We start from the raw sequence: 72,089 nt of genomic DNA, 5'->3' as shown, positions 1-72,089 counted from the left end.
AAGTGATAAATAACTTAGCAACTAAATTACTAAACAACCCATAATCACTCCCAAAACTCGGTGTCACAAGTGCATGAGCATTTACTAGGAATATAAAATAAAATACAGCAACTGTCCGGAATACAAATTAGACAGGAAAAATATAAATAACTCTGAAGGAGACTCTACTGGCTGCGGATCGTAATATAGAATGCAACTCACCTAAGTCTCCGCATTAACCACACCTCTGTGCCCACAAGCCCGCTAGACATATACGTACCTACACAAAAAATGTGCAGTAAGTGTAGCATGAGTACGTAAACAATGTGTACCCAGTAAGTATCAAGCCTAAACTACCCGGACTTAGCAATATTAGTAGCTACGCACGGACTCTCGTCACCTCGTACGTACGTAGCTCTCATAATTAGCAACAATTATTAATTTAAATCACCTAGGGGTAAATTTTCTCTTACAAGGTTAGACAAGAGACTTACCTCGCTCCGAAGTTCCATAGCCGGCTCCTAAGCCTTTCAAATAACTCGACCGCCGCCCAACGCTCCAAAACTCGCTTTCGCTTTATTAATATTTACAAGTTTTTAATCCTCCTCCGACATCGTAACATTGATTAAAATGCTCATACGCAATCAACAATTTGATATCTACAATTACAATCCCAACAATCAAAATATGACTCAAAAATATTTATGAATATCCATTTATAGCTCATAAGTTGGCTACAAGCCTCCAGCTCAAATCGTCTAATTGGTTCACTTACTAGCACATTCAACTCCATTCTTATCATTTAATACCCATTTGAAGTCATCAATGATATTATATTAATTCTCCAACACCGCCAAATTACTATTCATCGTCTTCCTTAACCAACATTTCCAAAACATTCAATTTGGTGATTACTTAGTTGAACACTTCCAACTAAGCTAGAAAATGATTTCATAGGTTCATTGCATCCTTTAATATCGTTTCTAAGAACACTATTTATCTTTCCCTCATTTTCTCAAGAACATTATTCATGCCATGAACTAGGGTTTATGAAATTAATTATCAAATCATAACAACTTGAAATAAATATTAGAATTACTCTCACCGACTCATAAGAAATGATCTTGAAGCATTAGTATTACCTTCTTGATGTTTTTCCTTAAAATTCCAATGTTTGGGAAATTTGGCGTTCTTGAACAACTTGAAAGATTTTTAGGGATTTCAAAGATTGAAGGATGTTAATATTAGTGTTAATAGGATGTTATTAACTTAAAATATCTAAAAAAAAAAACTCACCTTGTATTCTTAAGTAGTCCCCAAGGTCGAATCCACCATAAAAGAACCAATCTCTAGCTCAAGAAAATCCCCAAAAATGGCTGCTGCCAGTGACTGCCTTATATAGGCACAGGTGCTTCAGCGAGTTGTACCTTCCGCTGTGCAGATTGTACCTCGTATTACAAGTTTTCCCATGCTGGACACCTTTTACTAAAACGTCCATAACTCCTTGTAGAAATATCCAAATGACTAACGTTTTAAAGCGTTAGAAACTAGACTCAAAGATCTTTCATTTGATAGGTTGTCCACCATATAACTCCCTATATATATATATATATATATATATATATATATATAGGCATGCTCGTCCAAAGTTAGGTTTTGTGTGTACTCATTTGGAACTTTAGTCTATCATGTAATTTTTAACTTGACTTAGGGCTCTCCTTAGACCCCACATCACTTATAATATGACTCGTACACTTATTAACATAGGAACCTGCTGGAACCTTCAAATCCCGATTCCGAGGTCGTTTACTCAAAAATTCCAACCTTAGTCAATTCTTCCAACTTAAAGCTTTCGAAATGAGAATTTTCTTTCTAAATCAACTACGAACTTTACTAAATTAAATTCCGACTATGTGTACAAGTCATAATACCTGAAGTGAAGCTGTTCAGGGTCTCAAACTGCCGAACGACGCGCTAGAGCTCAAAACGACTGGTCGGGTCATTACATTCTCTCCCACTTAAACATACGTTCGTCCTCGAACGTGCTAAGAACTGCTGTGGAGTTGTCTGAAATCATTGTTTAACACATCGTGCACCTACCCGTGCTACCAAAAATAGTTGAGCTCACTAGCTCGAGCTAGTCTAAAGATTCCTTTTTTTTTGTCAAATAAGCCTTAGAGCCCAATTCCAACATCCGAAATTCTCCTCCAGGCCTGTTTCCATCATCCGAACACCATATCAATCACTACATGATGCACTAATACATGGTTTCATACCTTTGCTAAATCCACACCATGCACCGCATAATTCACATAACCATAATAATATCCTCTGATAGCAATAGCCGAAATTCCACAAATTTGATGCCCACAACTTACCTCATGACACATATAAGTCATGCTCCAACTCTTGAAATGCTGCCACGACAGAAGAGATGTGTAAAAATTTATAACCAACTGCCGAATTAACAAATCATGGAGTTTCTCCTCCAAACAAGGACCATCACCTCATTCTGAACTGAATAGCGATATTTGTTCTTTAATATACCTTATATAAATCTGACTGCACTTATATCAGGTCCAGTAGTCTCGTCTCACCCAGTATAAGCTACACATGCAATAAGCCACTTCAAACACTGACCAAGATCTCGTATGACACCAACAATGTGCCAACTGGCTACAAACTCGAATATGATACATAAGGAAAAATGAACTCTGGAAAGAATAGGGGAAATCTCCAGTTTTTCAATTCAAATAAGAAGTAGCGCGAGCCGCCTGAAGAACAAGGTTGCAAGCTCAAGTCTACCGCAAGTTCAAGTTTATTTCAAGTGCAAGCAACAGGGTGCCCGCCTGAAGAATAGGGTCAACTTCCAGTTTATTTCAATTTTCAAGTCATTGGCAGGCGCCCACCTGGAGAATGAGGGAATTCATTTCAAATTTCAAGTCAGTTGGAGGCACCCACCTGAAGAACGAGGGAAGTCATTTCAGAATTCAATTCAAGTTAGAAGTACAGAAGCTCGCTTCAAGAATGCAAGTCGACAGTCCGAGATGACCAAAATAAGAAATCTCAATCCAGAATAAAAAAAAAAAAAAGTGAATTCAAAATATAGAAGCAGATGAAAAGATATGGGCTGCTCAAGACATGACTGAAGTCGCAAGCTTTGCATGTCCTGTCCTGATCCGAAGAAGCTGAAGAGATGAATCTGCACCTGCAGCTAGCAAGCATCAAGGTTCGAATAAAAAGTCTGCATGAAGAACCATTCAAGACTCAAGATCAAGCTTCAGAAGACTTATAGATAGGAATCTTGTAACTCATAGCTGACAGGCTTGGTTAGTCTTTTTCATTTTTGATTTTGATGTAATAACAGGATTGCGGACCGGAATCTCGATGGAACGGTATCTCACTCGACTCTCTCATCCTCTCCACACACTCCATCACTTCTGAACTACATGTGGCCTGATTCCTTTATAGCCAAGGATATGTAGGCAGCTTAGATACCAAGGCTCGGTCACAATCTTTTGTCTGTCTTTGTTACATTTTGAATAAGCATCGGGTCATAAATCAATTACTGTTCTTTGCTCCGAAAATTTTTCGTGTTTTCAAGTAAAGAGGGGCAGCTGTAAGCACGTAATTTTTGACCCGCGCAACTTTTAAAATTAGTATTTTTAAAAAAATAGTTATTTTTTTTATTGACCCATGCAACTTTTCAGTCAACTTTTAGTTTTAATTTTAAAACATAAGTTTAAAAACACAAAAATAGTTTTATAATATTTCTTTTCTTATTATATATTTTTGTTAGCTTATTAGTATTTTATGATATTTATAATATTTAAAAAATACCAAAAATATTTTTATTTTTAATATATAGTTCACTTTAATAGTTTATTCTTATTAACTAAGATTAATTAGTATATTTTGGTAGTATTAGTATTTTTATTTTTATTTTTGTTCAATGTGAAAGAATTGAATTTGGGCCAATTGTGAGCTCATTTTCGGATTTTGTGGCCAGCAAGACAAAAGCTCATTATTCCCGATTACTTTTATCCCAAACCATTTTCTCACCCTTTAAAACCCCCTTAATCATAGCCATTGATTTACTTTCATCTAAAGGTTAGGATTAATTCTCCTACACCATATAAAATCCTAATAGAACACTAATCTAAAAGAAGAACCTAATTCATACCCCCACCAAAAAAGGAACGCCCCTGCTTCCTTCAAAAGAAAAATGACCCCATTTTCTTATCATCAGCTCTCACGCACACATTCGAGAGAATCAGCGGCAGACTGAATCTCCTAAGCTAAAGGAAAACGACACACACGCACTCAAAAAGTAAGAAAGAACAAGAACGATACAGTGAGAAAACGGACGAAATTGGACAGAATCTTTGAATAAGAACTAAGGTTTTGGTTCTGGGATTTCATTGTTCCTTCTCCTAAATTTCTGTTTTAGTTTACTGCACCAAACAAGTTCCGGTTCGTGTTCGAGGTTCCGGTCTAAAGTCGATTTTCGGTCTAGGATCTGTCATGAGTGGTCGTTGTATGAATTTTGTTGGAAGCTTTGTTCAATAGAAAATCGTTGCTTCAGTTAAGGTCCATTCTCAATTTGTCTTTACTATGGATTAGTTGAGTATTATGTTTGTTTGCTTTTGCTAAATCATTTAATTGCTTTATTTTAGATAAAAATCTTGATTGCTTATTTGAATTGTTGATCGGTACTTTATGAGACATTTTTTTTGTGGTTTCAAATAATTCCATGTATATATATTTCTAGTGAACTCAATCCTCATTGTTTTTGACTTTCTATGCTTGTGTCGGTCATGAGCCTTTAAAATTCACTATATAGTTCCTAGATGATTATCGTACTATGAATGTTAGTGGTTCTGATTGTGAAAATAAAGTATGCTGTTGTTGATGGGAATCCTCAGCTTAAATTAATTAGAGATAATCCTGAGGGCATCCATCTATTGGGAAATTTGAATTGTCTCTTTAGTCGAAAATTGAGCAAGAAAGTGTTCTGTTCGCGTTTGTATTATTTTCTTAGATATATCAGTGATCATGTTAACTCTCTTTTTAATTAAATTTTACACTTCATCCACAATTGACTTCCATAACTCATGGCCTCACAATAATCTCAAGGTTTTGGAAGAATAATAAATATCGCAGCTTGCTTTAGGCGCGATTAATAAATAAATCATCGTGACTATGGGTACGGTTCCCGTGGCATAGTCATGATACATAATCCCCAATTCGAGTGTGCGTTTCACGTGACTCGACCGTAAATTCGAATAATAATAAAATTAACATGTTGTAAATCGCGGGGGCGTTTCACGTGGCGCGATTTGTAATGTGTACAAAAATAAACGAGTGCGCGACATCGCGACTTGTTCAAATAAATTCCATAATATTAAAAGCGGTTTAAAAGGTTAAAATGCACAATAGGTTCTAAATATATAATTAATCAGATAATTAGGCCAAGTATTAATTGTTAAGCGACCTTGCTAAAACCACGGAACTCGGGAGTGCCTCACACCTTCTCCCGGGTTAATATAATTCTTTACCCGGTCTTCTATGTTCGCGGACCAAAAATAAGAGTCAAATTTTCTCGATTTAAGTGACATTATTCGAAATGGGATTATTTATTTATTCAGAGTCGCCACTTGGAATAATTTATGGTGTCCCAAGTCACCGACTTATTTTAGAATCCCAAATCGAGGAAATTTGACTCTTATTTTTGGTCCGCGAACACAGAAGACCGGGTAAGGAATTCTGTTAACCCGGGAGAAGGTGTGAGGCACTCCCGAGTTTCGTGGTTTTAGCACAGTCACTTAACAATTAATACTTGGCCTAATTATCTGATTTTTTTTATTATTTTTTTTACTTTTTAATTATCTGATTTATTACCGGTTTTAAACTTATTGTGCATTTTACCTTTGACCGCTTTTAATTATGTATTTAAATCGATTTTTAGTATTTATGGAGTTATTTCTTGAACAAGTTACGATGTCGTACACTTGTCGTTTGGTACACATTGCAAACCGCGCCACGTGAAACGCACCCGCGATTTACAACATGTTTATTATTATTATTTGAAGTTATGGTCAAGTCGCGTGAAACGCGCACTCGAATTGGGATTTACGTATCGTGACCATGCCTCGGGAACCGTACCCATGGCCACGATAATTTATTAATCGTGCCTAAAGCAAGCTACAAAGTTTATGAATTATTTGTCTTAAACTAATTTGAGATTTGTAAAGCCATAAGAGTATGTTATTGTAGAAAAGCATGAAATAGATTAAATTAATTATACAAGAACTACAAAATGGGGCCATTGTATGAGATTAATGGGCCTAGCAAATTTCAAGTTTTGGCCCAAAAATAAACTAACTTTCTTCATTAGCTTATAGTAACCTCACAACTCCACTTCCTTCAACAACCCATGTGTCTAGGCCCAAACATTGGATCTTCACCGGTGACACAATTCTAGTTAAACTTGTTTAACAACTTAGCTCTATACTTTAGACAATTGACAGCTTAATTTAAAACAAAGATAAAACTACTAAAGCTCATTTATTAACACATGAATGACTAAATAACCAAATAGAGACATAACATTGCTTGAGCTTCCATTTCAATGAGAATTTTTATTTTATTTTTTTATAAACAATCACAACTCACTTATCAATTAGCAAATTTCATTAAACTATTCATGGATGAACCCTTTTTTAAGAGAACATGCTAATGAACTAAAATAAATATACAAAGAGGAAGCTAAAAAATTGGCAAATTTAACAGAGAATAATTTCATTCATTCAAAATATAAATGAACACAAAAGAACACCAAAAGAAAAAGAAGCAACTCATATCATTAATCAAAACAAGATAAGAAGTGGGCCTCAAAAGTTGAATCTGAAACTTTACGGTTTTACAACTTTGAATCTTAAACTCATTCAGACCGCACACAAGTCCTGAAATGGAGTATCGAAACTCGCCGACGACCTTAACTAAAAACCTCACTAATTCGACTGGGTTTGAATGGTAGTTTATTGTATTAAAAGGGTTGTTCCATTGAGGTTTAAATGTTGTTTTTGGGTGGTGAAGCTGCTGTTTTTTTTGAAAGAAAGACGAAGAAAGAATGACACAAGTAGAAATTTCCTTATCCTAAAAGAAGAAAATAAATTTCGCTCAATTCGCTCCTCCCTCTTTTTTCTTTCTCTCCCTCCTTTTCATCACATTTCTCTTCTATTTATAGAAGAAAAAAATCGAAATTTTCAATTTTTTATTATTTATTTATTTATTTATTTTTAATTAAAAAGAATTTTCACTTCCCATTTTTCTTATTTTTTAAGAAAAATAATTCCCCACTTTCTTTTACTTTTATTTTTTAATTTCTCACTTTTTTTACTTTTAATATATTTAAAATCCCACTTTTTTACTTTTCTTTTTTTATTTTCCACGTGTTTTACTTTTCTTTTTTTATTTCCCACTTACTTTTACTTTTTTTAGAAACAAAAATCAGATACCCTTACTTTTATTTTTTAATTCCAAATTTATTTTACTTTTTATTTTTTAAATTTCCACATTCTTTTACTTTTATTTTTTTAATTTTCCACTTTCTTTTACTTTTTTTATTAAACAATTTCTACCTACTTTTACTTTTACTTTTTAATTTTATATTTCTACTTTTTCTATTTTTTAATTCCCATCCGAATTTTATTTATTTATTTTAAAACAATAATAATAATATTTTTTATTTATTTTCGGTTTTTAATTCATTTTATTTAAAAATAAAGATAAAAATAATAATAAAAATAATACTAATAGTAATAATTTACCTTTTAAATTATTAATAATTTTTTCTATATATATATATATATATATATATATATATATATATATATATATATATATATATATATATATATATATATATATATATATATATATATATATATATATATATATATATATATAAAAAAATGTAACAAAGCTAAAAAAAATATATATTAAATTTCTGAAAATATTTACATAGTAGAAGGTGATAAAAATTCAAATATAGTCAAAAATTAGGTGCTCACACTGTGATAAACTTTTGCATTAGTAAACTTCTGATTTACTGTGATATATGATGTAGTACAAATTTAAAAATAAGGCGGGTAACTTCTCATATACATATTATTTTACCTCCTATGATTGTGGAAATATGAAGATTTTTAATCTTTCAATCATTTGTGGTCTCAATATGATAGCCATTTGTATCAGTAAACTTTGGGTTTACTACATCATATGTTTTGACCATAATCATACAATAAGAATGACATATTTGTATATAAGCTTTCCGAGAACCTTCGTTTATTATCCACAATCTAATATTTATCGGACACTACTGGTGTCATGTGTATTCTAGACAAACATCTAGCTCTTCAGGAGTTGTTGATACATTTTGTACTATCAAATATTGCTCATACACTTCTGGTATCATGAGAGAAAATCATAATCAAATAAATAGTATAAAGACAATTCTAAATTTATAAATATAAGAAATCAAGAATTTCAATATTTTTACCACCAACTTTGTGTCTCCTTCAGGGAGAAACGCCATTAATATATGAATATTTTATATCAAAGTGGCAACCACATAGTCATTACATCCTTCAGGGAAATATACATGAGTTGTTATTTTCTTCGGGGTAGTTAATAACAACTAACCATAATATATCAATGTGGTTGTAGTAGAAAGCATTGCTTTTGCCTTAGAATGATACTTAATAAAATTATCCAATGCAATTATCTTTATGCTACAAAAATAATATTTATATCCTCTATTATTCTATCTCTTCAGGAGTCGAGTTGTGGTATTTATTCATTCACTCCAGGGAATAAAAATGTGCTTCAAAAATAACTTCGAATAGCTCATTATTTTGCTTAAGCACAAAAAGATACTGCTTCAAAATATTTTCCTACTTCAGGAGGAAACTTCAATTGTGTTACTTCTTCAGGAGTAAATTTAAAATATGAAATATTGAGTATATATTCTCTCAATCATATTAATTCTTCTGAAGGTGAATTGTAATATATTTACAACAAGAACACGTTCATATTTACGACTTTATTAATATTATCACATTCACTTCAGGGAATGGATTAATATTTATAAAACATTCTCATCCTTCAGGAAATCGAACATAATTATCTGAACGCGCATTAATCACATCAAATTGTGATGCTTCAACCTCTTTTAAAATATTTACTACTTCAGGAGCATATCGAGGCATGCATATAATATAAAGAATATTTCTCTAGCTTATCTTTAATTGTAACCATAGAACGCCTAAATTATCACTTCTGGTGGTCATAGACATATACCACTTCTGGTGGTTAACAAAATTTAGTTACAATGAGATATACGAAACATAACCAATTCTGGTGGTTGTATATTTCTTGCAAACTCTGCTAGAGTTTAAGTGGATCTAACAATGTTATCCACTTCGTAATCCTTTATTAAGATAATTAGGATGAAAACAAATACCAAAATACGTATTGTACACGTAACATATAACCAAGCAAGCGATGATAAAGATATTAAAATATAAGCAAAAGGCTCAAATTAAATTATGCAAATTTGGCCACTCCAGATATAAGTAATATCTACATCACTATTGCCAAGAAGAAAAACTCACCACCTCAAAGATATAATGTTCCTTATGATTCGCCTTGCATCGGAGATGAACTCATTTTGCACCAGCTGAAATCTTGAACGACATCGGCTACGGTCCATAACACGGCCCCTCGGTGGCAATCTTGTGAAGCCCATAAAGCTGCACCTTCAACTCATTGTTAAGAACATCATCATTCCTTTTGAAATCCACAAATACCACCGCTGCACCGAATAGCTTTTCCAAATCTTCTCTATACCTTCCCAATATTCTAATAACCCCTTGTCATCTTTCTCCACTAATACATCAGCCTTTTTCCCGTTTTCAATTTCTTGAAATTCAAGTTTCTCTGGAATTTCCTCAACATAATACAAGGACCCAATTTCAAATTCCCGAAATTTTGGAGCCACATAACAATTCTTCACTTACTTGATGGCAGAGTCTCGTGATGATAACGTATTATAAAATAAAGACTATAAAGTAGATAAACTGAAGACAAGTATAGATAGAAACTGATATATTATTCAACTTCAAATTCATGTACATAATGAACTGAAAACTCCTCTATTTATAGAAGAAAGGAAGCAGATGTGAGACTTTTCAGGAAGTAGTTGCAAGGCTTTTCTTTAGCTGCTTGTAAGTTTTCTGCATGAGCTGCTTGCAACCTGCCTGTTTAATAAGAAGCTGTTGCAAATTATTTCATTGAGCTGTTTGCAACCTGCCTGCATCAACTACTTGTAGATAAACTTCAACAGAGTACTAAATGGATAATCTTCTTCAGGAAGATTATCTATAGCGGAATAATAAATGGACATTCACAATGTAATTATTTTCATAACAGACTCGTGCATTTTCCCACTTTATTCCTCCACCTGCCCAACCCAGGAGAAGAATTAAAAAAAGAGAAAACTTACCCTCGCTCGATCTCCCTTTTTCTGGGGATGATAAGAAACCCCTCGATATCCCTTTCAAGCCGTCAATATTCCCTTGAACTTGATCGTTACAGGTAATTCTTCACTAGTTTTATATTTCTTTTTCTCTCTGAAAATTTCATTTTTCTGAGTTGATTTTGCCCTTTTTAGGATTGGGTGACATGTTAGGGCTTGGTCTTTTATTGCTTCAATTATTTTTAATTTTTGAACTTCTTGATTTTATGATGATTAGGGATCGTGAAAGCTTGAATCTTTTGGTTTCTCTTATGAATTCAGTTAACACATCGAAGAGGAGAAGAGTGGAAAAAGGGTTTTTGATTAGATTGGTTAATAATTGTCACGACCCAAAACTAACCCCTGTCATGATGACGCCTATCGTGGAACTAGACAAGCCGACTCATTTCCAAAACAAACCGATATTTTTATTTTAAAGATAATTTCAAGTTTATTTAACATAAAAATCTTCGTAAAGGAGTTTCAATCAAAATAAAAGTATGGAAGAAAATGCCCGACATCGGGGTATCACTAGTCATGAGCATCACCTACAATCTGTCTAACAATATCAAGGCTAACTCAGCTTGGAAAATAGCTAAATATAACTAGAGGAAGATAAGAGGGAGAAGAGCAGGGGCTGCGATCGCCAAATAGCTACCTTGCTAATAACCGCTACCGTGACTAGCTACACCTGAATCTGCACACAAAGTGCACGGCGTAACGTGAGTATGCCAACTTAGTAAGTAACAACAATAAATAAAGACTGAGCAGTAGTGACGAGCAATAAAGCATATAACATTCATATCGGGAAATCTCAGTAAAATACCACATGCTTTAAAAAATCAGGATTTGAATCAAAACATCTCGTTTAACCCAGTTCCAGTAAAAATCATTTAAAGATATTTTTCAATAGTTTTCAGACAGAGAAAAAATGCAAAGGTGAGCAAAAATGATGAAATCATAAACAGCCCCTCGGGCAAAACATCACTCATAAACAGCCCCTCGGGCAAACCTCACAGTCACTCGTGCCACTCGGGCATACCTCACAATCACTCATGCCACTCGGGCATACCTCACAATCACTCATACCTCCCAGTCACTCAGCACTCGACACTCGCACTCATTAGATACCTGCGCTCACTGGGGTGTGTACAGACTTCGGAGGGGCTCCTTCAGCCCAAGCGCTATAATCTGCACGGACAACTCACGTGCCATAATAATAAAGTATGCTGCAGGCGGGCAGCCCCGATCCACACTCATCCTCACAAATCAGGTCCTCGGCCTCACTCAGTCATAAACCTCTCAAGCCACTCGGACATTTCAGTAAAACAGGGCATTCGGCCCAAAACATTTATATGTATCAAAATAGAGTCATAAAACTGAGTTATGCGGTAAACAAGTATAAACAAGACTGAGTATAGATTTTCAATCAAAAACAATGAGAGGATGGTAAGAAACAACCCCTAAGGGTCCAAACAGCATTGGCGCAAGGCCCAAATATGGCATTCAGCCCAATTTACAGAAATTCTTTCTAAAATATATAAGTATCATATGGTTTCAACAAAGTATGCAACTTTACAGTTGCTACGGGATGGACCAAGTCACAAATCCCCAACAGTGCACGCCAACACGCCCGTCACCTAGCATGTGCGTCACTAAAAGTAGTAGAATGATACAAAATCCGGGATTTCATACCCTTAGGACTAGATTTACAATCGTTACTTACCTCAAACCGGTCAAATATCTACCCCGCAATGCTCTTACCTCTGGACTCGGCCTCCAAATACTCCAAATCTATTCACAATCAGTACAATACCATGAATATATGCTAATGGAATGAATTCCACAAGAAAAGCTTCAAAATTAGACCAAAACCCGAAATTGGCTCAAACCCGGTCCCCGGGCCCACGTCTCGAAATCTGACAAAATTTACAAAACTAGAAATCTCATTCACTCACGAGTCTAACCATACCAAATTCATCAAAATCCAACATCGTTTGGTCCTTCAAATTCTTAAATTCTTTCCAAAAATTCCAAGCCCTAACCCCGCATTTTCACTAATTACCATGATTAAACAACGGAAAATCACCATATATACAAGTAACTTACTCAACGAAACCCCCTTGATTCCCTCTTCAAATCTCTCCCAAAATCTCCAAAAATCGAATAGAAATGGTGAAAAATGCACCAAAATCACGAAGGGTTCTATTTATGGTTTCTACCCAGGTTGTTCGCACCTGCGGCCATTTTCTCGCACCCGCGCGACCGCACCTGCGCAACTCACTTAATCCCCCAGCTTCCACACCTGCGGACACTTTTCTCGCACCTACGGACTCGCATCTGCGAAACCAGCCCAAAATTCTCATCTCCGCATCTGCGCTCAAGTCCTCGCACCTACGGGCTCGCATATGCGGCCAATTCTTTGCCTTGCGTTCCCAGCCTTGGCCCAGCATTTCCCGCACCTGCACACTCCCCATGCGCACCAGCGGCCTCGCACTTGCGAGGCTTTCTTCCGCAGGTGCGAAAAAAGCAGTAGCAGCAGCTCCAGCTGCAAATTCCAACTTCGACAAGTCCATTAACCATCCGGAATCACCCCGAGGCCCTCGGGACCTCAACCAAAAATTCCACCAAGTCATATATCAACATACAAACTTAGTCGAACCTTCGAATCACTCAAAACAACATCGAATCATCAAATTACCCTCGAATTCAAGCCTAAGAACATCTAAATTTCCAAATTCGGCAACCGATGCCGAAAGCAACCAAACTACGTACGAATGACCTCAAATTTTGCACACACATCACAAATGACACTACGAACCTACTCCAACTTCCAGAATTCCATTCCGACCCCGATATCAAATTTTCCACTGCCGACCGAAATCGCCAAATGTTCAATTTTGCCAATTCAAGCCTAATTCTACCACGGACCTCCAAATCACATTCCGGATGCACTCCTATGTCCAAAATCACCTAACGGAGCTAACAGAACCATCAGATTTTTAATCCGAGATCGGTTACATATAGGTCAACATCCAGTTGACTTTTCCAACTTAAGTTTCTACTTAAGAGACTAAGTGTCTCAATTCACTCTGAAACCACTCCGGTCCCGAACCAACTAACCTGACATAACATAATATAGCTGAATAACACAAAAAGAAGTAGAAATGGGGAAAATGAGGCTATAACTCTCGAAACGACTGGCCGGGTCGTTACATCCTCCCCCGTCTTAAGCATACGTTCGTCCTTGAACGGGTCTAGAAACATACCTGGAGTCTCGAATAGGCGTGGATATCTGCTCCACATCTCCCGCTCGGTCTCCCAGGCGGCCTCCTCCACAGGCTGACCTCTCCAATGCACTTTCACTGAAGCTATATCCTTTGACCTCAACCTTCGAACCTGCCGATCCAAAATAACCACCGGCTCCACATCATAAGTCATATCACCCTCCAACTGAACCGTGCTGAAATCCAAAACATGGGACGAATGTCCAATATAATTCTGGAGCATGGAAACATGAAACACTGGATGCACACTCGACAAGCTGAGTGGTAAGGCAAGCTTATAAGCCACCTCCCCTATTCTCTGAAGCACCTCAAAAGGCCCAATGAACCGGGGGCTCAACCTGCCCCTCTTCCCAAACCTTATAACACCCTTCATGGGTGATACCTTCAGCAAAACCTTCTCCCCAACCATAAAAGACACATCAGCTTCCTATCCGCGTAGCTCTTCTGCCTAGGCTGCGCTGTGCGAAGCCGCTCCTGAATCAATTTCACCTTATCTAATGTGTCCTGGACCAAGTCTGTACCTAAGAGCCTAGCCTCACCCGGCTCAAACCATCCAACTGGAGATCTACACCTCCTCCCATATAAAGTCTCGTACGGAGCCATCTAAATACTTGACTGATAACTGTTGTTATATGCAAACTCCGCGAGTGGCAGAAACTGGTCCCATGAACCCCCAAAGTCAATGACACAAGCATGCAACATGTCCTCCAATATCTGAATAGTGTGCTCGTACTACCCGTCCGTCTGAGGGTGAAAAGTTGTGCTCAACTCAACCTGAGTACCCAACTCTCACTGTACGGCCCTCCAAAACTGCGATGTGAACTGAGTACCCCTATCTGAAATGATGGAAACTGGGACACCATGCAGGCGAACGATCTCTCGGATGTAAATCTTAGCCAACCGCTCTGAAGAGTTAGTAGTACCAACTGGAATGAAGTGCGCGGACTTGGTCAGCCGATCAACAATAACCCAAATAGCGTCGAACTTCTTGTAAGTCCGTGGGAGCCTAACTACAAAGTCCATGGTGATCCGCTCCCACTTCCACTCTGGGATCTCTAACCTCTGAAGCATGCCACCCGGTCTCTGATGCTCATACTTAACCTGCTGACAGTTGAGACACCGAGCCACAAACCTAACTATATCCTTCTTCATCCACCTCCACCAATAGTGCTGCCTCAAATCCTGGTACATCTTCGCGGCACACGGATGGATGGAATACCGCGAGCTGTGGGCCTCTTCAAGAATCAACTCTCGAAGCCCATCTGCATTAGGCACACATATCCGGCCCTGCATTCTCAGCACGCCGTCACCACCAATAGTCATATCCCTAGCATCACCTCTCCGAACCCTATTCTAAAGAACGAGCAAGTGGGGATCATCATACTGACGCTCCCTGATACGGTCATAAAGAAAAGACCTAGAGACCACACAAACCAATACCCGACTAGGATCTGAAATATCTAATCTCACAAGATGGCCTACTAAGGTCTGAACATCTAATGCCAAAGGTCTCTCTACTGCTGGAAGATATGCTAAACTCCCCAAACTCTCTGTCCGGCAATTCAAAGCATCGGCCACCACATTGGCCTTCCCCGGATGGTACAAAATAGTGATATCATAGTCCTTAAGAAGCTCCAACGATCTCCGCTAATGCAAATTAAGATCCTTCTACTTTAACAGATATTACAGACTCCGGTGATCTGTATAGATCTCACAATGAACCCCATACAAATAATGACGCCAAAACTTCAAGGCGTGAACAATGGCTGCTAACTCAAGATCATGGACAGGATAGTTCTTCTCAAGGGTCTTCAACTGGCGCGAGGCATAGGAAATCACCCTACCCTCCTGCATCAAAACACAACCAATGCCTATCCTCGAGGCATCACAATACATGGTGTAAGAACCTGAAGATGATGGTAGAACTAACACCGGAGTTGTGGTCAAAGCAGTCTTGAGCTTCTGAAAGCTCTCCTCACACTCATCCGATCACCTGAATGGAGCACCCTTTTGGGTCAATTTGGTCAAGGGCGATGCAATAGGTAAAAATCTCTCCACAAAGTGACGGTAGTAACCCACCAAACCAAGAAAGCTCCTAATCTCCGTGGCTGAGGACGATCTAGGCCAACTCTGCACCACCTCTATCTTCTTTGGATCCACCTGAATACCCCCGCTGGACACCACATGTCCCAAGAATGCTACTAAACTGAGCCAAAACTCATACTTGGAGAACTTTGCATAAAGTTTCTCCTCCCTCAATCGCTGTAATATAATCCTCAAATGCTGAGCGTGCTTCTCCTGGCTATGAGAGTACACCAGGATGTCATCAATGAATACAATGACGAATGAGTCCAAATAGGGCTGGAATACACTGTTTATCAAATGCATGAACGCTGCTGGGGCATTGGTCAGCCCAAAAGACATCACCAAGAACTCATAATGGCCATATCGAGTCCTGAAAGCTGGCTAAAGAATATCTGAATCCCGAATCTTTAGCTGATGATAACGGACCTCAAATCAATCTTAGAGAACACCCTCGCTCCCTGAAGCTGGTCGAATAAATCATTAATACGAGGCAAAGGATACTTGTTCTTGACTGTGACCTTGTTCAACTATTGTAATCAATACACATTCTCATGGAACCATCCTTCTTTTTCACAAATAGAACCGGTGCACCCCAAGGTGACACACTAGGCTGAATAAACCCCTTATCAAGGAGTTACTGAAGTTGTTCTTTCAATTCCTTCAACTCCGCCGGTGCCATAGGATACGGTGGAATAGAAATGGGTTGAGTGCCTGGTACCAAATCAATACCAAAGTCAATATCCCTGTCAGGCGGCATGCCCGGCAGGTCTGCAAGAAACACATCCGGAAAATCATGTACCACCGTAACAGAATAAATGACAGGAGTCTCTGCACTAACATCCCTCACAAAAGCCAAATAAGATAGGCAACCCTTCTCAACCATGCGCTGAGCCTTCAAATATGAAATCACCCTACTTGGTACATAATCTATAGAACCGCTCCACTCAACCCTCGGAATTCCCGGCATAGCCAACGTCACCGTCTTAGCGTGACAATCTAGAACAACATGACATGGAGATAACCAATCCATACCCAATATCACATCAAAGTCAACCATATTGAGCAATAATAGATCCACTCGGGTCTCCAGACCCCCAATAGTCACCACATATGACTGATATATGCGGTCCACAATAATAGTATCGCCCACATGAGTAGATACATGTACAGATGAAACTAAGGAATCACGGGGCATATCCAGAAAATGGGCAAAATATGAGAAAACGTATGAATACGTGGAACCAGGGTCAAATAATACTGAGGCATCTCGGTGACAAACTGAGACAATACCTGTAATCACAGCATCTGAAGTAATAGCATCTTGTCTGGTAGGGAGAGCATAGAAATGGGCTTGACCAGCCCCTGATCTGCCTTCCCCTCTAGGGCGACCCCTAGCTGACTGACCTCCACCCCGAGCTGACTGGGCGGGTGGTGAGGTAACTGGTGTTATAGTCGGAGGCTGACTCCTCTGCTGAGATAGACCTCTATGACGACGAGGACACTGTGCCTCCACATATGCCCAAGCTTCCCACAATCAAAACAACTCCCTGGTACTGGCGGCAGAAATTGAATGGAACCCCTAGCACCGGGATGACCAGTAGAAGAACCTGGCATGGAAGAGCCCTGAATAGGTGGAGCACGGGACAAACTCTGAACTGGAAGGGCACTAAGTGATGAGTGGCCCTGATGAGAACTGTGAGAACCACGGCCAGATGATGCACCCCGATGAAATGGCCGAGCTGACTGAGCCTGCCTGAAATTAGGACCTCTACCATGCTGGAACTGACCCCCAAAAGGAGCACCACTGAATCCACCCTGACCACGAGGCCTCTTGGCCTCCCTCTTAACCCTCTCCTGACCGCGAACCATCTCAATCTGCTGAGCAATGTCGACAACCTCATCAAAGGTAGCACCTGAAATCCGCTCCCTGGTCATGAGCAACTGTAGCTGATAAGTGAGGCCATCAATAAACCTCATGATCCTCTCATTGTCCGTGGGAACAAACCAGATAGCATAACGGGCCAACTCAGAGAATTGCATCTCATACTGTCTGCGCAACTCCTCTCTGCGGGATCGAAGCACGAACTTCTCCAAAAAGACCACGGAGAACTGCTGCCAAGTAAGGGGTGTTGCGCCAACAGGCCTACGCCTCTCGTAAGTCTCCCACCATCTTAGCGCAGCCCCAAAAAATTGAAAGGTAGTGAATGAGACCCCACAAGTCTCCAGAATACCAGCAGTATGGAGTATCCTCTGATACCTATCCAAAAAGTCCTGAGCATCCTCTCTCTCCGTGCCACTGAAAGGTGGTGGCTCAAGTCTCCCAAACCTCTCCAACCTACGCTGATCATCCTCAGGAATAGCAGGAACCACATAATCCTGAGCAACAACAACCAGCTAGGATGGTGGTTCCTCCGGTGTCTGAAGTCCCTGAATAACCTGCTCGGGTGTGTGAGCGACGGGAGTCTAAGTGCCTCCCCTAGCTTGAGAAGTGGCTGCGGCCGTCAAAATAAAGATCGCCTGAGCAAGGCCAGTACACGCTGTCAGAATCCTAGCTAGGGCCTCCTGAAGGCCAGGAATCATAATAGGCATAGGTGGTGCCTGAGCTGGTGCATCAACAACTGGAACCTGGTCCTGATCTGGGACAACCGGTGGATCTACAGGTACTGCCCCAGCTGCTATACGGGTTGCACCTCTGCCCTTACCATGGCCTCTATCGCGGCCTCGGCCCCTCGCGGCCCTGGCTGGTGGTACTGGTGGCTGGCCCTCCTGACCGGTAGTACGAGTCCTCACCATCTGTGAGAGAATGAAACAACAGATGTTTAGTTACTAGAATCAATAGATTCGCACGAAAAGAATTCAAGAATGTGGAGTTTCGTAAAGGTTCTGTAGCCTCCTGAAGATAAGTACAGACGTCTCTGTACTGATTTGCAAGACTCTACTAAATCCGCTCATGACTCATGAGACCTATGTAACCTAGGCTCTTATACCAATCTGTCACGACCCAAAACTAACCCCTGTCGTGATGGCGCCTATCGTGGAACTAGGCAAGCCGACTCATTTCCAAAACAAACCGATATTTTTATTTTAAAGATAATTTCAAGGTTATTTAACATAAAAACCTTCATAAAGGAGTTCCAATCAAAATAAAAGTGCGGAAGGAAAAGCCCGACATCAGGGTGTCACTAGTCATGAGCATCTACTGCAATCTATCTAACTTTATCAAGGCTAACTCAACTTGGAAAATAGTTAATACAACTAGAGGAAGATAAGAGGGAGAAGAGCAAGGGCTGCGATCGCCAAACTGCTACCTTGCTATCTCCAAGAAAATTTGCAACCAGAACACTCAATAACCGCTACCGTGACCAGCTACACCAGAATCTGCACACAAGGTGTAGGGAGTAACGTGAGTACGCCAACTTAGTAAGTAACAACAATAAATAAAGACTGAGCAGTAGTGACGAGCAATAAAATATATAACATTCATATCGGGAAATCTCAATAAAATACCACATGCTTTTAAAAATCAGGATTTGAATCAAAACATCTCGTTTAACCCAGTTCCAGTAAAAATTATTTAAAGATATTTTTCAATAGTTTTCAGACAGAGGAAAAATGCAAAGGTGAGCAAAAATGATGAAATCATAAACAGCCCCTCGGGCAAAATATCACTCATAAACAACCCCTCGGGCAAACCTTACAGTCACTCGTGCCACTCGGGAATACCTCACAATCACTCTTGCCACTCGGGCATACCTCACAATCACTCTTGCCTCCCAGTCACTCAGCACTCTGCACTCGCACTCAGTAGGTACCTGCACTCACTGGGGGTGTGTACAGACTCCGGAGGGGCTCCTTCAGCCCAAGCGCTATAATCGGCACGGACAACTCGCGTGCTACACGGACAACTCACGTGCCATAATAATAAAGTATGATGCAGGCGGGCAGCCCCGATCCACACTCATCCTCACAAATCAGGCCCTCGGCCTCACAGTCATAAACCTCTCAAGCCACTCGGGCATTTCAGTAAAAGAGGGCATTCGACCCAAAACATTTATATGCATCAAAATAGAGTCATAAAACTGAGTTGTGTGGTAAACAAGTATAAACATGACCGAGTATAGATTTTCAATCGAAAACAATAAGAGAATGGTAAGAAACAGCCCCTAAGGGTCCAAACAGCATTGGCACAAGGCCCAAACATGGCATTCAACCCAATTTACAGAAATTCTTTCTAAAACATATAAGTATCATATGGTTTCAACAAAGTATGCAACTTTACAGTTTCTACGGGACGGACCAAGTCACAAATCCCCAACAGTGCACGCCCACACGCTCGTCACCTAGCATGTGCGTCACTAAAAATAGTAGAATGATATAAAATCCGAGGTTTCATACCCTCAGGACTAGATTTACAATCGTTACTTACCTCAAACTGGTCAAATATCTACCCCGCAATGCTCCTACCTCTGGACTCGGCCTCCAAATACTTCAAATCTATTCACAATTAGTACAATACCATCAATATACGCTAATGGAATGAATTCCACAAGAAAAGTTTCAAAATTAGACCAAAACCCGAGCTAGAAAAGCATAAAATCTAGCTGGAGCGCCGGTTTGCTGGCCTCCACCTTACTGAACAATAGCTGGCTGACCTCCCCTTACCTGGCCTCCACCTCTAGGACGACCCCTACCCACAAGTCCCCCACCTCTAGGCGGTCGGACAGCTGGTGCTGCAATCATGGGCTAATGACCCTGCTGTACTGCCTTGCCCCGAAGTCTAGGACAACATTTCTTTATGTGACCTGGATCTCCACACTCGTAACAGTATCTCGATACCATAGACTGCTGCCCTGAAGTCTGACCCTGATGGCATGAATACCCACTAGAAGAACCCTGGATGGCTAGTGGGCAGTATGAACTCTCTAACATGGCATTGGAATAGGCACTGGAAGAACCCTGATGAGCTGGTGGGCGCTAAAAACTCTCTAGCATAGCCCTAAAATAGGGTCGCGCTGGAGCACCTCGAGGAGGTTATGGTGCTGGATATGTGGGCCTACTAGGCTGACCCCTACCAAGCTGACCTCTGCCCCTAGACGGGGCACCTTTAAACTCTCCAGAGAAACGGGTCCTCTTGTTCTGATGCATCTGCTCTCTACCCCTCTGGCGATAGCCCTAAATCCTCCGAGCAATCTCCACTACTAGCTGATAATCAATACCTATCTCCACCTCCAGGGCTATATTAGCCCGAATATTGGGGTGCAACCCCGCAACAAATCTCTGCACTCTCTCTACGTCGGTAGGAAGTATCATGAGTTCGTGGAGAGATAACTCAGAGAATCTCGCCTTATAATCGGTCATTGACATCTGACCCTACTCGAGTTGCTCGAACTGACCTCGCAACTCTTCCCTCTGAGAGGGTGGAATATACCTGTCCAAGAAAAGCTTTGTAAACTGGTCCCAAGTCATGGGAGGAGAACCTGCTGGTCTGCCAAGAGGATAAGACTGCCACCATCTACGGGCCCTACCCTCCAGCTGGAAGGTAGTGAAATCCACCCCATGGGACTCCAATATCCTCATGTTGTGCAGTTTGCCCCTGCACTGATCAATGAAGTCTTGGGGATCCTCATGCTGCTCACCCCCGAAGATAGGAGGGTGTAGCCTAGTCCATCTGTCCAATAGCTTCTGCGGATCGCAGTCCGCAGCTGATCTAGGCTCAGATGTAACCGCTGTAACTAGCTGGGCTCTGCCCACGGGCAGTGTACCCGTAGTATGATATACTACAGCAGCATGCCCCGGAGCCTGGTCAGTAGGGGTCTGTGCTCTCTCTCCTGCCTGAGATGTGGCTGGGTCTGCTGGAAATAAATGACCCATGACCTCCTGAAAACTCGGAGCTGACATGAAATCTACAGGGGCTGGCTTTGTGGCGGGCACCTCGCCCTACTCCTCCCGGGTCTGGAACGCCCGTCGTACGCGTCCCCACCATCTGTGAGAGAATGATAGAAAGGATTTTAGTATACCATCAATTTCACGATAGGAGATGAATAAAGAGTAGTTTTCTAACACCCTATAGCCTCTGAAGATAAGTAAGGACGTCTCCGCACCAATCCGCAAGACTCTACTAGGTCTTCCCATAACTTGTAAGACCTACGTGAACCTAGTGCTTTGATACCATATTGTCACGACCCAATTCTGGTTTAGGCCGTGATGGCGCCCTGCACCGTTGCTAGACAAGCCAACCATGAACAATCTAGTGATTTCCATTTTTAATAAGCCGAACAGCTTACTTTCTTTTAGATTTAGAGAATTTAACAAATAACAAAATTTAAAGTGAACAAAATAAAAATAGCTAAACGAAATCATAAACGTAGAAATACAACCCAAAATCATAAGTCTACTAGTGTGTGCCAAGACCCGTTGTCACAAGTATGTGGGAAATCTAGTAGAATATACAAAAGAACACTAGCCTACTGTCTGAAAGGAAATAGACAGAAAAAAACATAAGGGAGACTCCAGCTACTGCAGAACGGCTCGGAAGGCAGCTCACCGTGAAGTCTCGAGATGGGGATCAAATCAGCGCACCAGATTGGTAACAAGATACACCTGCCTCAGATCCTGTACAATTAAGTAAAGAAGTGTAGCATGAGTACATAAATAATATGTACCCAGTAAATATCTAGTCTAACCTCGAAAAAGTAGTGGCGAGGGGTCGACACCGACACTTACTAAGGGCCAACAATATGATAATATGAAATTCTAATTAAGCATGATATATATAACAATAAAACTCAGAACAAGAAATAATTGAACATTTCATCACCATATTTAAGAACCCAAATCACTTCCTTCACTTAAAACAAATAATCTTTCAAATAATGAATTTATACCAATTATAAAAAAAGACTTCCAGTTCTATTATCACGCACAAAATTCCACTGAGGACGTTCGGCCCGATCCAACATAAATGTAAACTGTGCACTGCCGAGGGTCAAACGGCACGAACCATAGATGCATCTATTAACCTGCCGAGGCAAACGGCCCGCTCCCATGAGAGTAGAAGAAAGAATTACCCCGCTCGCGGATTATACTTGTGACGCGGTCAAATATAAATTATCAATAAATCATAACTCTTTCTTGATTCTTTTCAAAATAAAGACAATTCAACTTGAAGCTTTTAAATCCTTAAAATCCTCGACTTAGTTCCATTTGATACAATTAACAAATATAATCAAATAACGGTGCCCACAAAGTATGGTGTAAACCTAAAACTACCCGAACATAAACGGGAATAGTAGCTACGTACGGACTCTCGTCACTTCGTGCGTACGTAGCCCCTCCAAAAATAACAACACATATTAATTACGTTCACCTATAGGGTAAATTCCCTCTTACAAGGTTAGAAAAGAGACTTACCTCGTCTCAAAGCCTACTTCCTAATTCAAGAATGCGCTCAAACCTTTAAATTTGATGCCAAACGACTCAAAACTAGTCAAACATTACATAAATCAATCAATCTATGCTCAAAAGTTCATATCTCCACTATTAGAGTTATTACCCAACCCAAATTACAAGATTCCAAAAATTCACCCCCGGGCCCACAAACCCAGATTCCGAAAATTTTGAAGAAAGTTGTTACCCATAACTTAAGAACATAAATATATGGTTTTCACTATGTTTCATAATCATTTTTGTGGTAAAATCATATTTTTGTTAAACCCTATGTTTTTCATCTAAACCCATAATTTCTACCAAGTTTCATATTGAAATCTACCCATAATCTATGTATTAAACTCACATTAAGGTAAGAATTACTTACCTTCAATATCTAGGTTGAAGTCTCCTTTTTTGAAGCTCTAAAATCACCCAAATGTGTGAAAAATGGGAGAAAAATGCCTAAGTCCCGTATTAAATAAAGTTCAGTGCCTCCAGCTATTTCCGCACCTGCAGTCATAGGGCCACACCTGCGCCCTCGCTTCTGCGGAACTCCCCTGGGCCGGCTGGCATCGCTTCTGCGGACGAGTTTCCGCTTCTATGGTCCCGCTTCTGCGGACGATGGGCCGCACCTGCGAAATCTGGGCTGCCCTTCCTTGGCCGCTTCTGTAAGGCTTGGCACGCACCTGCGGCTGGCCAAGCGCATGTGCTATTATGACAGACCTGATGCTTCAGTAGTTGCTCCAAATTCTCATCTTGGTCTGAGCCTCGTCCGGTTGACACCCGGAGCCCCCCGGAGCCCCGCCCGAACATACCCACGACTTGGAAATCATAAAACGGACTCGTTCGAACTGTCAGAATGCCCAAAATTGCATCAAAACTAAGAATCGCACCCCAAAACCAATTGAACCAAACTTATGAACTTCAAGTTCTTCAATTCACTTCCAATGCGCTGAAACGTACTGAAACTACTCGAAATGACACCAAATTTTGCGTGCAAGACTTAAATGACATTACAGAACTATTTTCGGTCTCAAAATTCCATTAGGACCTCGATAATATCAAAACCTGCTTCAAACCAAATTTAAAGAACTTCTAAAGCCTTCAAAGAACCAACTTTCACTATTATGCGCCAAAATGCATCCGGGTCATCCAAAATCCGATCCGAACATAGGTCCAAGTCTGAAATCATCACACGAACCTATTGAAACCGTCAAATCCCGATTCTGAGGTCGTTTACTCAATATGTTGACCGAAGTCAAACTTAGCCTTTTAAGCCAACCTTAAGGAATCAAGTGGCCCGATTTCAACCCGAACACTTCCAAATCCCGAACTAACTATTCCCGTAAGTCATAAAACAGTAAAAGCATGTACGTGAAGTCTTATTTAGGGGAATAGTGTTCTAGGAATCAAAAATGACCGATCGGGTCTTTACATTGCACGTGGACCATCTTTCATATAAGACTCCACCATTGTAACAGACAGATTTTCAACATCCATAAAAAAATTAGAAACTTCTGGTGATAGTGAGATTGGATGAATAGGTTTTCCATGCTTGAGAGAGTGCTTTCTTTTCATACTTCAACACTTTTTACTCGAAATTAAACTTGACATTTAACAAATTAAAGTTCGAGAATTTCCGATTAAACCCTAACGGTTGTGTATTTTGAAATTGGAAAAGAGAGACAACGTACGTGATATAAATATGTGGAGCACACATGGTATAAACTAATGCTTTAGGGAATGGTGCGTCATTTGGAAAAGAGAAATTGAAGTTATTTTCTTACTATAGAAAAAATGTGGACTTATTAGGCTGAAGTTACATTTCTTTTTGCATTTATCACCTACTTGTTGTCTTTTACCACCTACTTATCTTGTTACATTCAATTTCTCTGAACGTAAAATAGCAAACAGACCTGAAAAGTTACCTTTGCATTTATAGATATTAAATTGATTAGGTGCACACTTTGGCTATATTAACAATCTCTTCACTTGAAAATTTCATAGTCATCCATAGACTTCTATCATATTTCATTAAATTGATATTCATCAATAGCCTTTTAGCTTTTAAAAAAATAATGTCTGATGCTAGCGAAAGTAGGAAGCTTACAATGGATGAACTTATGCAGAAATGGAAGAGTTTAAAATGTGATTGGAATAGTACCGTACCAATGACTAATCTTATGCAGAAGTGGGAGCAAATAAAGGCTGATTGGGAAAGAATCAGACCACAGTTTTTTGCCGATGAATCATTCCAGAACAGGCTGAACTTCGAACGCAGTTGTGAAGGTTATTGAACCTCATTCGACAAGGTTGTCCAGCAGTTTGATTATTTTAAGTTTCCCATCAGGGACGACTATGCCAAGCTGGAAAATATCTTGAAGAGTCTTCCTTATCTTATGGACAGAATAATAATTGAACAAAATCAATTGCGTGATCAATTCAACAAGTTGAAGTTTGATCTCATGAGACTTTGTGGTCTTTTGCCCGAGTATCCTATAATTATCTCTGATTCAGACGATGATGAGATATATCGAGAAATTGAGGAGTACTGTTCTGATGATGAAGATGATACTTAATTTTTTTAATCCCTTTTTTATGTTCTGCTTCTGTGTTTTTGTTAAAGTTTTCTTTTGTTTTGTGTGGCTCTTCTTTTGTTTTGTGTGGTTTTTATCTTGTATTATGTTATATAAATGAAAATATTTGACCTAAAATATTATAAAAATAAGAAAAGTAGACTCTATTTTATCCCAATAAGAAATGTATAATCTAGTTGGTCATACCGGAATAGAATTATCAAACATAATGAAATACAACATATTTGAGTAGTCATATTTCCAGCATAATATACAAAAAACGAAAAACATTTTGAAAAAAATAAATTAAAAGAGAACTTCGTTATTTACACTTTCACGGTATAATATACTGGATATTAAATCTTCACAAATGATAGTTACGGAATAGGATCCACACAGTATCAAAAACTCTTTTGAATAAAATAAAATTAAAAAAATGACAAAATTATGAGAAATAAAAAATCTAGCTAATTCTATTGGAATAGAACGACAAAAATGATGAAATCTGGATAATAAACAGTAAAAATAAACAACTATGTTATTTTACACTTTTCCAGTAAACTATACTGGATAATAACCGTTCACAAATCATATTTCCAACATCACATACATGAATCAAAAAACATTTATCGGAAAGAAACAAAAAAACAAACTTATAAGAAATAACAACTCCAGGATAGAATGATCAAAAATCATGAAATGCAGCAGATTATACAGCTTGTAAAAATAATTGTACAGCAAATTACACTTCTCTGTTATTTTACAATTCTGCATCATAAATAGACTAGATAATAGCGCTTAAAAAAATTGGATTGTACACATTCAGGATAAAATACTGGATGATATCCTTTCAAATGATAGACCTCCAGCCTAATATACAGGAAGCAAAATTTTAAATTCTTTAATTCCAGCAAATTGTTCTGGATACAACTTCTCCGTTGTTTTACACTTCTCCATTATAATATACTGGCTTATAGCGCTTCATAAGTAGCATTTCCAGTATAATATACAGGAACCAAACAAAATAAGAACTCCAGCTAATTATACTAGAATAGCATCAACAAAAATTAGGAAATCGAACTTATTATATATAAAAACACACCATAAAAAATATAAACTCCAATCCATTAATCTTTATTTCAATCAATAAATCGCTTCAAATCCATCAAAACAAAATTGGATTATACACCTCCAGGATAAAATATTGGATAATAACCTTTCAGATGATAGGCCTCCAGCATAATATACAGGAAGCAAAATTTTAAAGTCATTAATTCCAGCAAATTGTTCTAGATACAACTTCTCCGTTGTTTTACACTTCTCCATTATAATATACTGGCTTATAGCGCTTCCGTCATGACCCAAAATCCTTGAAAGGTCGTGATGGCGCCGCACACTACTGTCAGGCAAGCCAACACCAATAATTAGTAAATTCTCATTTTAATATTTTCTGAAATCGTAAATTTCCTTCACTTAAATAATAAATGATGAACTTCACAGAGTAAATAATAAAGTTTTTCGCAAATTTCAATACTGAATAATCACATAATCATCCCAGAACCAGGTGTCACAAGAGCATGAGAATTTACTAGGGAACAAAATAAAATACAATAAGTGTCCGGAATACAAATTTGGACAGAAAAGAAAATACAATTACTCTGAAGGAGACTCTGCTGGTTGCGGATCGTCTCACAAGATGCAACTCACCTAAGTCTCCGTATCAACCACGCTGCTACACTCACAAGGCCACTAGCCATACATGTACATGTACAACAAAATGTACAGCAAGTGTAGTATGAGTACGAAAATAATGCGTACCCAGTAAGTATCCCATCTAACCTCGAAGAAGTAGGGACGAGAGGTCGACTGTGACACTTACTAGTGGTCCAATAATATCAGGTATAATAAAGAAGTGAATAAATATGAGACAAAGTAAATATATGAAACAAACAAGTATAAAATACGTGGTATAATTTTCCTCTTTACAATTTACTCAAGCTCTCAACTGGCAAGTTCCCTCTGTAATTGGAGCATATATATTTAGATATAGTAGATTTCATCAAAGAGGTTGTATATATATATATATATATATATATATATATATATATATATAGTGGAATTCATCAAAGAGGTTGTCATAATTCAAATCAGGGAAAAACCCTCTGGCCCCCGGGCCCACATCTCAAAATCCCACAAAATTTACAAAACTAGAAAGCTCATTCACTCACGAGTCTAACCGTACCAAATTCATCAAAATCCGACATCGTTTGGTCCTTCAAATCCTTAAATTACTTTCAAAAAATTCCAAGCCCTAACCCCTCATTTTCACTAATTACCATTATTAAACAACGAAAAATCACCATATATACAAGTATTAGGGCTCAAGTAACTTACCTCAACGAAACCCCCTTGATTCCTTCTTCAAATCTCTCCCAAAAGCTCCAAAAACCGAATAGAAATGGTGAAGAATGCACCAAAATCGCGAAGGGTTCTATTTATGGTTTCTGCCAAGGTTTTTCGAACCTGCAGCCATTTTCTTGCACCAGCGCGACCGCACCTGCGCAACTCACTTAATCCCCCAGCTTTTGCACCTGCGGACACCTTTCTCACACCTGCGGACTCGCATCTGCGGTCCCTGGTGCGCATCTGCGAAACCAGCCCAAAATTCTCGTCTTCGCATCTGCGCTCAAGGCCTCGCACCTGCGGGCTCGCAGATGCGGCAAATTCTTCGCACCTGTGTTCCCAGCCTTGGTCCATCATTTACCACACCTGCTCGTACTCCCCACGCACACCAGTGGCCTCACACCTGCGAGGCTTTCTTCTGCATGTGCGAAAATAGCAGTAGCAGCAGCTCCAGCTGCAAATTCCAACTTCGACAAATCCGTTATCCACCCGGAATCACACCGAGGCCCTCGGGACCTCAACCAAAAATAATAACAAGTCATATATCAACATTCAAACTTAGTCAAACCTTCAAATCACTCAAAACAATATCCAATCATCAAATTACACTCGGATTCAAGCCTAAAAATTTCTAAATTTCCAAATTCGGCAACCGATGCCAACTCAACCAAACCACGTGCGAATGACCTCAAATTTTGCACACACATCACAAATGCCACTACAAACCTACTCCAACTTTCGGAATTCTATTCCGACCCCGATATCAAATTTTTCACTGCCGACCGAAATCGCCAAATTTCTAATTTCGCCAATTCAAGCCTAATTCTACCACGGACCTCCAAATCACATTTTGGACGCACTCCTAAATTCAAAATTACCTAACAGAACCATCAAAATTCAAATCCGAGATTGTTTATATATAGGTCAATATTCGGTTAACTTTTCCAACTTAAGTATCTACTTAAAAGACTAAGTATCTCAATTCACTCTGAAACCACTCCGGTCCCGAACCAACAAACCCGACATAACATAATATAGCTGAATAACATATAAAGAAGTAGAAATGGAGAAAACGAGGCTATAACTCTCGAAACGACAGGCCGGGTCGTTACAATAATGAAGTTGTGACCCAAATTGAAAGTTTTGGTGTTCTAAATTTTGTTAAAATTTGATAGTTGGGAACTGTTTGAGCAACTTTGGGGGAAAATTTTAGAAAAAAGTATTTTTTAGCTTACAAAGAGACTGTTTATTCATAGTTGTAGTGTTTTGAAGATTTGTAAGTTTTGCGATAGACGAGGAATACTTGTCTAAGTAACACCTGCAAATTACTTCTAAAAATGAAGAATTGCAAGAACTTGAAAAAACGTGAACAAACATTGATTCAAATTCCAAAGTGATATCCCTTGTTTATTGTTACTACAAAAAGTATTTTTACCGGCAATTATATAGTGGCCATAACTTTATTGCCGCTAAATCATTTGATAATTGCAAGAATTATCGGCCATTAAACATTAGTAGCTTGAATGAAATGGACCTGAATAGAAGTGTTAATAGATAAAGAGGACTCGTATAGCCGATTCTAACTTACTTGAGATTGAGGGTCCGGATTTCTCCTTCCTTTTGTTTTGCTTGATATTTTATTTTACTCGAGAGGAAGGTAGTGTAGGAGGTTGTAGCTCAAGTTGACAAGCTCAGACCTAGAAGGAAAATGTAGTTCCAACGAGGGAAATCAAAGGATGTGACCTTTCAGTCAACAGGCCAGTTGCACTACCAACTAGGCTGAGGTTGCCCCCCGCTTCCTCCACATTTTTGCTACTCTAGTTTTAGTTTAGTTTTTTTGGGGGGTGGGGAGTGAGGTGATTGGTGATCACTCTTTAGCAATGCTCTGTTTCTAATTTGTACTATTATAAATTGGGTTTTTGACATCGACTAATGATATCTTCTAGGGGAGCTTTGTCGGAAGAGATTGAGACATTGGTCCATAGACACCCAAGCAAGCTCTCTGTAGGTTCTCCCCTATCCACTATATTTTCTAACTTTTTTTTGGAAAATTAAAACTAGACAAACATGCATCGCCTCTAAACATCGCATCTTCATTCATTTTTATGCAGATCGAGATATTTACTAGTCAAAACAGAGGGTATCGTGCAGAGACGGCTGTAGTTACTTATTGACGGAATAGGAAAGACTGCGTTGACAAGTAAAAGCTCAGAATCCTTATTGTAAGTTTACTTTCTCTGATCCATTATCTGCTTCATCATGTTCAGTAAAATGGAAATATAAGGTATAATATCTCTCATGGGCACTACTTAAGACATTTTTCCTTGTAAAGATGGTAGCCTTGTGAGGAAAAAGAAGAGAGGGGAAATAGATGGTTTCTACTTTCTAGTGTTATTTCTAAAAAAGACTTTGGTTTAGTCTTTAGAGCTATAAAATTCAGATTGGTCATTGCTGGTGTTTTTGACAGTTAGATTTCTTGTATTCCAGAGTTTTGGGCAGCATAGGAGGGAGCTCATAACTACATAGCTTGCATTGCGGATTCTTTCCATTTTAAGTGAAGAGGAATTCTTATCCAGTACATACCCACTTAATTTGAATAACACCCTTGATAAGCTTGTCATAAAGGTAAAATCCCAAATTTCTCGGAGTTAAATAATGTGGTAAATCGAATGCATATTTATAATCTATATTGAAGTTGTAATGATCAGAATATTGAACCCTTTAAGTTGAACAGGATCTCTATTTGCATTCATCCCCTTTTCAAATTGTTACTTAATCTTGAGGTTCTTTCATTGTGAACAACTGCTGATGTTGCTGTGATTTGTGCCCCTCTGCCCCCAATTTACTAAACGTTTTGGCTTGGAAATTCTCAACTACCGTTACTGAATATTCCGATCAATACAAAGTCTTTCTTATTGGTAAAGACAGATTGACCTTTCACACAGGCTCGTAGAGAGAGCTTGTTGTAACATCATTGATTTTCCTGTTTTGCCCAACACCTACAAATATCTTTCTAAAATTAATTTACTGCAGATTGATGGTTGTAAGAGGAATCTAGGTGAAATTCGGTAAATAAATACATGGTCAGATTCTGAAGAAGATATATCATATACACCTTTCATTTCTTAAGAACTTGTAAAGATCTATGGGAGTTGTGGTGCACTTGAGCCACGTCTGCTCATTATCCTCATTCTTAGTGATCCTTGTAGTGATCACTAAGTTGATGCTTATTTAGTTATTTCCAAGGTGCTTATAATTGTCTCCCTTTTGAGTTGCCAATGATTTACAACCTACTTGAATCCTTTTGCAGCCTACAAGGAAGCTACACTAGGAAATATACCAACTGTTGCGTGTTATGAAACTGATATCAAACCCTGAGATATTATCTTTTTCATTTCTCCCCATTTTTTGCCCTCAAATCTTAAGAGGCTTCTGCATCTACCCGGTTTCCTCCTAAGCGAAACTAACATCACATGTAACTCCGTAGTGTTTCTGCCAATTACTAATTTGTTTTTAATGTTTGTTACTCTGGAACTAGTATATCCTTAGATAAGTGATAAAAATGGTAGTTTTTCTTATGTTCACATCCGGTGTCTTTTATCTTTGTGACTGGTGAAACTGGAATTGTAAAGTACTTTGGTTTTGGCTTTCTCTACAAAGAAGGTTGTTTGCAAGTGCTCGGGGAGCTACTTTGATTTAGGTATCTCTCTCTCTCTCTTTTCATGTGGATTATTTGGCTCCTTTCCATTACATCCAATCTATAGTTACTCTCATAGAAGTTGAGCTGAATTACATCTGTCTTGTCCAAGATCCAAAGGTACAAACAAACTTATTCATGGTGTAGCTTTTTTACTTTATTATCTCGCCAAGTTGATACTATACAATAGGCTTATTGTACCTTTGTTCCTAATATGGATACATGTGGGTGTCTATATGCTTTTCAAGAATTTGAAGTCCTTTTATTAATTTTTTTATATTATTCTTTTTACAGATCATGAATTATGTCTGAAGATCTTGTCATAAGAGTAAGTGCTGAGCAAGTATAAGCAATTGAAATGTTAAAAGAACAAGTTGAAGAATTAGAGAGACCTACTGTTGTGTTAGTATTTGTTTAGAAATGTTCTCATTTGTACATGCCACAATTCTATCTCTTTATTAGGCATTTATTGGAAGATTGTTATGCTTTGGATGGGTATATTTTTTGGTAATGTTATGCTTCTGTATTTGTAATTGACCATAAACTTTTATGATTATTAATTGTTTTATATATTTTGGATGTATTTAAAATTTAATGAATTGGTTGTAATTTCGGTTGTTCATGCAAGATTGTGACAATTAGTCCACGGAAAACTTCATTGCTAACATAATTTTTAACGAAGGGATTTGTTATAGTAATAAAAGGGTTTTATAGACCAGATTAATAATTAACGAAGGAAAATTTGGTCGTTAAAATGAGGCATAACGACCGGATTTTATATCGCCGCTAAAGACTCTTCAACGTCCGTATTGAAATCCGGTCGCAAACTTTTAACGTCGGGGACATCAACGACCGGTGATGACCAAATCTTTTACGGACGTTATTGGTTAATAGCGACCGGATTGGTACTTTTAACGACCATAATTTCCTTCGCTAAAGATCTATTTTCTTGCAGTGTTACCTACTATAGTGTGCGTGTGTTCTATAGGAACTAATAGAGAACCTGGTTCTCTATATAGTTTGACGGACCCTTAAATTCTATCAATTGGTATCAGAGCAGGTTCTTTCTATTAGGCTAACACCTAAAAAGGACCTCAATGGCTACTTCACCAAACTTTAAAGAAGGTCAATCTATCTACAGGCCACCAAGATTCAGTGGCCAATACTATGGATGGTGGAAGACAAGGATGCACGACTTCATCATGGTTGAAGACTCAGAGCTCTGGGATGTCATCTGCGATGGACCCTTCGTCCCTACAAAAACTAGTGGTGACCCATCAGTAACAGTTCCCAAAACAATAAAAGAATTCAATGATGTTGATCGTAAGGCCATAGAGAAGAACTTTCGAGCAAAGAAAATTCTTGTCTGTGGTATTGGTCCTGATGAATATGAAAGGATTTCAGCATGCCAATCTGCTAAGGAGATCTGGGAAGCTCTCCAAACAGCTCATGAAGGGACAACCCAAGTTAAGCAATCAAAGATTGACATGCTTACCATAGAATACGAGCTTTTCAGGATGAAAGACGATGAGTCCATCCAGGACATGCATACTCGGTTCACCTCCATCATCAATGAGCTTCATTCTCTGGGAGATATCATTCCATGGAACAAACTTGTCAGGAAAATACTCAGTGTTTTACCCAGTTCCTGGGAAAGCAAAGTGAATGCTATCACATAGGAAAAGGATTTGCAGAAGCTAACCATTGATGAACCTGTTGGTAATCTAAAAACTTATAAAAAGAAGAAGAAGAAGAAGAAGAAGAAGAAGAAGAAGAAGAAGAAGAAGAAGAAGAAGAAGAAGAAGAAGAAGAAGAAGAAGAAGAAGAAGAAGAAGAAGGATAATGAGAGAAGAGATCCCAAAAAGGAGAAGAACCTGGTCCTCAAGATGGACAACAATGATTCAGGTGGTGAGGATGCTGATATGGCTTACCTGACAAAAAGATTCTAGAAATTGGTTTGCAAAAATGGAGGCATTCCAAAAAGGGGCAGCTCTAGCAAGCCAAAAGGTTATGACCTATGTCATAAGTGTGGTAAGCTAGGACATTCCATCAAGGATTGTCCTCTCCTCAAGCAAAATCAATACAAACACAACACAGACAAAGCAACTAAGAGGAACCCGGTTCCTGACAAACGTTTCAAGAGGAAAAATGCCACTGATAATGTTGTAAAACAAGCTCTTGCTGCATGGGGAGACTCTTCCAGCGAATCTGAAGAAGATGATGATCAAGGTGACAACACCATGATGGCACTGGAAAGTGAAGAAGCTGAGTATGACTCTATCTTTTCCTTGATGGCATAATGAAGATGACGACGATGATGATGAGGTAAACTTTCTAGATGTTCAAAGAAATCTGAAGTCTTACTCTCCTAAAAAACTAATGTCCTTGGAAAATATTTTAATTGATGCTTATCACAGTCTTATAAATAATAAAAATGCATTAACTGTAGAACTAGAAGACATAGAACATGAGAGAGATGATCTAGTGGTTGTTGTGGTCGATCTAAAAGAGACTATTGCGTGTGTTAAAAAGGAGAAAGAAGCTTTAATTGAAAAGGTTGCTAACATAGAGCATGGGAGAGATGACCTATTAGTAGTAGTTGTAGATATGAAGGATATAATTGAGGAACTAAAATGAGAAGGTAGGCATGATATTCTTCAAAAGAGAAAGGAAGTTGCGGATGAAACACATCTTAGGCTTGAAGATGAGATAAAATCAGTGAAATCTATTTTGTGTGTTGAACTCGAGAAAATCAAACAACTTCAGGAATAACTAGGTAGAGTCAAGAGTAATCTTGAAAAATTGCTCAAGTGGACCTGCTCCTCTGAAGCTATAACTGTCATACACGAACAATGGGGGAAACAGGTAGGGAATCAGGTTTCAAAGGGAAAAAAACTCCCTACAACCCTCATAGCAAGTACGTTACTATACCTGACAACTGGCTCTGCACTCACAGTGGTAACACTGGGCACTTTAAGTAAACTTATAAGGCCAAGTTTCAGCCTCAACAGAAAAATAAAGTTTTTGCTAAAAAGGTAATTATTGTTAGAGAACCTGGTCCCTCATATAAAAGACGTATGATATTTTCTTGGACCAAAAGAACCATCATTCATCCCTTTCCTCATTACAAGGGACCCAAACTTGTTTTGGTTCCTAAGTATAACATTTAATTTCAATGTGCAGGGAACAGTGAATGGGAGCAACCAACAATGGTACATGGATAGTGGTTGCTCAAAACACATGACTAGAAGTACAAACGATTTCCTTTCACTGAAGGCCCTGCAAGGAGGAAGTGTATCCGTTGGAAATAGCAGGAAGAGATACATTCTGGGAGTTGGAAGGATTTAGAAGTCTCTCTCACTCTATTGAAAATGTGTACTATGTGAACAGATTGAAGTACAACTTGCTAAGTGTTTCCCAAATCTGTGACAAGGGAAACAAAGTGGAATTGTGTCAATGATATACACAGTCACTAATCTTGTGATTGGTGAAGTGGTGTTAATGGCCAAAAGATACAAAAACATCTATGTTGCTGACTTTGAATCTCTGCAAAATAGAGATCTCAGTTGTCTGAGTGCTATGGATGATGATGCTGAACTATGGCACCGAAGATTGGGTCATGCAACAAGCTTTATGCTGCTGAACAAGTTGGTCAAGAAGGACCTGGTTCGTGGCCTGCCTAACTCAAGCTTCAAGAATCACAAAGTTTATGATGCATGTGTAAAAGGAAAGCAAGTCAGATCTTCGTTCAAGCTCAAAAAGGAAGTCAGCACCTCAAGGCCACTTGATCTCCTTCATATGGATCTATGTGGACCTATGAGAGTGCCAAGTAGAGGAGGAAAGAATTACATCTTTGTTATTGTGGATGACTATTCCAGATTCACCTGGACTCTGTTTCTCAGATCCAAGGATGAAATATTTGAAGTATTTGTTGCATTTGTAAAAAGGATCCAAGTGAAGATGAGACATAATGTTGTGAGTATAAGATCAGATCATGGTACAGAATTTGACAATGAAAAGTTCGACGAGTTCTGTGCTGAAAATGGGATAAGTCACAGCTTTTCAGCTTCAAGAACACCTCAACAAAACGGTGTCGTGGAGAGGAAAAATAAGACTCTTGAGGACATGGCTAGGACAATGTTGATTGATAGTGGTGTTGCAAAAGTTCTGGGCAGAGGCAGTCAACACTGCCTGTTACTGAGTGAACAGGTTCATGATCAGGTCCCTCCTGAACAAAACCCTGTATGAACTGCTGAATGGGAGAAAACCTAAGCTAACACACTTGAAGACATTTGGTTGTAAATGCTTTGTTCTCAACAATGGTAAGAATTCTCTGGGAAAGTTTGATGCCAAGAGTGATGAAGGAATATTTCTTGGATATTCATCACAAAGCAAAGCCTACAAGGTATACAACAAAAGAACTCAATGTATTGAGGAAAGCATACATATGATCTTTGACGAAGCACAACACCCTCTTGGAAAAACTGCACATGATAAGGCTGATCAAGATGGAGAGTTATCAAATATCCCATGTTAAGTTATTGACATGGAAAATGGAAATACCGATATGATGAGTCGGGTCAAGGATTCAAATAACAATGGCACAGCTGAATCTCCAGTTGACATTGAGGAACCCGATTCCACAATCACAACAACTGAAGCTGAAAATAGAGTTGCCGATGCAGTTCAAGGGACCCCACATGCAAAGAGAGAATCACATTCAGAAATATCTGGACCATCCCACAACAAGGTTCAGGTGTCTAACTGGAAACACAAAAGTTCACATCCTCTGGATAATGTGATCACTCCTCTTGATTCAAGAATTCAAACCAGATCAAAGGCAAGAAACACGCTTGCCTTATCAATTTTTCTCTCTCAAATTGAGCCCAAGAATATCAAGGAAGCATTAAAAGATGCTGATTGGATTACAACTATGCAAGAAGAACTCCATCAATTTAAGAGGAACAGTGTATGGAACATGGTTCCACCACCTGCTAACAGAACTGTTATAGGAACCAGGTAGGTATTCAGAAACAAATTTGATGAGTCTGGAAACACAACCAGAAACAAGGCAAGGCTGGTAGTTCAAGGTTACAATCAGGAAGAAGGGATTGACTATGATGAAACATTTTCTCCAGTTGCTCGAATGAAGGCAATCAGAACCCTCATTGCATTTGTGTCTCATATGGAATTCAAATTGTTCCAAATAGATGTCAAAAGTACATTTCTAAATAGCTTTCTAAAAGAAGAAGTCTTTGTCAAGCAACCTCCTGGATTTGAGAATCATGAACATCCTGAGCATATTTAAAAACTTGACAAGGCACTATATGGGATAAAGCATGCTCCGCATGCTTGGTATGAAAGATTGTCCAAATTTCTTCTAGAAAATGGCTTTACAAGAGGAAAAATTGACAACACCTTATTTTTCAAGAAATGAGGGAGGAACATGCTCATTGTGCAAGTCTATGTTGATGACATCATCTTTGGAGCAACAAACGATTCATTGTGTGAGGAATTTGCAAAACTCATGAGAAGTGAGTTCAAGATGAGCATGATGGGGTAATTGAATTTCTTCTTGGGTCTACAAGTCAGGAAAACTCCTCGGGGCACAATGATAAGTCGGCAAAAGTACATCAAAGAGCTTTTGAAGAGATTTGAGATGGAAAGTTCAAAGATCATTGATACACCCATTGCCACTGCCACTCTCCCGGATATGGATGAACCTGGTTCTATTGTAAACGAGACTATGTATAGAGGCATTATTGGGTCACTTCTGTATCTCACAACAAGTAGACCAAACATTGTTTTCAGTGTGGGACTCTGTGCCAGGTTTCAATCCAATCTAAAGAAGTCTCATCTGAAGGCTATAAAGAGAATTCTGAGGTATCTCAAAGGAACGCAGGACCTGGTTATCTACTATCCCTCAGGAGATAACTTTGACTTGATAGGGTATGCTGATACTAACTATGTTGGTTATCTGGTGGATAGGAAAAGCACTTCTGGTATGGTACATTTTCTAGATTGGTGTCTAATCTCATGGAGGACAAGAAAACAAAACTTAGTGGCCCTTTCAACTGCTGAAGTTGAGTATGTGGCAGTTGCCTCTTGCTGTGCTCAACTGTCAGTGTATTTTCTGATTGTGTGCCCTTACTATGTGATAAGTAGGGATTTTGACTACTTATTTGAACTCTTTTACTTTAGGTTTAGCTCAAAAATGCTTAAAGGTATTCCCGAAAACTGATAAAATGTGCTTACTTGCACAAGTATTGAAAAAAGAGCCAAAATGATGAAATTCAACTCAAGAAGGAGTATTTTTGGACAAGGACTAAATCCAAGCAAAAAGAGCAAAGTGCGGACCGCACAATATTGAGTGCGGCTGCAAACTATGAAGGACCACACAATTATTGTGTGGCCGCAGAAGATGAGGTTCATAGAGATGGAGTTATGAGTCCATGAACAAGTGCGGACCACACTATTATTATGTGGCCGCAGAATACAAGAGTGCGTTGCACTCAGAAATGTGTGGTCCGCAGAAGTCCCTCTTGTCAAGCTCATATTCAAGAGTGCGGCCGCACTCAGAAATGTGCGGTTTGTAGAATCTGAAGACATGCTGCCGCAACCCAGAATTGTGCAGCCGCAGAAGTCCATCGTGTCAAGCCTAGCTTCAAAGTGCGGACCGCACACAGAATTGTGCGGCCGCAGAACCTCCTCAGGGGCAATTTTGTCCGATAATTTCAGTTGTGTATAAATAGTTCTTTTTGTCAAATTTAGGTTAAGTTTTGAACTCCAGAAAGTAGATAGTCGTTTTTCCTTTACTGCTTTGGGAAACTTTGTATTAGTTTATCATTTTAACATTGGATTTTCATCCCTTTATCATCTATTATGAGGTTAATATTATTTTCTTCCTTAGTTTCTTAATTTTTGCCTATGAGTAGCTAAATCTCTAGACTCTAGCTAGGGTTGTCATCCAAACCTAGTGTGGGTATCTAATGGGTGTTTGATTTAGGGTTCGTTTAAGGTTGGGTGTATGATATTTAGCCTAATTCTTGCTTGAATTTAGGAATTAACGGTTGCAAACATTGATTCATGCCTAATTGACTTAGTCTCTACTTGAGAAAGAGAGACTAAGTCTAGAAAAACTTGGCTAACAAGAAATTGGGACGAACTCAAAAAATTGATAGCCTCAATTAAAGGGTTGAATCTAGAGATAGTAAGACCCGACTTAAGCATATATTAACAGTTTTATGAATTACCCATTTGGACTTGAGAAAGCCAAAATGGGCAAAACCATTCTAACTACCGAGAGGTATCGAGTGGGTAATCGCATGTTGATTGCTATATTACACCCCGGCCAACGAAACATGCCCTAAAGCCCACAACCCGTTAGGTAACCACGTAGGTGGAAGTCACAGCCCTACATCTTTTATAAACTTGAAAAACAACCACACCAAAAATATTGTTCTATAGCTTTGCATTTACAAACAATAGCATAAATTTTAGAAGTACAAAGAAACAACCAAGTATGTGGAATTGCATTTTAGGCACGTCATACACCTAGTCTAAGTATATACCTAATCCAATATAAGTTCTCTGAGGAATCGATCCCGACTCAAAGTTGGGTAATTATAATTCCATCGACCGTTTCATAATTCCAATCAGTGGTGTGAATTTGGGCGACACCAATTTTTGGCTCCGTTGCCGGGGAGCTAAAAAAGGATTTAGCTATATATTTCATTTTGTGTGTGACTTGTCTTCTTTTCCTTCCGAGTTACTAACCTTTTTGTGAATCGATTGTAGGTACAAAAATGGCTCTCAATAATGATCTCGGAAACTTGCCTTTGGGGGAGGAAGTGGACGATGACCAAGGTGATGAGGTTCCTCTTGAACCTCAAGCAAATAGGCGAGGCCGTCCGCCTCATGACAATATTACCGTCCCTCTCCCACCTCTATCAAGAGCGGCTCCACACCGGGTATTGCCAAATGAAGGATACGCAAGTGACATAGTCCCGCCCCGCATTAGGGCGGGAAACTTTCAAATCACCAATGTTATGCTCGCATTGCTAGAGCAACGGGGATTCTTCACCGGGGCTCCGAGTCAAAATGCATACAAACACTTGAAGGGGTTTGTGGACACTTGCTGGGGGAGTAAACAGACCAACGTCTCCGAGGATGCTCTAAGGTTGAGTCTATTTCCCTTCTCTCTATGAGGGAAAGCCTTGGATTAGTTAGAAAGATTGCCAAACCATTCTACCCATACATGGGATGAATTGGCGGAAATATTCATTGCCAAGTTCTTTTCTCCCGGGCATATGGCTACTCTTCGAGACGAGATTATAGCATTAAAGCAAGAACCCAATGAGCCTTTGCACGAGATTTGGGAGAGGTACTGTACTATGGTGAAAGAGTGCCCGAATAATGACATGACTGAGGCTATGATTCAACAAACCTTCTACAGGGGGATCAATACTACCAATCAATGCATGGTCAACCAACTTGCCGGTGGGAATTTCATGAAAACACCATATGCCGACGCTTGTGAGATTTTAGATGAAATGGAGGATACTTCATCGGCATGGCAAAGTAGAGCTAATGTTTCTCAAGGTGATCCAAATGTGATTCACCTACACAAAGAATTGCATGATCATGGGAAAACAACTGCCGAGTTGACCACAACAATGAATCAATTAGCCACAGCTCAACTTCAACAAGTTCAAGGTCCTAAGCAAGTAAATGCAATGGAAGGTGTCAACATGATGGTGAACAAGCGAAGGCAAAAGGGTCAACAAGTGCAAAACCTTGTGGAACAATTTGTGCAAGATGATAGTGGGTTTGACCAAGACGAATCATACAATGAGCAAGAGGAAGAAGTGAAATATGTGAATAACTACCAAGGGCAAAGTAACAACTCTCAAGGCCCGAATCAACAACAATGGCGATATCAAGGAAATCAAGGAAATTTGAACAATCAAAACCACTAAGGCAATTGGAGTGGTGGTAACAACAATCAAAATAATTGGAACAATAACAATAATTAAGGAAATTGGAATAATCAAGGCAACCAAGGAAATTGGGGTGGCAACAATCAAGGATATTGGGGAGGCAACAACCAAGGGGTTTGAATAATAACCAAGGGAATCGGGGGTTGGGCTTTCAAAGGCCCTCTGATGTATTAACAACCAAGCAACCTGCCTCCTTATCCATTTCATGGTTCTATCTCTTCCAAAAATGATATGTGACGGATTGAAAATATGTTCAAACAAATGATGGAGAAAAATGTCAACTCTGATGCTCAACTAGCCTCTCACAATACTTCAATCCGCAATTTGGAGGTTCAATTAGGGCAAATCTCGCAAGCTTTAAACACTCGTCCTAAGGGGGCACTACCTAGTGACACAGTGGTGAACCCGAAGGGTGGGAACAACAAGGGACATACCATGGCCATAACCATAATGGGTGGAAAATGTGGGTAGGCAATAGCCTCAAACCAAAGAAGAATTGTGGATGATGATATAGTGATTCAAGAAGATGAAATTCCAAAAAAAGTGGTTCAAGCTAATGAAGAAGTGAGAATTTATATTGATGAAAATGTGGAGGAGACTCAAGAAGAAGTGAACCCGTCTAGGGAACACGTGATTGACATACCGGAACCGGTAGTGCCAAAGGCCAATGCACCAATGCCAAGGCCTCCTACTTCATACCCTCAAAGGCTCGCCAAGCAAAATAGCGAGAACTAATTCAAGAAGTTTATTGACATGATGAACAGCTTATACATTAATGTTCCATTGGTTGAGGTGTTGGAACAAATGCCCGGCTATGCAAAGTTCATGAAGGATTTGGTGACAAAGAAAAGATCAATGAATTGTGAGACTATCAAGATGACACATCAAGTGAGTGCTATTGTACACTCAATGGCTCCGAAATTGGAAGATCCCGGCGTTTTCACAATCCCTTGCACTATTGGGAGCACTGACTTTGCCAAAGTTCTATGTGATTTAGGGGCGAATATCAACTTGATGTCGTACTCGGTGTTCAAAACTTTGGAAATTGGGAAACCAAGACCCACATCTATGAGGTTACAAATGGCGGATCGTACTATGAAGAGACCATTGGGCATTATTGATGATGTGTTGGTTCGTGTTGATAAGCTCATCCTGACTTTATGATTCTTGATTGCGAAGTAGACTATGAGGTGTCTATTATCTTGGGTAGACCTTTCCTTGCTACGGGGAAGGCTCGTGTTGATGTGGAAATCGGTGAGCTCACCTTCCGGGTGGGCGATGACAAGGTGGTTTTCCATGTATGCAAATCTATGAGGCAACCAAATAGTAATGAAGTTTGGTCATTTGTGGACTTAGTGACCGAGGTGATTGTTGAGGATGCTAGTGCCATGAAGAATATTGATGATACTTTGGAGGCAGTATTGCTTAATCATGATGATGATGAGAAGGAAGGCTATGTGGATTGTGTAAATGCATTGCAAGGAATGGGGTCGTACACTTATGAACCTCGAAGATTGTCCTTAGATCTTGAGAACCGGAAGGCTCCTCCAACAAAGCCCTCAATCGAGGAGCCTCCCACTTTGGAGTTAAAGACATTACCTCCACATCTCAGGTTTGAATTTCTTGGGCCATGTTCTACTTTGCCGGTTATTCTTTCCTCTTGTTTGACTAACGTGCGGGTAGACTCTACTTTGGCAGTGCTACAAAAGAGGAAGAAAGCTATAGGATGGATATTGGCGGACATTTGGGGTATAATCCCCTCCTTTTGAATGCACAAGATTATTTTGGATGAGGATGCCAAACCCTCTGTTGAACATCAAAGAAGATTAAATGAAGCAATGCAAGAGGTGGTGAAGAAGGAGATCATAAAATGGTTGGATGCCGGGGTTGTTTACCCCATTTCTGATAGCTCGTGGACCTTTTCAGTGCAATGTGTCCCAAAGAAAGGGGGCATGGCTGTGGTCACAAATCACAAAAACAAGTTGATCTCCACAAGAACGGTAATCGGATGGAGAGTATGTATGGACTATCGAAAGCTCAACAAAGTCACACAGAAAGATCATTTCCCACTCCCATTCCTTGATCAAATGCTTGATAGGTTAGTCGGTCGAGCTTTCTATTGTTTCCTTGATGGATATTCCGGATACAATCAAATTCTTATTGCCCCGGAGGACCAAGAGAAGATTACTTTCACTTGTCCCTATGGTACTTTTGCATTCTCGCGAATGTCATTTGGGTTATGCAATGCACCGGCGACATGGTGGAGGATTTTTTTAAGGTCTTCATGGATGACTTTTTCGTAGTCGAAAATTCTTTTGATGATTGCTTGAACAACTTGGATAAGGTCTTGGCAAGATGTAAGGAGAAAAACTTGGTTTTGAATTGGGAGAAATGTCACTTTATGGTCGAGGAAGGCATTGTCCTCGGCCACAAAATTTCAAAGCATGGTATTGAGGCCGACAAGGCCAAAATAGAGGTGATCTCTAAACTAACACTCCCTACATCCGTGAAGGAAGTGAGGAGCTTCTTTGGTTATGCGGGGTTCTATCGCCGATTCATCAAGAATTTTTCCAAAGTGGTGAACCCCTTGTGTAAACTATTGGAGAAGGATGTCGAGTTCCATTTCAACGAGGACCGTATGAAGGCATTCAAATTGCTCAAGTTCAAATTGACTACTACTCATATTATCACCTCACCGGATTGGAGCTTGCCTTTCGAGCTCATGTGTGATGCAAGTAATGTGGCGGTTGGAATAGTTTTGGGGTAACGTATCAACAAAATCTTCCATCCGATATACTATGCTAGCAAGACCATGAATGATGCCCAAGTCAACTACACAGTGACTGAAAAAAAGCTACTTGCTATTGTCTTTGTTATGGAGAAGTTCCGCCCGTAATTGATGGGTACAAAGGTGATTGTCCACACCGATCATGTGGCGCTTTGGTACTTAATGAGAAAAAAATATTCAAAGGCAAGGTTAATGCGGTGGGTGCTTCTATTGCAAGAGTTTGATCGAGAGATTCAAGACCGAAAGGCTAGTGAAAACCAAGTGGCGGACCACTTGTCTCGTTTGGAGGAGGAGGGGAGGCCACATGACGGCCTTGAGATAAATGATTCCTTCCCCGACGAGCAACTTCTAGCCATTTCAATTACCAGGATGCCATGGTTCCCCGACTTAGCAAATTATCTTGTGAGTGGTATTGTACCGAATGAGTTCTCTTCAAACCAAAGGAAGAAGCTCAAACGGGATTGCCTTGACTATTATTGGGATGAGTCGTATCTCTTCCGGATTTGTACTGATGGTGTGATTCGATGATTTGTATCGGAGGAAGAACAAGTGAAAATTCTTGAGGCTTCCCATTATTCACCATGGTGGAGCTAGAACGGCAACAAAAGTATTGAGTTGTGGATTCTATTGGCCTACTCTTTATAAGGACATCAGCGGTCTCGTCAAGTGTTGAATGTCAAAGGGCCGGTGGGATTTCTAAGAAAAATGAGATGCCCCTCACCACCATCTTGGAGATTGACATTTTTGATGTGTGGGGCATTGATTTCATGGGTCCGTTCGTGAGCTCTTGTGGGAACACTTATATTTTGGTAGTTGTGGATTATGTGTCAAAGTGGATTGAAGCCGGGGCTTTATCCAACAATGAAGCTCGAAGTGTGGTGGCATTTTTGAAAAAGAACATCTTCACAAGATTCGGTACTCCAAGGGCCATTATTAGTGATGGGGGATCACACTTTTGCAACAAAACTTTTGATACCTTACTCACCAAGTATGGTGCCACTCACAAAGTTTCGACCCCCTATCATCCTCAAGAAAGCGGGCAAGTGGAAGTCTCGACCCCCGTTTGTTCCGTTATTTTTTGTTACTATAGTTATGTGCTATTATAGAATTTATATATATAATATAACATAACAAAAAAAATTGATTTCAAAAAAAATTTAGCTATTATAATGAAATATTATTATAAAGGATGTCTGTTAGTCTTTCACTATATCACATTTATTTCAAAACTTTGACCGCAAAGGTATTAGGGGAAAAGAAAAGGTCTTTAAGTCAATAACGAGAATACAATGCCTAATATTAAATTTAAACGGTTATTAATTGGGCGTTTGGACATAAGAATTGAAATTTTGGGGAAAAAAAAACATTCAAGTGGAAATGGTAATTAAAAATTAGAGTTGTATTTGGACATGAATATGCTTTTGGGTTGTTTTTGAATTTTTGTCAGTAATCTGAATTGAAAATTTTGAAAAATAGTTTTTTTTATGTTTTTCAATTTTTTGAAAAATTCTGAAATTCACCTTCAAGTGAAAATCAAAAATTTCATGGCCAAACACTGATTTCGAAAAAAGTAAAAAGAAAAATAGAAAAAAGGAATTTTATTTATGGGCAAACGGACCCTAAGTAACATCGTTTTCTTTGAATATATAAGCAGTTACAGTTTTCCTAGGTGTCCATCATTCAAGTTAATGGATACACGAAATATTGCACTATCAAAGAAGGAATATATTGAAGTAGTCACTTAATTAATTATCTAAATTTCGAAAACTCTAGATTCTTGACCCACGATTTTTCATTCAACAAGAAAACATTCGCCTTTTTCTTCTTTGCTATAACTACCATTAAAATAATCACTTCAAATAGCTCTAGGATCAGCTTTATTGACATTTTTTAAAGTAACTAAACCTCCAAGCGTGCAATTTTGCATCTGCATCATCTTCTAATAAACAATAAGTGGTATTAATAATATTTTAAAATATTCTTTGCTTGCTTTGGCTATTACTATCTTTCTATACAAATAATCAGGGTACTACTTTTTTTATTTCTCTCTATTTACACTCAACTTTTCTTGGTCATCCTACTGAATTATAAAATTAAGAAAATACAAGTGATCTTGGTTGATTCCCTCTGAAGTATATTCAGATCCATCTCTTTCCTTTTCCCCCTATTTCACAAGTTTGAGCCATATTATATAGGCGTGTCAATATTTTTCTTTCTCCACAAATATAAAAAAGAAGAATTAACTTAAATATTCATTCATTCAATCGCTTACACCAAAAAAAGCTAGCAGATGTATGATATTTATGTATAATATGCGTATAACCGTGTATAGTTAGCATATAATCTATATATACCAATTAGGAAAGGTAAATAATAAACTTAATTAAATGTATTTTTTCAACATTAGTTGTGGACTATATCGCGCGCTATGGAGAGAGTTCTTTTTCAGTTTAATATCTTACAAACCAAAAATGAGAATAGACATTTGTTTTAGGTTTAATTATAGAGCTTTTAATTTTTGATAAGAAGATACATATAATTCAAATCTACTACTACTAGGAATATGAAAGCTACATCTGTTGAAAAAAACTTAAACGCGTACTAGACAGTGGACGGATTATATGGATACTTTTCTTCCTTTAAAAACTGAAGCCAAAGTGCCCATCATTATTAGTTTACTAATTCAAATTCAAATAGCTTAATTAAGCAAAGTTTCTCTTCAATTCAATGATTTTTGAAAATTAAAATGATAATGGGGGCACATTACAATCTACTTCCAATATTTATGGCATTTGCTTGTTAATTCATAGAGAGATTGCTGTCATCTAATTTCCATGTAACGAACAAAATTAGAATGTACTTATTTTTTCAAGGTGAATTTAAATTATATATACGCCCCAACGACGTAAAGAACTTTAATTTTAAATTAACAATGTAATTTAACTTGACATTGTAACAAGTCACTTGTTTTATTCTTTGTTACTACTTACACTTATTATAAGCAATTATCTAAAGTTACCTATCATGCGAAATGATAATGTGAAAAAAAGTTGTCCTTAATTATAGAAGTTCAAATCTTGTATGATTTACATCATACCTTTATACCAGTGGTTGGTGATTATACCTCATTGGCTGTTCAAGTTCAAGTATCCATTGCCCTTTGACTTATCCACGGCTGCCCAAACAATTATAGGTACAGTAAAACCTCTATATAACAATCTCATTTGTTTCGATATTTTTTGATTGCTATAGTGAAATGTTGTTATAGAGAACATATTATAACATAATATGAAGAATAGTATACGTTCCAAAGAAAACTTAGCTACTATAGGTACAACAAAACCTCTCTATAATAGTTTCATTTGTTCTAATATTTTTTTGTTGCTATAGTGAAATGGTATTATAGAGAAAATATTATAATATAATATGAAGAATAGTACTTGGCTACTATAGCGAATTATTATTATAGAGGAGGGTTGTTAGGGCATCTCCAACCTTCACTCAAAATCTTTACTCCAAAATAGAGTAACTCCAAAATGGAGTAAACTAACTCCAACCATTACTCCATTTTTTACTCCAAAAAAGAAGATTCCTTTTTATATTTCTCTCCCTCTTCTATATTATATTATTATCTTTTATTTAAATATTATTTCTTATTTCCATTAAACAAATCCTTTTTTTTTCTTTTTTACATATTCATCCCATATAATTCATATTTCTTTCTTATATAACGATTTAAATAAAATTATTTTATACCATAAATTTTTAAATAATATAAATTATACGCAAATATTATAGATTATACATATTAATGGATAATTTAAATAAAAGTAAAATCATTGAGATACAAGATAATTTAATACATATTACATATAGTTTAAAATTTGGTTTCAATACTACTTAGCAACATCTTGTATTTTATATTTGCACCTTTCATTTTTGTGATGGTTATTTTTTTATATATAATTATAACTTATAATAAATTAATTTACAACTTTACATAAAAATAATATATGCATGAAAATTAATTTATCAAAATTATACGCGAAAATTAAGATGTAAAATTAATATTATGAAGATATTTCATAAACATAATTAGGTATATATAATATGATAAATAAAAAGGGCTAAATAATAAAAAAAATAATAGGAAATAGTGATGGAGTAAATAATCAATAGTGTCACTCCAAATCACCCTCCATTTTTTGACTTCAAAATGGAGTTTGGACTTTGGAGGCAAAAATAGAGTAGGGTTGGAGATGGCCTTATAGAGAGGTGTGGCTGTATATATTTTGTTTGCTAGATAACTATAGTTCCATCTTAATTATATTACCAATCAAAATTTTCTATAGTTGACAAACTAAAATGATATTGACAAACTATTCGTATAAAATTATAAATATGAGTCTCAAATTGTTTCTCGTAACGTGAAGGTTTTTTGCACCTGCCATTTAATTAGGTCGCCTCTAACTGGTTCGTGGTCATCACTCTTTGATTTTTCAAAATAAAATAAAATTTATCGGTCTCCAAAACATATCCAGGATTGCAAGTAGTAGAAGCAATTAATTTGATGAGCATTGAGGGGAAGTTTCTTTAGTCATACTTTGAGGGCTATAAATAGATGATTCGACCTTTTGTTGAAGATCAATAAAAAGTTTAAGCATTGTTGTGTTATTATTTACTTGCTTCAAAAAAACCAACAATAATATTCGATCGTAACTCTTAAATTCATCAAATTACCAAGTTAGGAAAAATGAAGAAGGCAATTTCATCGTCTGGTTCTTTAAAGTTACAGCCTCCAACTTATGGTAAACTCAGCATCGATGGAGGTGGAATTAGGGGAATAATTCCTGCCACTATTCTTGAGTATCTTGAATCTCAACTCCAGGTGAATTAAGCTTCCATTGTAACCTTCTAGATTCTTAAAATGAAGAGGATTTTAATTGAATGTCCTCTATATATAATGCTTTCTGTTTGCAGAAATTAAGAGGTTACACTATTACACGCCCATTTTGTCGTATGTATAAGGATTTAACTTATATATACGGATACAAAATGCGATAGAACTTTAAATTATTAGTATATTTTAACGTAGGATAGTAGGTTGTCTGCCTTATTTTTAAAGTTACCAATTTCACTTATTTCCTTCGTTTCAAAACGATTATCTTAGTTTGACTTTGCACAAACTATAATAAAGAAGGGAAGACTTTTGAGATATGTGGTCTTAAATAAGTCATAGTATTTGTGTGGCTATAAAACTTTTCTTATGTTCTGAAACCTGACATAGCATGTGAGTGGTTATAAATGCTTCTTATTAAGAAAATATGAAAATGTGTCAATCTTTTTTAAACAAACTAATTAGGAAATAATATCAATCTTTTTGAAACATAGATAATATTATGGATGGCTAACTAAAAGTGGAGCCTGATATTTTTAAGAAAGGGATTTTAAAAAGTGCTAGAGTATCAGACTTAGGATTTGTACATGAAATCTAAAGCAAATTTTGAATCCCCTTTGATACTACAATAGAATCTTCTCTTCTACCAAGACTCAAAAGAATCCAAAATTCATTTATCAAAAAATTCATAGTACAGTTTTTTGGCGAAGCAAATTTTATTGAACCCCATTACCTCCCTTTTGTTCCATTGTAGTTATGTTTTAAGTGACTAAAAAATTCTTTTAGGTCGTATTCATGTACATGCTTAGTACTTTGAATTTATATTTAAAGAGTTTCAAATTTGGATGAATAGGAATTGGATGGTGAAGGTGCAAGGCTTGCGGATTACTTCGATATAATTGCAGGAACAAGCACAGGTGGTCTAGTCACAGCCATGCTAACAGCTCCAGACAAAGACAAGCGTCCTTTATTTGCTGCTAAAGACATTAAACCCTTCTATCTTGAACATGGCCCTAAGATATTCCCACAGAAAAAGTAACTTTTTCTATCTGCTAAAGACTAACATATATAATTTCGAAATGCCAACAGGCTAGAGTAAAACCATTAATGGATGCTCGGCTTTCCAATATATGCATCAGCACATCAGCTGCTCCAACGTATCTTCCTGCACATTATTTCCAGACCCAAGATAAAGATGGCAACTTTCATGAGTTCAATCTTGTCGATGGTGGAGTAGCAGCTAACAATCCAGTACGTACAGTACTTTTTTATTTTATTTTTTAACTATAGTTTATGGCCAAAATGTTTACAAGAAAATAAGTCATTTTCTGAAGTTTGGTTGCTGTGGAAAATTTTACGGAGAGAATATTCTCCATCAAATTAAAGAGGGAAAATGACTTTCCTCACTTTTGTGCGGAAGCCATTTCCCTTCCCAATTATCTCAATTCTTGATTTTTATCACGCTCTTGAACATCTCACAGGGGTATATGATTTGGTAATTGCTATTTCAGGCCCTTGTTGCTACAAGCCAAGTGACCCATCAAATAATGACTGGAAACCCAGATTTCTTCCCAATCAAACCCATTGATTATGGAAGGTTTTTGGTGATATCTATAGGCACTGGATCAGCAAAAGTGGAACAGAAATATAATGCTAAAATTGCATCCAAATGGGGTATCTTGGGTTGGCTTCTTAATGGAGGTTCAACTCCAATTGTGGATGTTTTTACTCAAGCCAGTGGTGATATGGTTGATCTTCATATTTCTGTTGTTTTCCAAGCTCTTCATTCTGAAGAAAATTACCTTCGTATTCAGGTACAATTATATAAGCCTAAAAATAAAAATTCTAAGAAGTACTGATTGGTATTAATAGATGGATAGCCCTTTTCGTCCTTAAAGTTGATCTTTGTTGCCTAAGACCAACTAAGGTTGTAAGGGTCAATTAAATGGTGGGAACTCCTTTGGGCAACTCCGATTAACTTATCTTATTGAGGTTCTCTCTTCGGATTGATTTTCTCATTTGATCCTAAATCATTCGACAACTTGAGTGTCTTAACTATCTTATTCTTGGCGGGGGCAGATTTAGGGGATGGAAGGGGTACACTATACATATAAGGCAAAATCCGTTTTATGCCTTTATATATTATATTTTGTATCCTCTTGACGCAGTCCAAAAGCATAGCTCAGTGATCAAGGGGATTCAAAACCTTTGTGAGGTTGCTCGTTTAATTCCCACTGGCCACAGTCTCTTTAAATTATTTAATTTTTTTTTAACCCCTTTAGTGAAAATCCTGCCTCCGCCACTGAATTTCTTTGTTGTTAGATGAAAAGTTGGGTAGAGAGATAATATAATCTCCGCGGGGATGGTAGCTTCTATTCCTTGATTGCGGGTTGTCTTGGTTTGCTACATAAAAACAATTGTTTGCGTACACTCTACCCTTCTCAGACCCCACTAGTAAAATTTCACTAGGTCGTTATTGTTGTTGCTGTTGTTTAGTCGACATGTAGTTGAAGCTGCTTTGTTTGGAGATCCACCTATTTTCAAATAGAATTTAATTATTATACTTTAATAGCGTAAAAAGTTGTTATACTATCTGTTGTAACATGTCACTTATCATGTTTTGCAGGTTATACAATTTCATGGTTGCAATAAAAAATTAGTTGTAATTAGCTTTTGAGGATAATATGAAATTTTTGTATACTAGTGCTGTGTATATTAGTCAAACTCTTTCAAATATAATATTGATAAAAAGAGAGGAAAGTTTTAGATCTTATGACTTTATCTTGACTAAGATAATTATATTGTTCATCAATTGTAGGATGACACATTAACTGGAACAGACTCCTCTGTTGATATAGCAACCAAAGAAAACATGGACAAATTGGTTGAAATAGGGAAAACTTTATTGAAGAAACCAGTTTCAAGGGTAAATTTGCAAACAGGCCTATCTGAACAATGCAAAAATGGTGGCACAAATGAAGAAACTTTGAAAAGGTAATTCAACTCTCTTCTGAACATTACCATCTTATATAGTTGTATATAGTAATACTAATACCGAGAAAAGTATTTCGTGTTAATTATTGAATTGATCATATTGTATTTGCCAGGTTTGCGAAGTTGCTTTCAGAAGAAAAAAGACTAAGGAATTCCAAGTCACCTCATACAAACAAAACCTCAGAGTAGCACATCATTTGTTTGCAGCATACAAGAAATCCTTGTCTTTAAAAATTAGCTCTGTATTTACTTTAAAGCTTTAATTTGTGATAGATGTGTAAAATTTGTGTATGATGTATAGTGTAATTCAATTCGTGTGTTATAATAAGATGTAACAAAATGAAGTATAAAATTCTTGTTACCATGCGTGCATTCATAAGGTAGGTCCACTAAGGAGGCAAAGGCTCCCTACCGAAAAAATTTTAATTTTCAAAGCTCAAACTCGAAACAAGACTCTCAAGTCTTAACCATTCCACCTCACCCCTAAGTGATAATCTTATTTATAATTTTAATTGATGGTTGCTAGGAGTTTTTGCATATGTGAAGTTTAGGGAATTAATTGGAGCACAATTTTTTTTATTACAAAAGTTCTTGGCTTTTGAAAACAACCTAAGTTTAAGTGTTTAACAATCAGAAACAGCAAGTCAGCAACACCTTAGTTCCAACGAGTTGGAGTCCTTTACGAACCTTTCAATTGGACGTTCTTTTTATAACCATCTGGTATTCAATATCTCATGCCGCACAAGAAATGCTTTGTTGACTAGTACTCCATATTCTATTCTCTGACACCTCTGTAACTTTAGTACAGATTAATAGTACGTTTTTGCTCATAATAGTGTTTGTTGTCTGCTAAAAATCTGTTTGAATTCTGAAACACGTTTATAAGGTTAAGAATTACGTTTTGGAAAATTTGGTAGTCAATCATGTCAATTGTTTGAATTAGGAACACGTTTATAAGGATAAGAACTACGTTTTGCAAAATTCAGTAGTCAAAATCATGTCACTTAAATGTGCGCTTCTTTTTTTATTTTTCTCAATTTTCGGAATTCGATATAGATTTTCCAAAAATAAAGTAAAATAAATATTTGTGTTAGGATTACTTCCTTAGAAAGTGAAAAAGGACGTAATACTATAAGTTTGAATGGGTCTAACAGTATTAAAAGGCTTCTAAGCTAACAAGCTTATGAAAAATGGGAGCACATGTCACCTTAAATAATTTAAGATTAGAATAAGAAAAGAAAGTGAAAAATTTTATATGATATAACATAAGTTCACATGATATGTGTGTTGTTGATTCGATAATAGCATAGCCAAATAACAAATTCTTAAGGTCTATCGGTCACACTTATAACACATATATCATCATATTATCATATTATTGGCATAAACTGTGGCTTTCAACTGATTATGCGATGTTCAAATTACTCATATGTAGCATAACCACAAATAACTTATCTTATAGGTTTGTTCTTACCTTTTTCCGTTCAGCTTGTTTTATTCGTGTTTTAAAAAAATGTGGAACAGATGTAGATTTTTAGCTTACAAATTATCGAAGTGGCCATCAGCAACAACTTGCACCCTCGAAAACAAAATAAGGATCTTTCAATGTACTATCAAAATCACAATTAACATTATTTTTTCAGGAAGGACAGACAATATAAATAATTTTTATATGAACAGTGCATTTAGTTTCAGCAACTTAACAAATTGCATTTACTGTTTAATTATTTTTTCTAACGGTATACATAGATTATACATTAATTATACATAATTATATATATTTTAAATATAAATTATACATATATTAGACATTCGTAAGTTATTTTTAGTTTAAGCTTGGGTGATTGGTTATTTAGGTTAATTGTTCAACCAAATAAGGATCTTTCCATATAGCTTGCATCCTAGAAAACAAAATAAGGACCTTTAAATGTAACTATCAAAATCAGAATTAATATTATTTTTTCAGGAGGGACAAAAAATATAAATAATTTTTAGATTATCAGGAGGGACAGAAAATATAAATAATTTTTAGATTAAAATGAGTTTACTTGTCTTATCCTTCAAATCAATACTTACCCTTGTTATGAACAATTATGTAAATTATCTTTTAATCGATCTAATAACTATACCAATGTAAGGGTTAAACTCGTTCAAGATTGCATCAAACCTTGGTCAGAAACTTAGTGTTAAATATACCTCATTGGTTGTTTATTTATGCCTACCATTCATACTTATAAGTTTAGGCTGCCAAAGCACTATAGTATATTATAAAAATTTTACGCGAGCTGGCCTTCCGTTCTTCTTCTTTTCCATTTTCTTAAAGTGAAACTTCCAAAAAATGTTACTCCATCTAACAATTGTATACAACCTCGAAAGAAAAATAATTCACCGAAAGTCATGCCAATCTGGAAAGAGAGTTAATCAACAATATGTTATCCTAAAATGATAGTAAAGAAATAAAAATGAGATAAATATATAATGTTGTAGTCCATTAATAGGGTAAATTTGACAAATGGTCATATAAATATGACTTTTTTTCACCAAAGTCATGTAACTTTATGTCACACAAAAATCATATAATTATGACTTTTTTTCACTAAAATCATCGAACTTTGTTTTCTCACACAAAAATTATAGTGGTCGGAAAATAAATTTTTCGGTAGTATTTTCTTATTTTGCATTTTTTATCTTTTATTTTCAGTCTAATAAATAATTACCCAATTAAAATATGAGAAATATGAGTATATTTTTAGCCGCTCCCAAAAATAATAGCCGATAAAATATTTTTTTTATATATATGTGTGTATTATATACTCCCTCTGTTTCAATTTATGTGAACCTATTTACTTTTTAGTCCGTGCCTAGTCAAATGGGTTCACATAAATTGAAACGGAGGGAGTACATATAATATACACATTCTATATATATTTTGGCTAGCAAATGCAATTAGTTTCGGCCAACCGGTTAATTTTATATGTTTTTTTTAAAATAGGAATGATCCAACCCAGCCTGGCCCAATACCCCTATACGTAAGTTAAAATAATACTAGAACTGAATTCTTCCCCCGTAAAAAACTTAGTTCGGAATGCATGAGATTCTGATAAAAAAACAAAGAAATAAAAGGTATAATTAAAGAGTACTTGAAATAAAAATGATATCAATTTGAATAAAAATCTTGACAAAAAAGGATAGAAGTATCATGTTTTGAAGGATTTACTATTCACTTTTAGTATTATTTTAATTTTTATATATATATATATATATATATATATATATATATATATATATATATATATATATATACACACACACACACACAGGTGGGCCAGGTCGAGTTGGGTCATCCCTATTTAAGCGAATTTTTATTTATCAGACTGAATTTAAAAAATACTACTGAAAAATTATATTTTCTGATCACTATGATTTTTGTGTGAGTTAATAAAAGTTGTATGATTTTTGTGTGAGAAACCATAGTTATATGACTTTTGGTTAAAAAAAAGTCATAGTTATATGATTTTTGTGTGAAAAAATATAGTTATATAACTTTGGTGAAAAAAAGTCATAGTTATATGACAATTTGTGAAATTTATCCTTCATTAATATATTATAGTACCTACTGTTAGTTTTGTATTTCTGCTTCGATTTTTTGGTTGGTGTGCTCGTTATTGCCCTTTCTTTTTCTTTACTGAGCCGAGCGTCTATCGGAAACAGCCTATCTGTCTTCTTGAAAGTAAAAGTAAAGTCTGCGTACACACTACCCTCCCCAGACTTCACTTGTGAGACTCACCGGTTATTATTGTTGTTGTATAGAGTTGTAGTCCAATGATATAATTCAAACCGTACAAAACAGACAGCTCATAATTCTTGAATCTTTTTTTTGTGATCCTAACAATTTTTCTTTAGTTTCACGTGTCCTGATATAATGCGAAGTAATTAAAGCCCCACCAATTCCCAAGAAACGAGTGGAGAAGAACCAACTCAATACTGGTTTCAATGGTAACACAGCCAAAATGATAGTATTCTAATTTCTAAATACGTTAAACGTTATAAATTAGCAGCCATCCGGACCACATAGAAAAAATTGTTGATTAATGCTTCAAAGTGACAGCTTATTTAGTTTCTAGTTTTTAGCATCTATAAAGTTAGTACTTGTTCAGTTAATTAGCATGATCATTTAGTTGGATGATAATGATAGAAGTAGTAGGAGTATTTTATCCACTTTGTTTATTAGTTGTTTATTTTTATCTTAAGTCAGTTGGTTGTAAGCCTATTTAAAAGGCCTCTACTATAGCTTTTCTTATGCAATTTGACAGGCTTCAAAATACTCTCTCAACTTCCCTTCTTTGTGTTTTAAGTTCCCAACAATATTTTTGGTATCGGAGCCAGGTTCATTGAGAGGCAGCCACAATCAAATAAAAAGTTTGAGGTGAAGCCTAAGAGAAAAAAATGTAAGGAGTACAAAATTTAGAGGAAGCTATGGCAAGCTACGGCACAAATTCTTCATCTCAACCCCTGATTTCAATATTTAAAGGGGAAAAATATCATCTTTGGAGTCTCAAAATGAAGACAATGTTCAAGTCCCAGGAGCTGTGGGATTTAGTGGAGAACGGGTATGTTGAGCCAAATCCGGCACCGGCTCAACCCGACCAACAGCTACAGGAGACTCGCAAGAAAGATGCAAGAGCACTATTTTTCATCCAATCGGCACTGGATGATGAAATTTTCCCCCGAATTGCAACAGCAACAACCTCCAATCAAGCATGGGAGACTCTAAAGCAAGAATATTTGGGCGACAAGAAGGTAATTACTGTGAAATTACAAACACTTCGTCGTGAATTTGAAACTTTAGCCATGAAAGACAAAGAGTATGTTCAAGAATTTATGTCTAAAGTTTCTGGAATTGTTAATCATATGAAAACATATGGTGAAAGTGTTAACAATGAAATTGTTGTAAGTAAAGTGTTGAGAAGTTTAACAAAAAGGTTTAACCATGTTGTTGCTGCAATAGAAGAATCTAAGGACCTATCTACTTACAGTTTTGATGAACTAATGAGTTCATTGTTAGCCCATGAAGTTCGAATCAGTAGGTCTTATGAAAAGGTGGACGAGAAAGCTTTTCAGGTGAAGGGGGAGCCTCTTTACAAAGTGAAATCAGAATTTTCTGGTGGCCGAGGCAGAGGAAGAGGTTGCTATCGTGGTCGAGGTCGTGGCAGCGGCAGAGGAAGAGGCCAATTTGGCGATCAGCGTCAAAACAGAAACAACATTCAATGTCGATATTGCAAGAAGTTGGGCCACATAGAAGCTAATTGCTGGACCAAGCAGAGGGATGAAGAAAAGCAAGCAAATTTCACAGAGCAAAAGCAAGCAAATTTCACAGAGGAAGTTGAAGAGGGGAGTAAGTTATTCATGACCCAATCTCCTATCAATGATGGCCTTAATGGAGTGTGGTTCATAGACAGTGGTGCCTCAAACCATTTGTCTGGAATGATGTCACTGTTTAAAGAACTTGATGAGTCCCAAAAAGGTGAGGTCCGACTTGGAGACAACAAGCCGATGAAGGTTGAAGGGAAAGGAACAATTGCCATCAAAACCACACATGGTAATGTAAAGCTTCTACATGATGTGCAATATGTTCCTAATTTAGCCCATAATCTGTTAAGTATTGGCCAATTGATGAGTGTTGGTTACTCTCTTCTGTTTGATGATGTTTGTTGCACTGTTTATGATAAGAACTCAAGGCAAAATATTATCAACATTTCTATGACACAAAATAAACTGTTTCCTTTAGATATATCTGGTGTGAAGAATTGTGCTTTAGTTGCTAAAGCTAGTGGCGCTAATTTATGACATTTACGGTATGGTCATCTGAATGTTAAAGGGCTGAAATTATTGGGTCAAAACAATATGGTTGTTGGGTTGCCTAAAATTGATGGTCTTGATTTTTGTGAAGGGTGTGTCTAAGGTAAGCAAAGTAGAAACTCATTTCCTGTAAACAAGGCTTGGAGGGCTTCTAGTTGTCTTGAATTGGTGCACGCTGATGTTTGTGGTCCAATGAGTATTGAATCCTTAGGTGGAAGTCGATATTTTTTGTTGTTCACTGATGATTATAGTCGAATGAGTCGAGTTTATTTCTTGAAATTCAAATCTGAAACTTTTGAGAATTTCAGAAAATTCAAGGCATTTGTAGAGAAGCAAAGTGGGTGTTCTATAAAGGCTCTTCATTCAGATAGAGGTGGTGAATTTACATCTAAAGAATTTGATGATTTTTGTGAGAAAAATGGTATTTACAGGGAATTGACTGCACCACACACACCAGAGCAAAATGGAGTGGCCGAGCGAAAAAATCTAACGGTGGTGGAAATGGCCCGAAGCATGATGAAAGCAACAGAACTTCCAAAAAAGTTTTGGGCAGAAGTAGTAGCAACAACAGTGTATCTTCTTAATATATCACCGACAAAAGCAGTCATGAATCGAACCCCATATGAAGCTTGGAAGGGCAGGAAGCCACGGGTAAGCCATCTAAATTTTTTTGGTTATTTAGCATATGCTTTGGATACTTCTCCATCTAGTCACAAACTTGATGTGAAATCAGAAAAATATATTTTTGTGAGTTATAGTCCTCAATCCAAAGCATATAAGCTGTATAACCCGATGAGTGGCAAAGTTGTTATAAGCAGGGATGTTAGGTTTAACGAGGCAGAAATTTGGGCTTGAAATGTTAGCAATACTACAACACCTGCAAATTTTGTGGTTCTTGAAAATGCACCTGAAATACTTGTAGCTGAACCTTCAGCACCAGTAATATCTGAAACACTTGGCGAGTATTCAGAAGAGCCAATTCCAGCAGATCCAATTCCTCCAAGAAGATCAAGCAGGGACAAAAGACCAAATCTCAGATATTCTAATGACATTTATACTTGTCAATTTGCTTTTATTGTTTCAGATCCTATACACTATGGAGAAGCAGCTGAAAAAGAAGAGTGGCAACAAGCAATGGTGGAAGAGATGAATGTTGTCGAAAAGAATAAAACGCGGGAGTTGGTTAACTTACCAGAGGGAAAGAATCTTACTGGCCTGAAATGGGTGTATCGCACGAAGTACCATGCTGATGGAACTATTCAGAAGCACAAAGCTCGGCTAGTTGCAAAAGGATATGCACAGCAGCAAGGAGTTGATTTTGATGAAACATTCTCCCCTGTAGCATGCTTTGAAATGGTGAGAACTCTCTTAGCTCTTACTGCTCAACTCCCTTGGCCAGTTTACCAATTTGATGTCAAGTCTGCCTTCTTAAATGGAGAATTAGAAGAAGTTTATGTTGCTCAACCTGAAGGTTTTATTGTAACTGGACATGAAAGTAAAGTGTACAGGTTGAAGAAACCTTTATATGGCCTAAAGCAAGCGCCGCGAGCATGGTATAGCAAAATCGACTCTTATTTCCAGGAGAATGGATTTGAAAGAAGCAAAAATGAGCCAACTCTCTATGTAAAGAAGCAAGGTAAAACTGATTTCTTGATGGTGTGCCTTTATGTAGATGATATGATTTATATGGGCTCTTGTGAATCACTTATTGCTGAATTTAAGTCTTTCATGATGAAAAAATTTGAAATGACGGACTTGGGGTTGTTGCACTATTTTCTTGATCTTGATATTAAACAAAGTTTAGATGGCATTTTTGTCTCGCAAAGAAAATATGCAACTGATCTTCTTAAGAGATTCAATATGTTGGGTTGTAAGATAGCTTCTACACCTATGAATGTGAATGAGAAGCTCATATCAGATGATGGTACGGATTTGACGGATGCTCGATGCTTTAGAAGCATAGTTGGTGGTCTAAATTATTTATCGCACACACGGCCTGACATAGTATTTTCTGTTAGTGTGATTTTCAGATTCATGCATAACCCAACAAAGCATCATTTTGGGGCAGTAAAGCGGATTTTACGATATGTTGTCGGAACTGCTGATTTTGGAATTTGGTACTCTAATGTGTCAGATTTTAAATTATTTGGTTTCACAGATAGTGATTGGGCAGGTTGTCAGGATGATAGAAAAAGTACCTCTGGATATGCATTCTCTCTTGGTTCAGGTGTTATATCTTGGAGCTCAAAGAAGCAAGAAATTGTGGCCTTATCATCATTTGAAGCAGAATATATTGCTGCCACTACATCAGCTTGTCAAGCAGTTTGGCTAAAGAGGTTACTTGCTGATCTATTTCAAGAGCAAGCTACAACAACTGAAATTTTCTGTGACAATAAAGCAACTATTGCGATGACAAAGAATCCGACATTTCACAGCAGAACAAAGCATATCGACATTCGGTACCACTTCATCCGAAATTTGGTAGCAACTGAAAGCATTGCGGCACAAATGAGCAAGTTGCTGATATTCTAACCAAAGCACTTGGAAAGTATGAGTATTTCAGATCACAAATGGGAGTGAAAAGATTTGAAGCAAGGGGGTGTGTTGATTAATGCTTCAAAGTGACAGCTTATTTAGTTCCTAGTTTTTAGCATCTATAAAGTTAGTACTTGTTCAGTTAATTAGCATGATCATTTAGTTGGATGATAATGGTAGAAGTAGTGGGAGCATTTTATCCACTTTGTTTATTAGTTGCTTATTTTTAGCTTAAGTTAGTTGGTTGTACGCCTATTTAAAAGGCCTCTACTATAGCTTTTCTTGTGCAATTTGACAGACTTCAAAATACTCTCTCAACTTCCCTTCTTTGTGTTTTAAATTCCCAACAAAAATGACCTGAGACAAAATCCAATATTTGTAAATTCAACGAGGGCAAGTTACACATTTGATCGGGTTGGTGTCAATGTTTTTGGGTGGACTAAATCATTATATATGGGTTTTGAGGAATACAGTAATTTTTGCATATATCATATATTTCTATTAAGAAATTTACTAAATATCTATAAATATTTAACTGTGAATCTAATTATTATTGTATATTAAGTTGAGATTGCGATAGAAAACCTAAAACTTCAAATTTTTTATCCGCATCTGCAACTATAGAGTATAAAAATACCATTTGCAATTACGAGTACAAAGAATTTTGCATGTGAACAGTGCGCTTAATGGAACTTATCAAGAAAAATCAGTGGATAAATGGATAGTAAGGGGCGTGGGAAAGAAATTAATCAACAACACTGTTTAGGTTGGAGGATATTTTAGTTTAGAAAAAAAAATCATCAAACTTTGTTAGTTAGAGATATCTGATTCGAGCCATATCAATAAAAATATTTATGGTATGAAGCACTTTCTTCTTTAATGGTACATATATATTGTGAATTTAAATTAGCCGGGATGATTATAATAACGAATATTATGGTCGCTAAACTATTCGTCCCAATCAAAATTTTCTACAAGGAAATTCAATTATATATTCGTCAGATAATTAATGAGTCCCAAAATTTGCATCAATCCTTTAAGACGTGTCTTACGGGTTCTAATTATATTCCCGGTCATATCCATTATAGGTCAGTCCAGTGTACAAAATATTCTGTATTCACGTAAGACCCGAGAAAAGGCCGCATTCTATGGGGGTGTAATGTAGGCAGTCTACCCTGATGCAAACATCAGTAGCTGATTCCACGACTATAACCTGTAAACTATAGGTCACACTAAAATAATTTTATCGTTGTTCCTAAACTCCTCTTCCTGACAGGTTCATATTCATTGGTTTCTAAAAATTAAATTAAAACATGTGGGTCCCCAAAACATATCCCTGGGTTGCATGTTGAAGAAGCAACTTCACATGGTGGGGAAGTTCTATAAATAGATGATTCGACCTTGCTGAAAATCAATAAAAAGTTTTTTCTTAAATTTATCAAACTAAGCTATATCAAAAATGGAGAGGGCAATTCCATCATCTGGTTCTTTCAAGCATCAGCCTCCAACTTGTGGCAATTTAATCACCATTCTCAGCATCGATGGAGGTGGAATTAGGGGACTAATTCCTGGCACCATTCTTGAGTTCCTTGAATCTCAACTCCAGGTGAAGTTTACACTTCTCCGATGTTTTCGATTCTCTACCCTTATTTATAATAGATAACTTACCATTTATCAAATTCAAAATTTGAAAGAATAGGCATTGGACGGTGTGGATGCGAGGCTTGCAGATTATTTTGATGTAATTGCAGGAACAAGCACAGGAGGTCTTGTCACGGCTATGCTAGCAGCTCCAAACAAAGACAAACGTCCTCTATTTGCTGCTAAAGACATAAAGCCTTTCTATCTTGAGCATGGCCCTAGGATATTCCCACAAAATACTATGTAAGTTTTTTTTTAATGTGGAATTCTTGTTAAAGCACTAATATTATCTTAGGACTGACACTTTATTTTGCTTCTCATGATCTTAGGAATTGGTTTGGAATTGGTACAATTACGAATATGTGGAAATTAGCAACAGGACCAAAGTATGCTGGGAAGTATCTTCACAAAGTCATAAAAGAGAAACTAGGAGGGACTCATTTGCATGAGACATTGACTAATGTGGTTATTCCAACTTTTGATATCAAGAATATGCAGCCCACAATTTTCTCTTCTTATGAGGTCCTTTTCTCTCCCTTTATTGAGCTCTATGTTTTTTGTCTAGAATTTTGACTTTATATTCTCAACTTTATACTCACAAATTTATCAGTTTTTATTAGGGGGATCAAATTTAATGCATGAAAATATTAGTTGACGGGTCATTTTGGGCATAACAAGTTGGCATGCCTAAACGTTTGGTTCAATTTGGACCGCATATTTAGTCCAAATTGATCCAGGAAAAAAGTTGCAGAACATAAAAAAAAAGATAGGATTTTTGGTATCATAATAATAACATGTAAAAAAAAGATCCAGGAAAAGAGTTACTGGAAAAGGGGACTTTTTACCATGTAAAATTTGCCCCAAAATTTATGTCCATACGCATTTTCAATTTCAAATTAAACTTCACTCGGATCAGCTTTTTCAAAAAATATTTGGGAATCTATGTAAAAACGGGTCCTTAATCTTTAATATTTTTCTGGAAAAAATTCAGATAGAGAATGATTAACATGTTTAATTTTGAAATGCTAACTGCAGGCTAGGAAAAATCCATTAATGGATGCTAAGCTTTCAGATATATGCATCAGTACATCTGCTGCTCCAACATATCTTCCTGCACATCAGTTCCAGACTCAAGACAAAGATGGCAACTTTCATGAGTTCAATCTTATTGATGGTGCAATCGCAGCTAACAATCCAGTACGTACAACTATTTTCTTTTTCTCTACATGTGATCAGGCGGTTTGCGGTTAATTTCACATATAATTACTGAACTTTATCTACTAATATAACAGTAAAAAATTTTGTCCCATTAAAGTAACCGAAATCTACCCACTATATATAATGTCGACTTCACTAAACTTTACCTACCGCATAACAATAAAGTTACAGTACTATCGTTTGTATTGCATTAAAATATCCGAACATTAGCTATTATAACAACAAAGTTACTAAACTTTACTCGCTACAAAAACAAAATGTATTCATCAACCTGACTTTATTACTGTTATAATGAAAAAAGTATTGTGATTTTACTGTTATAATATGTAACGTTTCGTTACTTTCATAGGAAGAAAAATAATTCTATGACTTTATTATTGTATGAGTAAAGGTTAATTACTTTAAAAAAATACTAAATACTGTTGTAAAATAGTGAATGTATATAGTGAATGAAAGCTCCCGTTTGGCCATAGAATTTGGGAGCTTTTTTTCAAATCTTGTTTTCAAATATCTGTTTGTTCATATATTTTAATCATTTTTTGGCAGATTTTGAAAATAAAATCTTCAAATCCCAAAAACAATTCTAGAGTAGTTTTTGAAGTTTTATACTCACAAAACTTTAAATTCTTTTCAAGTAAAATACATGTCCAAACACAATTTCAACTTTAAAAAATCATTTTTCATCTTGCCTTCAAAAACTTATTTTTTCATGTTTCAATCAAATCTACGTTCAAACGCTAGCCAATTAACTCAAAGTTTGTATAGTGTCAGAAATTGATATGACTTGGTTGCTTTTACAGACCCTTATTGCTACAAGTGAAGTTACCAAACAAATATATGCGGAAAATCCAGATTTCTTCCCAATAAAACCCAGTGATCATGGAAGGTTTTTGGTGATTTCAATAGGCACTGGATCAGCAAAACTGGAACATAAATTTAATGCTAAAATGGCAGCCAAATGGGGTATCTTAGGTTGGCTAACTAATGGAGGTTCAAATCCAATTATTGATGTTTTTACTCAAGGTGGTGATGATATGGTTGATTATTATATTTCTGTTGCTTTCCAAGCTCTTCGTTCTGATGAAGACCATTACCTTCGTATTCAGGTAATTAAAAAAAATTGTTTTTAGATATTTGGCTTTTATAGAAAAAACAGTCAATCCCCCCCCCCTCCACCCCCCTCCCCAAATATAGCCTTATTAGTCGAGTATTCATCGCATCTCTACATTCACTAGGTAGGGTTAAAGTCTGCGTATACTCTACCATTTTCAAATCCTACTTGTGTGGAATTACACTGGATTTGTTATTGTTATTATTGTTATAATTGAGTATTTATCAACTCAGATATTTAAGAAGAGATATAATAAAATTAACATACTATTTATTATTTTTAAAGGGGTGTGTCAAGTCAATGGTTAACAAGTAAACTTGAATGAAAGGAGTAATTTAGAAATATACTCATGTGATCTAGGCTATAAAAAGTACAATATTTTTTAACGGGTGTGCAATTTTTTTATAAGACTGATAATATCGAAGCGAAGAGTACAATATAATCATCTTTATTTAGCTTTCACCAGGATCTTTACGTAAATAGCCTGCCAGACTTACTATTTACTTTTTCTAGTGATATTATACATAGATTATAGGTTGATTGTGCATGATTATGCATGCACATATATACATGGATTATACAGAGCTGTTTAGTTTAGAGATGCATGTATTTTCAAATAAAATATTGAAATAATAGGAGTGTTATTGGTCTTGTGACTTTATATTGACTAATATGGGAATATTAATTATGTTGCTCAACAATGTTAGGATGACACACTAAGTGGAACAGACTCGTCTGTTGACATAGCAACAAAAGAGAACATGGCCAAATTGGTTGAAATAGGAGAAACTTTATTGAAGAAACCAGTTTCAAGGATAAATCTGAAGAAAGGTATATTTGAACCACATGAAATTGGTGGTACAAATGAAGAAACTTTGAAAAGGTAATATTCAAAGTCTCTATTGAACATTACTATCCTACATATACAGCACTATCAATACCAAGATTAATTAGTATATATATTCGGTGTTAATTATTGAATGGAACATATTATTTTTGCCAGGTTTGCAACGAAGCTTTCTGAAGAAAAAAGACTCAGGGATTCCAAGTGTCGTCATACAAACAATACAACTTAAATAGCACATCATTTGTTTGGAGCATATGAGAATCCTTGTTCATGGCAATTGTAATTCGATTTTGATTTTTTTTTAAAAACTTTGATTATTTGACCAGTGTAATAATAATCATATAGTGTGTTATGAATAAAGAGAAGTTTCTTGGCTTTATCATACAATCTAAGGTTAAATAATGATCAGTCGGCCACAATGACAATGACTAAACTTCAAATCAGTTGAAATCGCTGTATGAATCATCACTACATAATTTACTATTTAAACCACGTTAGATAATCACAGAATTTGAATTATCTTGTAATAAAGCTTATCAACATTTTCTACCAATCAGCGTCGTACGCAGGATTTTTTGTAAGTGGTGTCTGATTAGTGGGGATTTTGACTATTTATTAGTATCTTTTTACTTTCGTTTTAGTCCAAAAATGCTTAATTGTATTCTCGAAAACTAATTAAATATACTTAATTGCAGGAATATTGGAAGATGAGCTCCAAAGATGAAATCCACTACAAGAATGAGTAATCTGAACTTAAGGACAAAAATAACACAAAAGCTAAAAGTGCGGTCCACAGAATACCATCTGCGGCCATAGGTCATGAAGCAATTCCATCATAGATGGTTGCAAGATGCAGTCCACACATGAAATTGTGCAAAAGTCAAAGTTCAGAGAACCTGCATCTCAAGTTCAACAAGAGTGCGGACCGCATAATTATTGTGCGGCCGCAGAAGAGTATGATGCGGCCGCAACCATATTTGTGCGGACCGCAGAAGAGCATGGTGCGGCCTCAGACATATTTGTGTTGTCCGCAGAAAGAGAGAAGTGCGGCCGCAGTTCAGACTTATGCGGACGCAGGTTTCCAATCCTGTTAGGCTGAAGCAAAGTGCAGACCACACATGCAATTGTGCGGCCGCAGAACCTCCGAAAGGGCATTTTTGTCCGAAAATTCTAGCACTGTATAAATAGGAGAGTTTCACTTTTTTAGGTTAAGTTTTGATATCATCTGCTACATTAGACGATTTTCTTTTACTCTTTTTAGTAGATTTTACTATTTTGAGCTTTTTGAATATTTATTTCATCATTTTAATTATCAATATGGGTTTAATTATCACTTCTTCTTCTTTTTTTCCAATTTAAGCATGGGTAGCTAGATTTTTACTAGGGTTGTAACCCAACCCTAGTGTATAAACTTAATGGGTATTTGATTTATTGCTTATTTATGGTTGGGTGTTGATTATCTAGCATAGTTCTTGCTTTTATGTGAAGAATTAATGGTTGCAAACATTATTTCATGCCTATTTGACTTGGTCTTTACTTGAGAAAGAGAGACTTAGTCTAGGAAAACTTAGCTAGCAAGAAATTGGGTCAATCAAGAGATTGATAAGCCCAATTAAAGGGTTGAACCTAGAGATAATAAAACCCGACTTGAGCTTATTATCAACTGCTTTGTTCAATACTCATTTAGACTTGAGAAAGCCAAACTGGGCAAAATCACTCTCTGACCGAGAGGTAGTGAGTGGGTACTTGAGTGTTGATAGTTATAATACACCCCGACCAATAAAACAAGCTTTAAAGTTTATAACCCATTAGGCAAACACATAGGTGAAGGTCATAGCCCTAGGCCTTTTTATATCATTTGAAAAACAACCAAAAATAATTTTCTAGTTTCATTTTTTAAATCGCAATCGTAATTTAATTTAGATTTTCAAACAAAATCAATTATTGTGGAAGTGCAAATTTAGATATACAAACTCACGCGCTAAGATATATACTACTAGCACCCATTCACATAGCTCCCTACGGAATTTGACCCCGACTCTTGTTGGGTATTACTATTGCTTCGACCGTTTTCATATCCTCAAATAGAAGAGTGAAATTGGACGAGACCAATCTTTGACGCCGTTGCCGGGGAGCTAAAAAATTGTGTTAGCTATATATTTAGGTGTGTTTTTGGAATATCTTCTTTTCCTTCCTTGTTACTAACGTGTGAGTATTGTAGGTGCAATTATGGTAAACAATGAGCTCGAAAACATAGCCGTGGGGGATGTGGACGTTGATGATGATGCAATGGGTGAGGTCCCTCTTGAACCTCAAGCCAATAGATGAGGCCGACCGCCTCAAGACAATGTACCCGTTCCACCCCCACCTCCACCATGAGTGGCTCCACACTGGGTGTTGTCGAATGAAGGGTATGCAAGTGCCATAGTTTTGCCCCTCATTAGGGCGGGAAACTTTCAAATCACATATGTAATGCTCACATTGCTAGAGCAACAGGGATTCTTCACTAGGGCTCCGAGTCAAAATGCATACAAACACTTGGGGGTTTGTGGACACTTGTTGGGGGAGTAAACAGACAAACGTATCTGAGGATGCTTTAAGGTTGAGGCTATTTCCTTTCTCGCTACAGAGGAAAGCCTTGGATTGGTTAGAGAGATTGCCAAACCATTCCATCCATACATGGGATGAGTTGGAGGAAAACATTATCTCCAAGTTCTTTTCTCCTAGACATATGGCTACTCTTAGAGACGAGATTCTAGCATTCAAACAAGAGCCCAATGAGTTGTTGCATGAAATATGGGAGAGGTACCAAACTATGGTTAAAGAGTGCCCCAATAATGACATGACGGAGGTTATGATTCAACAAACTTTCTACCGAGGGATCAATATGACCAATCAGAGTGTGGTAAATCAACTTGCCGGTGGAAATTTCATGACAACACCTTATGCGAAAGCTTGTGAGAATTTAGATGAAATGGCGGACACTTCATCGGCATGGCAAAGTAGGGTAAATGTTCCTCAAGGTGATCCGAATGTGATTTACCTACATAAATAATTACATGACCATGGGCAAGCCATAGCCGAGTTGACAACCACCATGAACCAATTGGCAAAGGCTCAACTTCAACAAGTACAAAACCCGAGACAAGTCAATAATATGGAGGGAGTCAATATGATGGTAAACAAGAGAAGAATGAGAAGTCCACAAGAGCAACAAAGAGTGGACAGTCTTGTGCAAGATAATAGTGGATTTGATCAAGGTGATTCTTACAATGATCAAGAGGAAGAGGTCCAATATGTGAACAACTTTCAAGGGCAAAGAAACAACTTCCAAGGCCCTAGTCAACAATAATGGATACCTTCAAATAATCAAGGCAATTGGAATTCTAACAACCAAGGTAATTGGAATAGTGGAAACTGTCACGCCCCAACCTAGGGGAGAGCGATCGGCGCTCAACCGAGTGAACCCGGTCAAGCAAGCCTATTAAACCTTTCCTACCCGACTCATTCATAATCCAAAAAGGGATCGCATCACCATTTGTAAAACAGGGGAGAGATCAGTTATATAAATATATAGACGTTGCTAGTTCATTTTTTCTTATATACATTATGCCATAGTTGAGTTCCAAAAATACAACTCGATCCAACGACCACCCCAACATACATACATAACCCACATAAACGTTTACGGAGCCTCTAAGAGTACAAAAGAGCAACATGACAATGCCGGCAACAAGTCCCCGGCTATACCTCAAAATATAAAAACTTATACAAAAGAAGGACTACATGACCCCTGGGAAAAATAGGGCTCACCAAGACTGCTGTGAGGAGAGAAGGAGAGCACCACCTATCTGCGATCGGCACTATCTACGATGGAACCACCTACATCCATTCAAAGATGTAGCGCCCCCGGCAAAAGGGACGTTAGTACTGTCGAATAGTACTAGTATGTAAGGCAAACACCAATCTTAGCAGAATGAACAGTGAAACAAGGAGAAGGCAGTCATAATAATCAATAAGGGTTTCATAGAAATACAAATAAAACACCAAGGGTCACATAGTTTCCAATTCAATCTTTTCATCTTTTTAGATAAATAATCTTTAGTGCCAAAGCCACAACTCACAATGCCACTGTGTTATTACACGGAGTCTGGTCTCGACCCGACCGGCTAAGCCATCTCAAGTGAGACATATCCATATCCACAACGTAATTCAATAATCCCAATACAAATGCCACCATGTGTACAGCATGGTGTCCGATCTCGGCCCGATCGGCTAAGCCATCTCACTTGAGACATAACCTATTTCAACTGCCCACTCAATTCACATCTCTTTCCCATCTTTCATTACATGGCACAAACAACCTCATTTATTAAATAGTTCTTGACACTTGGGCACATTTTATTATTCAAGTCTTTCCCTTTTTATTCGTTCAAATAACGTCATCATTCATGTCGATAAGCACCATCACATAAGGCAATGCACACATAAGGGAAGGAGCTTGGAAAAATCATAGTTACGTTCTCAAATAGCATGATGGCATGGTAAATATCTAAAACAATTAAGGAACATGAATCTTTCAACCCAACGCACTAAGGCAAATAATTCTAGTAAGATCAAGTCGGAACTTACACCAATTATTCGGACACCAGGAGTTCGATTCTAGGAAGAAAAGAGTTAGACATACATACCTCAATTGCGCTTCTTTAGACTCTACAATTTTGCGAAACCTTTAGCAACCTCAATCTATTTTAGCAATATACAAATTGAACCCAAAATTAGGAAAATGTTCATAGTTCTAGTTCACTCTTTATTTTTCCCACACTCTTTATCACATGCATGCAAGATGAACCACTCTCATACCCATGAAGTATTGCCCTAGTACCCCATTATAGCTATGTTTGAAATTAAGAGTTGGGGTGATGAAATCTTACCCTTTTGGATGAAGAATTTGGTGCTCTACTTGAGTATTTCCAAGCCTTGAGTGATGGTTGAAGATCAATTGATGAAAATTAGGCCCTCCCTCTAGAACCCTCTCTCTCTCACACTAGAAATATGAGAAATGAGCTTCAAAATGGACTAAATGGGTGTTTTAACAGAATGGGGGTCGGGTTTTAAATTAAGAAAAATGGTACCCTGACACAGGTCTGCGGCCGCATATGCGACCGCATAATGGTTATGCGGTCCGCAAAGTGACCGCAGAAATGACCCTCAGGGGCCTGGACTTACGGCCCAGGTATGCGACCAGTATGCGGTCCGCATACTTGTTCTGCGGTCGCATAATGCACCGCAGAACTCCCTCCGCAAAAACTCAAGAGGGATTATGCGATCGAGATGCGGTCTGCATATCGATTATGCGGTCGCATAATCGACCGTAAAACTGACCTCAAGTTGGCCAAACTTACTGCTTTACTCTGCGGCCATTATGCGGTCCGCAGAGTGATTATGCGGCCGCATAATGGGCCGCAAAAATGCGTTCTTCTGCGAAACATTTTCCTCTCAGTTCGTAGGGTACTGTTCAATCCAAAAAGTCCGAACCACGTAGTAACGCAAGAATCTATCTTGGCACCACGAAATCTTGAGTATTTTGGTTAAAACTTTTACGGGTCCTTACATCCTCCCCCACTTAAAATCATTCGTCCTCAAATGAAGATCAAGGTTCACTTAACACAGTTTCAGTTATGCCACATACCATCGGCCCCAAAATTGCCTAACTTCTTGAAAATTTCGTCAGAGTTTCCTTTGTATTTAGGCCTATCCACCTGTCAGAGAACCCCCGAAGCACACCTTAGCAACATATATAGAATTAAATGACACAGCAAAATGCAAAATAACACCAACCGAAGCCTCAAGGGGGACATATAGCTAGAAATGAGTGTCTTTATATTAGCCAAACAAGTGATACAAACTTTAGGGGAAACAACTTCATAGAACTATTACATGGCTATTCAAACAAATGAGGGTACTTTTCTTTCATTTCATTCTCGGCTTCCCAAGTAGCTTCTTCGACTTGTTGGTTTCACCATAACACCTTCACGGATACAATTTCTTTGTTTCTCAAATTTCGGACCTGCCTATCAAGAATAGCAACCCGAATTTCTTCATATGACAATACTTCACTGACGTCGATGGTCTCAACCGTCACAATAGCAGACGGATCTCCAAATACCTTCTTCAACATGGACACATGGAATACCGGGTGTACTAATGACATCTCAGGTGGTAGTTCAAGCTTGTACGCCACCTGCCATATCCTTTGAATGATTTTATACGGCCCGACATACCTCGGACTTAATTTCCCTTTCTTTCCAAATTGCATGATCCCCTTCATGGGAGATATCTTCAAGAACACCCAATCATCTTCTTTGAACTCTAAGTCTCTGCGACGAACATCCGAGTAGGATTTTTGACGACTCTGAGCAATTTTCAACCGCTCTTTTATGATCTTAACCTTTTTCCACAGATTGATGCACAAGGTCTGGTACTATTAGTTCAGCTTCTCCAGCCTCAAACCACCCAATCGGGGATCTACATCTTTTACCATACAAGGACTCAAACGGCGCCATCTGAATACTAGCATAGAAGCTGTTGTTATAAGCTAATTTTATGAGAGGCAAATGATCATCCTAGCTACCTTTGAAGTCAAGCACACACGCACGCACGCAACATGTCCTCTAGCATCTGAATAGTCCGCTCTGCTTGCCCGTCAGTTTGTGGATGGAAGGCCATGCTAAGATTTACCTGCGTACCCAAACCTTGCTGAAATATCTTCCAGAAATTAGCTGTGAATTGGGCCCCTCGATCGAAAATGATGGAAACTGGAGTGCCATGAAGCCTGACTATTTTCTTGATATACAATTGAGCATATTGTTCCGCAGTGTTGGTGGATTTAACTGGCAAGAAGTGTGCTGATTTCGTGAGGCGATCCACGATCACCCAAATTGAGTCAAACTTACGCGGAGTGTGTGGTAACCCTACCACAAAATCCATATTGATCATTTCCCATTTCCACATTGGAATTTCTATACTCTGTGCTAACCCACCGGGCCTTTGATGCTCGGCCTTCAGTTGTTGACAGTTTGAACATTTTACCACAAAGTCCACCACACTCCTCTTCATGTCATTCCACCAGTAAACTTCCTTGAGATCATGATACATTTTTGTAG

The 72,089-nt window shown here is 37.5% G+C and overlaps 3 protein-coding genes, 1 long non-coding RNA gene and 1 pseudogene across 5 annotated transcripts; all 5 read left to right on the top strand.

The window, feature by feature from the left end:
* The first annotated feature begins 30,414 nt into the window (after positions 1-30,414).
* Positions 30,415-32,604, top strand: LOC142167409 (uncharacterized). Its single transcript, XR_012697538.1, has 2 exons — positions 30,415-30,559; positions 30,825-32,604. It is a non-coding gene; the product is annotated as an uncharacterized LOC142167409 (long non-coding RNA).
* Positions 32,605-33,131: 527 nt separating this feature from the next.
* On the top strand, positions 33,132-33,713 carry LOC142167024 (uncharacterized). The gene has a single exon (XM_075227175.1). It carries the CDS (start codon positions 33,132-33,134, stop codon positions 33,711-33,713), a length of 582 nt encoding a protein of 193 aa, XP_075083276.1.
* A 3,932-nt stretch (positions 33,714-37,645) lies between these two features.
* Positions 37,646-38,171, top strand: LOC142167023 (putative mitochondrial protein AtMg00240). Its single transcript, XM_075227174.1, has 2 exons — positions 37,646-38,041; positions 38,133-38,171. Exons 1-2 carry the CDS (start codon positions 37,646-37,648, stop codon positions 38,169-38,171), a joined length of 435 nt encoding a protein of 144 aa, XP_075083275.1.
* Positions 38,172-48,488: 10,317 nt separating this feature from the next.
* On the top strand, positions 48,489-52,023 carry LOC107802299 (patatin-like protein 2; annotated as a pseudogene).
* A 9,493-nt stretch (positions 52,024-61,516) lies between these two features.
* Positions 61,517-66,239, top strand: LOC107802301 (patatin-like protein 2). 2 transcript variants are annotated; one of them, XR_012697217.1, is made up of 8 exons: positions 61,517-61,712; positions 61,806-61,990; positions 62,077-62,269; positions 62,783-62,944; positions 63,766-64,071; positions 64,784-64,959; positions 65,080-65,202; positions 65,619-66,239. XR_012697217.1 is itself a non-coding variant. In XM_016625770.2 (7 exons), the coding sequence occupies exons 1-7, from the start codon at positions 61,566-61,568 to the stop codon at positions 65,150-65,152; spliced, it is 1,242 nt and encodes a 413-aa protein (XP_016481256.1). In that variant the 5' UTR covers positions 61,517-61,565; the 3' UTR covers positions 65,153-65,298. The 2 variants fall into 2 exon arrangements, 1 of the variants encoding a protein (XP_016481256.1); XM_016625770.2 differs by lacking the exon at positions 65,619-66,239 and having other exon boundaries at positions 65,080-65,298.
* Positions 66,240-72,089: the final 5,850 nt, after the last annotated feature.

The sequence above is a fragment of the Nicotiana tabacum genome, chromosome 12 (genome assembly GCF_000715075.1).
Source record: "Nicotiana tabacum cultivar K326 chromosome 12, ASM71507v2, whole genome shotgun sequence".
Lineage (NCBI taxonomy): Eukaryota > Viridiplantae > Streptophyta > Magnoliopsida > Solanales > Solanaceae > Nicotiana > Nicotiana tabacum.
The sequence above is the reverse complement of the archived record's forward strand: the minus strand, read 5'-3'. Positions and strand labels throughout refer to the sequence as shown.

Bases quoted from the DNA above. Each gene is read 5' to 3' on its own strand.
- LOC142167023 (XM_075227174.1), top strand. From the start codon at position 37,646: ATGATAAGTCGGCAAAAGTACATCAAAGAGCTTTTGAAGAGATTTGAG. The intron at 38,042-38,132 runs GTACATTTTCTA...AGTATGTGGCAG, and splicing joins GGAAAAGCACTTCTGGTATG to TTGCCTCTTGCTGTGCTCAA.
- LOC142167024 (XM_075227175.1), top strand. From the start codon at position 33,132: ATGGCTACTTCACCAAACTTTAAAGAAGGTCAATCTATCTACAGGCCA.
- LOC107802301 (XM_016625770.2), top strand. From the start codon at position 61,566: ATGGAGAGGGCAATTCCATCATCTGGTTCTTTCAAGCATCAGCCTCCA. The intron at 61,713-61,805 runs GTGAAGTTTACA...TTGAAAGAATAG, and splicing joins TCCTTGAATCTCAACTCCAG to GCATTGGACGGTGTGGATGC. The intron at 62,945-63,765 runs GTACGTACAACT...TTGCTTTTACAG, and splicing joins CAATCGCAGCTAACAATCCA to ACCCTTATTGCTACAAGTGA.